Source organism: Clytia hemisphaerica, unplaced genomic scaffold, assembly GCF_902728285.1.
Source record: "Clytia hemisphaerica strain Z4C2 unplaced genomic scaffold, Clytia hemisphaerica genome assembly, whole genome shotgun sequence".
NCBI lineage: Eukaryota > Metazoa > Cnidaria > Hydrozoa > Leptothecata > Clytiidae > Clytia > Clytia hemisphaerica.
The window spans coordinates 164,048-220,813 of record NW_027103532.1 but is presented as its reverse complement, the minus strand read 5'-3'; the positions used below and the strand labels follow the sequence as shown (position 1 = coordinate 220,813).

The following is a 56,766-nucleotide window of genomic DNA, read 5'->3' as shown; positions in this document are numbered from 1 at the left end:
TATAGGAGCACGAATACCTAAAGTATTAAGTAAGCAGCCTTAGATAGACTTCAATGGTTGACTCGGTGTAATGATAATTTATCAAATTTTAAAAGCATTCTCCTTTATTCGCAAAGATACTTAATTACGACACTACACGCGTCAAAAAATTACCGTGAAAAGCACAGGCAAAAATCGAGATTCTATTCAGCGCGCAATCAATGAAGACATAAGTAACCATGACGACCATCCAAGATCTTGGATGAAGTTTAAAGTTGATATTTTTATTCCTGTCGTTGAAAACACAACTAAAAAATATCATCAGTGCTTTTTAAAAAGAGCCAGTGATAGAGAATCATAACATAAAGTCTGTCTATTATTTCGATTCAAAGTGACATTTCCATAATTAATAGTTTAGTAATTACTGTTATACATTTGGGGATCATGTAAACGATTTCTTTGGAAAGAAACTCACTTCAAACCCCTTCAAATACACTTGGAGGTTTCTGGCGGGGAATTCGTAAATACAGGATGTCCCTAATTAAAGTATCGAGTTTGAACATGCGATTGAGTAAAAAAGTTTGTGTGTGTTATCGCTAAAATATAAGAACGTTCTCCATCACACAGGCTTATTACGAAAGGTAGTTACAACGTATAAATTAATCGTAATGACAAAGAAAAAAGAGGGAGAGCTTAAAATACAATTTTGTGAACACGCACATAAAACTTTCTACTCATAGTTGTGTTTCGACTCGATACTTTAATTAGGGACACCCTGTAGTAAAATGCATACTGATACCATGGAGGTAATAAAAATATAGATGGAGATACCACTCCTACTATTCTATTGTATTGTATCGTTGATAGCAAACTGTTGCTTTGTTGCTTTGGAAAAAAGTCATTAATTTTGCTTTCGCTCACGGGAATACTTGAGTCGAAGAGAATTTGAATAAAATCACGCTATACATTTTTAATTTGTTCATTGTGTGATGACAGTTTTGTTTATAAAACATAAGAAACCTTGCAAGAATAAGCACAGAACATCGAATTTGAAATGTTCGCTGCTCAGGGAATCCTCGTCAAATTTAGTCAATTTTTACATATTTACTAATGCCAATCTTTCAACTATATTCTATCAAAATTTTGAGGTAGCTGCTATTTTAGATCTAAAGATATTTATAGAAAAGAACCATCGACAAACAACAAAAAATTCGCAAAATTTGAAGAAGTTTACCTCTCGAAAGTTTCCCGATAAAATAAAAACTTCTTTTAAAACTATAAAGAAATTATTACTCGAAAAAAATTTGCATTTTACCTAAAAATACGAGGTTTTCGTTGGACAGAATAACTTTACTTTAGTTCTTATAAGCTATATCTTGACTAACTTTTGCTATCAAGGATTGGTAATCAGGCTGATTAGAAAGAAATTTCTAAAGAGTTTTATGACTTCTCTGGCTATTACAGAAAGGTTGTTACTCCATCTAATTTTTATTACCTCTATGGATTGACACATGCGCGATAAAATTTCTATTATTGGTCTTCAGAGGTTAATATATTCTTTGAAAACTTAATCTCTGATACTCAGGGTAGTATGTTTCTTCTAGTGGCAGAAATTATGAAACTTAAAAACCTGAAATACTTCTTTATTGAAAAGAGAAGAATGTTTTCGAAAATTTGAGGGACGGTTTTCTTCCAGAAGCTCGCAACATTCAACTGGGAGGGGGGGGCATTAACATTAAATGCCTGGATTGTAGCTAAGCCTGAATAGAATTTCTCTCTTTTCTCCTAGGTGAAATCCGTCGTGTGTACAATCATGACAAGAAAGAACTTACGAATGTCATAATTTGGTTTTCCATAAACATACAGATTGGACGTAATGCAGCTGCAATCATCATTCTAGTTTTGGGACATATGTCCTTCAAAATTGGTTCTTGGAAAATTGATCATTTAGTTGCATGTAACGTTATTGTAACTATTTTAGCTGCTATTCTTATTGTTGTTTCCTACTTCAAACTGACCGATGTTTCTTTGGAATTGGATCAAATAAAACTGCATTGTAGCAAGAAATTCGATGGTCAGCAAAATGAGACAAAAGCAGCGTCCCCAAAAGTCCTTATGAAATGGACAGATCTTTTCAACAAAGATATCATTTCAATCATTCTATCTTTTAGTTTAATCAGATATACGACTTTGGTTTTGATTAGCAATGTATCCATTTTGGCAGCAAGTGCAGAATACGAGTGGAGCAGCAATAGCAGGTTTCTTGTTTTTCTTCTCCCGAATATATTGTTTCTTTTCATCATCCTAGCTATAAATTATTCAAGATTTCTTGCAGATCGAACCGTATCGTTTTTCATCTACGTAATTGCATTATGCTTGGCATGCATAGTTTTAACAGGATTTCTGCTAACCAAGACTGGTTTATTGGAGACATTCATGAAACAGATCATCTTTTTTATCGTGTTGAAAACGATCAAAAATTTTAGTATTTATTTTGGATTTGTGTGCTCCAATTTCTTACTCTTCATTTTGGTTAAGCCGGAAGATAGCAGTTTCATAGCTGGAGCTCGAACATATTTTTCTGTTCTATTGAAAGGGATAGCATGTTTTATATCCTACAAGTCTTCATTTTACCCAGAATATTTTTATCCACCAGCAATTATTGTGTTGTTGGTACTGGCACAATTTCTGCTTTACCGAAGACACTTGTATCTTCCAAAAAGGGTTTTGTAATGGTTTACATTACCGATAACTATTACACATAATAATTGGAATGGACGAATGGACTGCCAAGTGAACTTACTCTTAGATTCCAAATAAACGACCCCCCGTTTGGTAATTTTTCCTAAACCTCCCCGGACTTTATTAGCATCCCCGTTTATTAATTTTTAAGACTTTTTGCAGTTTTCAAAGAAAGGTCCCTTATTCTGCTCTAAAAAGCCTGATTTTAGCCTATATTTACCTTATTATTGGGTTTTCGCAATTACAATTTCCAACCTCCCCGGTAATTAGGCCCCCACCGTTTATTGAAATTTTTAAAATTTTCCAACCCCATCCCCCCGTTTATTCGAACCCCTCCGTTTATTTGGAACCTAAGATTAGAAAACTAAAATCTATCTTTTCTTTCAAGGCAAAAGCCACAAAACACTTATGATTAACATTTTTATTTTTCATTATAAGTTATTTCATTCATCTGTTAGTTTGTTAGATATTTATAATGCACGTTTTTATATAAGAACATCAAAACATTTCGAAGTCTTCCGTTGTTCTTAATTTTGTGAATTTTAAGCCTAAAAATGTTCTTTATTTCACTATTTTGTGAGTATTTTTGTGTATTTTCCTAAGAAATCGGGTGTTTTAGAGTCCACAAAGCCTTACAATATGTTTTAATCTTGTTCTTAATATTTTGGTCATTGAGGCCTCATGTTCTTATAAAATTGTTCTTTTAAAAGATAATCTTACCATTTTTCACTGTGGTATCAATGATAAACGTCTTAATAATGATAACTTGTCCTAAGTTTGTACCAAATTTCAGCATATTCATCATTCCAATTTATTTGTCAGTACATACCCCTTCGTACCAGATGTCACCTTATCGTTCCATCTTAATGAGACTTTCAGTGTCAGATTCAGATCGGAAACAACATAAACATACAACAGAAATACCCCTGTGTCACAGACCCGCTTGGACCCCAGATCTACTGAAAAATTTGGCTAGATTTCGACCCCGGTGGGAGAATACCCTGGAATTTCAGCTCTGGGAAATTGACTTTGATTTTGACTTCATTTTACGTTTAGATCGAAGAAGATTATTACTGACAAGATCGATTTCATTGGGTGCGCACTTAGTTTCAGATTCTGATAAAGGTTGAGTCAAAGTGTCCGTAATAAAAGGTACTAATCTGTGCAGGACGGCTACGCAGATTTTTTTCCTTCAGCGGATGCAGGCCTGAATTTAGCGGTCGTAGACCTGAATTAAAAACCGAACACTTGATGTAGCGGTCTAACCTTTTTTAACGGTCAAAGACCTGGGGAATAAATGAATTGTGAAAATCTTTTTTATAAATTCAATCAAGATTTTTATATGTTTTAATGGAAAATAGTATTGAAAACAAATTAAGTTAAAAGATTTTAAACTAAAAAGAATGAAAACTACCCATCTTTCGTCTTCGATACCACTGTATGCAATAATCACTGGACCATCGTAAATGATGCTTTGCCGAGTGGTTCAAGCTAGTTTAACTGACCCTAGCCCGGGATCCACTTAAAGCTTTTTGATAGACTGGATGGTGCGATTAAGTGGCCCGGTAGTGTATGGTAATATGCTTTTGCTTAGGCGGACTGTAAAACAGTCCGTCAGATTTCAGTTGTTTTTGGAAGGTAAAAACAGTATGAAGCAATGTTTTTATTTGAGAATAAGGGATTGTAAATCTGTTATTGATATTTGTTTCTCATTTTTGATTATATCTTTCAATTCCAAGTAGTTTTTTTGTTATTTGGATTTTAAACATTATTTTTCAAAATGGCGACCTCGCCAAACGCTCCTAGTCTACTTCACTGGACTCAGCGTCATAAAAAATTATCAATCAAAAAGCAAAGTTCAGCCAGAAGTAGACTCTAGTCTAAACTGATCCTAACTCATCTATTAGGTATTCGGCCGGTGATTTGCTAAATCAGGTCTTTGGCCGTTAAATTAGGTCTTCGGCCGTTGATTCAGGTCTTCGACCGTTGATTTAGGTCTTCGACCGTTAATTCAGGTCTTCGGCCGTTAATTCAGGTCTGCGTCCGTTGACTGAAAAAAAATTTGTGACGGCTTCACATTATTCTGCGTCCTTCTTTCGACGTGGACTGCTGGCTTTGTTCCTCTAATCAAATCCATCCCGTTCAACGACTACCTACCGTGAGTATCACAGCTCGAATAAATTCGATCTGCAGTGTTACGCTTCACCTTGTCTTAATTGCCCCGCAGGGGCTTTTGTTGCTTCACGTAGCGGACTTGCTCGCCAGAAAAATATTCATGTTGTTTCTTCAGATTTTTTTTCGTGATATTTTTTTAACTTTCGTGCATTTTACACAGAGCATTGTGAAAGCGAGAAATCGAAAGGGATGCTCTTATATCGGATGGCCAATAGTCACTTTCGTTTTTTAATTTTATTTTTTTATCCACGGATCGCTGATAGTCACTTTTCCGGGGGGTAGGTAGGGTCAGGGTTGCTAGTAACGGCTTGTCACTGTGCCGGGTGCATACTCGGCGCCTTGGGCCCCGCAGACTTTTGGCCATCCGATATAACATTTTCCAATCGAAAGTCCCGTTTGCACTGCCAGCCATATAGGTTTCACAAACAACAAACAGCACATAAGATTTTTGCTTGGTGGTTAATATCTTTTTAACGTAGTTGCTCAAGACTAGAACTGGATTTAGTTGAGGGACATTGTTTGCTACTGAATGAATAAATATCAAACTACTGATATTGGATCAAACCTTATACGATTGTCAGAATAATGGACAGATGGATGACATCTTCAATGTACAATGACAGTGTCACACAGTCTGACAAAACGATGGATTATGGAGTATTTGATGCTATTTTGTGAATAATTTTTTACGCCAATACGCAAGTACTCGAACAGTACTTCGATGTGTATGTACGCCAGAGATTTTCAGCCCTAGTTACCTGAATTCCAGACTGGGACAAAACATTTCAAGCTTCTAAGAAAAGCTTATTATTACACACGCTATTGGAGTAATTTCAATTTGAATTGTTTTGTCACATATTATGAACAGACTCGAACACTCTCTCTACTAATACCACTACTGCACACTGTACCGTGTTGATGTTAAACGAATAGAATACAAACACAATGTTGTACCCACCTGTGAAGTGAAAAGTTTTTAACCATGTTGACGGTGGTTACAACGGGACACAGTGTCTGAAATAACAGTCATTTCGTTGAAGAATCTCCGCTTTCTTAGTTGCCAGGGAAGTGGAAGTGGATTACAGCGATAGAAAAAAATTGTGTACAGTGGCGGATTAGATGATGTTTTAATATTTTTATGGTGACCAATTTTCGCTGAAGGACCCTTTTCAGATTTTCTTAGGATTTTATTTTATGGTCTTTTGTAAATAAGAACAGAGGCTGTGAAATCCGGCAAATTTAATCCCTGAAAATTAATACCTAACCTTTATTAAAATTATCTGATTCAACTGCCAATTTTGAGAGCAACTACCTTAAAGGAAGAAATTTTGGTGGAAAGAAAATTTGGCGGATTTGGCCAGAATCCACCAAATTAAGTTCCCGCCAAAATTTCTTTTTTCCGCCATCCGCCAAATTCAATTCCTGCCAAATTAAACTTTTTGAAAATATGATCTTTTTTAAGGTGTTTTTGCCTTTTTTTGCTGTTTCTACGCCATTTTAAGGATAAATTTTTCAGCAAACGCCAAATTAAATTCCCGCCAAATTTAGTTTTTTCGTCCATCCGCCAAATTAAATTCAATCTAAAAAACTTTTTCGGCCATCTGCCAAATTAAATTCCCGCCAAAATTTCTTCCTTTAAGGTATCAAATTTATATCTTTAGCTAGTAACCATGAAGAAATTTTATTCAAGCTAACTGAAAACTTTTTGCAGAAACACGTATAAACATTGTTAAAGTTGTCAGATAATTTTCAGTAACCTTTGATACAAATAAATTATATCTACAGTATGCCACCAGTCCAAAGTTACTTACTTTTTAAATGTCAAATCAAATGAATGAAATTGTATTCAATTTCATTTTGGAATTCACCTTTAATCTGCATTATGTATTCTTTATGGGAAGGGGGCACTTTCAGTTTCACAGTATACATTCTTATGTTTGGGTTTTCAAAAGATTTTTATCTGGTGATTGAAGAAAATCAACTTTGATATCATTCTAGTTCTTAAACATGTTGCAAAACTTGTACAGTAATGGTTTTAATTCAGGTCACTTTGCATCAGAAAGTGTAGATTTAACATGTTTTTTTTTGGATTAACACTTTCGTTATGTATGGATCTTATTGAGGAAATTTTAACCGCATAGGCTCGTGTTTCTTAACTTTAAACAGCTCTAGTAACATTGAGCACTTTTTTATGAAGACTCATTTCACCAATTTATAGTATGATTATGATTCCCTTGCTCTCTTCATGGCTAAGTTCCTCTGGGCTAATATCTGCTATCGGCGGGGCATTCATAGCGACAGCTAATTGCTAGTATAGATGAGTCGAAATTGAAACAACTATCGGAAAACAAACTCTCTTGGTAGTTTTTCTTAACTTCAGAAAAAGTAAATATTATGGCACACAAATTAATTGAGTGTTTTATTCCCTAGGTACCTGCCTAGGATACATGCCTTTTTCTTTATAAGCATTGCGCTTAAAAGCATAACTAGGCTCATATATGGCAAAAGTTTAAGCATATGCTAAACATTACCTTGAGCCTTCATGCTCAGATTTTTTTCTTTTTGACTGGAATTTTACGGATTTTCAAAACTTTTCTAAAATTTTAGACTTCATCGCTCCTGACAAATATTTTTTTGACAAATATTTTCTCTTTGAAAACTTGGCGTCTGATACTACCGTCGTTTTGTATAAGATTCCCATTTCTGCACGAGGCCCGGATAATCTTCGAGTTAGAAAACTTCGAGTTAGCGATTTTCGAGTTAGGAATTTTCGAGTTACTTAAATTATGACGTTATAAAAGTGCAAATACTGACGTCACTCGACTATAACTCGATTTTTTATTGTCAAAACATATTTTCGAGTTAGCTAACTCGAACTTCTTTTTCACAAAACCTTTTTTCGAGCTAGCTAACTCGGAATTTATTTTTCGTTCACAAGTTTTCGAGCCTCATTTCCGCACTAAAGATTCCATTGACACTTTACTTACCGGAAAAAACCAGGACTTTGGTAGGTTGCATGCATCCCGAAATTAGTTTTTTATATCAAAACTTATCAGAGGGGATGTGCGCAGCCTAAGACTTTGGGTAAAGAAAAAAATAAAGCTTCGGAAAGTCGGAAAGTTAATGCCGGTTATCCCAAGAAAAATAGCGGAAAGATTCCGGAGCTGATCAAAACGATTGTAATTCTTTCCGATTTTCCGAAACTGGTTCATTTTGTCATTTATTGCGTGAATCGGATTGCTTTTTTATTTTCTTCCGGTTTTCTACTTTCACTTTCAACTTTAACCACACAGGCAGGCACACAGCTGCTGATTTCACACCATCAAATTTATATATTTTTTCTTTATTTAGGATGTTAAATATCCTTGTATTTGTTTTAGGTAATAATTTTTAAGTTTATTTAGCTGAGAAGAGGGGACTGCAATAGTTTGCATCGCCGCCCTTTTTAATAGAGGGGATGCCAATTTTTTTGTGTTTTGTGTTTGTGTGTACTGTACACTGTAGACCTTTTTTCAAAGAGGACGCCCTGTTGAATAATTATGTAGTCCAGCCATAAAAACAATGATAGAGCCATGCATAATTACTATATCATGCATATTGTAATAATTATGCATGGTTTTATCATTGTTTTTCGTGGCTTGTGGGAGAATGCTGCACAGCCAGAGGGGTCTATTAAATTACAAATAACTCCACAGAAAATAAAACAGTCTGGGAAATCCTCTCAATTGCACGCTTATGTTCCGAGGGCGTAAGCACGCAATTGCATGGTTATAATTTACGCCCGCTCCCGCCCCGGTTGAAATTGCTTGTCAATCTTGCTTAACGCTTACCGCCCGTTTCAGAACAATTTCGATAAGCTTAAAAATTCTGCCATTTTGATGATAACCGTGCAAATTGCGCGCTTTCGGCCTCGGAACATAAGCGTGCAATTTAGAGGATTTCCCAGACTGTAAAACAGGATAAAATTATCATGTTCTGTGTCAGTCAGGAGTTTTTGTCTAATTAGGAAAGTTTCTACATGATGATACGAAAATAAAATTTCAAAATGTATATCCAGGGCTCTAAAACAGTTAGGAACATTTGGCGAGTTCCTGTACGCGGCCGTAATCAAAAAAATCATAACAACACTCATTAAAATGAGGCGTTCGTGTCTTTTCTCACTTTTTTTAGCCTAGACGATGTAGCAAACAAAGTAAGTATAAGCACACTGTGCTTTTAATTGGCTGAAATTTTTTTTCGCGTCGGAAAAACTTTTTCAAACTTTCAGCAATGATTGACCAAACTATTATAATGAAAATTATCCAGCGCATTTTTTATCTTCTTACCTTCTTCATCTTCATTGAAGCACTCGAGGTTTACTGAAGTTAAGCACATAAGATATTCTTATAATTATTGATATTTACTGAAACACCGTTCTTTGTGCGCTGAGGTGGAGTGCGTGACGTAACTCGCGCGGCAACTAACTCGCCTTCTGTTGGAAGATCATATTGGGCGTTTTGACGTTACCACCCATTGAAGCAGCGGGCGCCTCTGTCTTTCCGCAACTCTTTCCACCATTTTAGATGGTCTTAACAATAGATCCAAAAGGGCGCCATTTTCTTGGAAGATGATTTGTTTTGGTCTCCGGCTTTGGGAATAGCAATGTGTTTGGTTGTTTTCGATGGGAAATGGTAAGAAACTTAAGTTTACAAGTGTCATTTAGTTTTTGCTGGTTTATAGAATGGCAGGATCCTGGATGGTTTCCCTAACTGTAAAACGCTTTGAAATTTCCTAACTAGGAAAGTTATTCTTTAGGACGGTATATCTCAATGCTCCGCCCATCAGATTTCATATTTTTTTGCACATAGATTGTAGATCAATTTTGACTTACTAAAACTAATGGTCATGCTTAGTGCTTAGAACTTGCGATTTTAAAGTGACTAGGGAGCCATTCAAAAAGTACGTTCGTCACCGAGGGGGGGGAGGGGGTCAGCAAAAAAGCGAACGAAAACGAACGGGGGAGGGGGGTCAAGTCGATCTGTGTACGTTCGCTTTTGCGGGGGGGGGGAATGCTTGTCACAAGCGTGACTTTTAACTTAGTCTATGAAAAATCTTTTTCTATCTATCTCCTAATTACATTTTTTCTTGGAATCGATTACCGAAGATAATTGTTAATCCCCTAAACAATTGTGTATGTTATAATTGTTTAGCAATTATTAGATAATTAGAGAGCAAAAATCGGGGGGGGGGGGGTAAAATATTGAGATAAAAACGAACGTACAAAGGGGGGGGGGTACTTCAAAACGAACGCTGACGAACAAGGGGGGAGGGGGGTCTGAAAATAGGGAAATTTGGACGAATGTACTTTTTGAATGGCCCCTAGGAGAAAAGGTAACTTTTTTAAGCACTTTCCTAATTTCTTTCCTAATTAGAAAGTTGGGAAAATCATAAAAAAATTTCCTAATTAGGCAAAAACTCCTGACTGTGTGTCAATTTGTCTAATATTGACATCCATAATCTGATTCCGACACCCTTCTTTAGAGATAGGAATAAGGCCAGGCCCAATTGATAGTTTGGTTCGTGTCCTCCGACCGACTATAAATTTTTGAGAAAAAGTGTTTCACTTTGAGTTGGAAAAATTTAATATTTAGCACCTGCCGTCAACTGCTTCAACTTGGGACGAGTGTACGCAACTTGGGACTTGTTGATATCTGGCCAGTATTTTCACTTACTGTTTAAATCTCTTTGACAACAAATTTGTTTTGATAACTCCACCAAGTTTATCAATCATACTTTCTATCATAACATGTCACGATAACTTTCACTGATAGCGTGCCATTTTTAACTTTTGTTTTCATTTAAAATGACCGGACGCCAAATGGAGAATTAGAGAACGCCCGCCGCCTACCGCCCACCACCCGATGAGATTAACAAATAGCAAGTGTATCAAGCGCTCACATTTGCGCATGTTCCACTACAGATTTTTTTTTTCATATTTCGATTTAAAAGCCTACTCGGTGCAAAAGAGAAATCGTGTATTTTTTAATACGCGGTTCATTAAATTCAAATCAAATGACTTTGGAGGTTCGGTGAAATGGTGGTGGAATAGCAGTCCAAGTTGCGTAAGATAGTCTCAAGTTGGAGCAGTTGACGGTAAAAGCAGAGAGGCACAGCTGTATTCCTTTAACCCTATTCGTACTAGGGGGGGGCTCTTTCTGTTCGGAAGTCAAACTATTGGTAATAGCTCCTGAAATAATAGAGCTTTTGCCGTGAAATTTTCTGTAAATTCCTAACTTTTATTTTGCTTAAAAATAAAAAAAAATTTGACACCTAAATATTTTCACACCTTGAGCATGATGACATTTCTGACAGTAAGGTGTCACAAAAATTGACACTTTTCCAATACAAATTTATTTTTAATGTCAAATATATCGTTTAAACCGTAATTTATTGAATATTTAGGATAAAAGAAACATTTTAAACTCAGGCAACTTTTTTCTAAAGCCTTTGTTAGAATACAATAGCTATTTATAAGAACAATGGAAAAATTCGGTTTTTGCTCACTTTGGGCATGATGAGTGACGTCATCAAAAAAAAATTTTGTCAAAAGTTACCTTACGTGACAAGGATCTTGTGTGCCAAATTTCATCCAAAAAGACCCACTAGATCAAAAGTTAATGGGTGGTACAGGAAAAGCCCCCCCCCTAGTTCTGAACCGCCCCTAAAAGCCTAGTATGAATAGGGTTAAGCACAGTGGCGTCACTAGGGTGTCGCTCCTGAAGACTCAGCGACACCCTTTTTTGACAAACAAAAGTTTTTGAAAGACAAGAAATAAAAAGCGCTGGTAAGAGGACGACGCGCGGCGACTAGCGCTCGTACGGACACGCGCGGCGTGCGACTTTTTTAGAATATTACGTCGCCTTCAATGGGCGGTTTTCAATTGGCGGCGATGTTTTAAATTGGCGGGGATATTTAGATTTTAATAAATTTACGGCACCGAATCAAAATTCAGTATTGCGATTCCTTAGCTTAGTAGAGCTCGGTAGAAATGAAGACAGCTCCGGGACCGTAAAATAAGAAATTTTTCTTCACTTTGGCCTTCATCGTCTGCACAAAAACAATGACACGGCTACCGACTTTAATGTTTATTGTTATCCTCTTTGTTAAATTGATAGCAGAACAAAAAGAGGTCTCGTCGGTGACCGTAAATTATAATTATTGTATCAGAAAACGAGTAGAAGAGGAGGGGACCCATTGAATGCAAGATCTTTCTTCGATTATATTATGATGTGAGACTATTACCATGAGAGAGCCGAGAGATATATTTGGAATACTGTATCAGAAAAAGTTTTCAAGACCTGATCCCGACCTGATAGTGCTTCTCTTGTTTTTGGGAAGAATTGTACTGATGAAGAAAAAAGAATGCTATTCGTCGTAAAGACAGCAAAAGTTGCTTGTTTCCAGAATGGCAAATAATAAAGTAAAGATTTGTGATTGAACATTGACTATCGTATGTGGCAATATATAAGAGAGAGTACTTGTACAGATCCTATGCTGTAGTTTTCTGATTGGATTGCATGATATGATATTGTATTATACTGTAATGGATAGATGATAGACAGTTCTTGGTTTTTGACTGGTTGTGGTTTCTTGTTGTTTTATGAATTTGAGACTTTATGCTCGATTTTACAGACAATGACATCTTTCGTTTTCGAAGAACATAAAATTGTCGGTGCTTATTTTCAGTGACAGCTATACGAGATCAAGACTCAAGACTCAAGAAAATGTTTTTTTTTGGGGGGGGGTTGATTACATTGTTTTGTATACGGTATTTTAGCCTGCTAGTCTAAAGTAATTTTTATTTATTTTGTTGAAGGTTATTTTTATGATGAGCTTTGTAAAAATCATACAAAATACTTTTATGTCAAATCACAAAATTATCACTCAAGAAACGAATTTTTCTCTTGTTGACTGTTCTATATAACACGAACATAACTTTTTGAAAAAAATGAACAAATTTTTTCTTCACTCTCCATCGGCACACTTTACAATAGAATTTCATTTTATATTTTACAAAAGGAGCGCATAAACTGTAAGACGGAGAGTTTGTTTATCCGGGAATTTCCCTAGGACAAAAGGAATTTCCCAAAGGGCAATATCATTCTTTTAGAAACCACAAGCTATTATTACGAACGAGACACTCACTCTTTGAATATTTTCAATTCAAAACAAATGGTAAACTCGTTTAATGGTGAGTTGCCGGTTAACCACGTGCAACGTGGCCTGTGTTTGGGGTTCACAGGTATTGGGATCTGCAGCCCATAACGTCCCCCGGTTGTTTGGAAGTATTTGGGCGTTATATTTTATCACCGCCCTGATGAAATTAACAACCGCCCTCTAACCGCCCATTTGAAAATTGAAATTTGCGACACCCCTTGAAAATCCTGGCTACGCCACTGAAGCACACGCCGCGAATGAACGCCTTAATCTCCAACTAGAAGTTATCTTGCGATCGCGGTGCTGCCTTTGTGGATCCGGGCTTTAGGCTATTTCTTTACATTTTCAGTTGGATTCGAGGATTGCACGCTGATTGCTTGAGGAATTTCAAAAATTATTTTTGGTGGGAAAATGAAAAAAAGGTTCCAGTTTTAGCATCCGAACGACCGACCAACCCATTTACCAAAACTTCTAGGATACGAACCAAACAATCGATTGGGCCTGGCCTAATACAAAGGTTGGGATCACTTATAAGTAAAGAAAAATAGTTTCCATCAGCATTCCAACCTTTTTTAACATATAAAGGAGTTAGAAACACCAAGTCTGCATGATTCCATGGTGTAGCATGGTTAACGCAATGGGTTTCTTATCAATGTGACTTTGCTATAATGTGTGTTTGAATCCCACCAATGTTGTTAATATCAAAGTAAAACTACCGTCAACTGCTTTAACTTGGGACTATCTGACAAAACATGGGACGGCAATTCGGCCATCATTTCACCGAAGCTCCAAAGTCATTTGATTTGAGTTACTGAACTGCCTATTAAAAAATACACGATTTCTCTTTTGCACCAAGTAGGCTTTTAAATCGAAATACAAAAAAAATCTACAGTGGAACATACGCGAATGTCTAGAACAAAGAAGACCATAATTATGAGTGGCAAAACTATGGAACGTTTAACATCACTGGCACGGCAAGTTACACACTCATTATTTGTTAATCCCAGGCAATAGGCGGTTAGGCGACAGGCGTTCTCTAATTCTCCAATCGGCATCCGGTCATTTTGAATGAAAACAAAATAGTTAAAAAGGGCGTGCTATTAGTAAAAGTTATCGTGACATGTTATGATAGAAAGTATGATTGATAAACTTGGTGGAGTTATCAAAACAAATTTGTTGTCAAAGATTTAACAGTAAGTGAAAATACAGGCCAGATATCAACAGTCCTATGTTTTGACTAATCGTCCCAAGTTAGAGCAGTTGACGGTACCCAAAACAAACCATAACTCAGAAAATAGCTTCAAAATTCATAAAATAATTAAAAAATAATTTGCAAAGTCCAAAAGTCGTAAAAAGAAGACAGCAAGATGAAACAGGTTATGTCTCCCCTAACACAAATTCAAATTGCAATGGCAACGTTATTTCTTCTTTAAAATAATATATGAATGATATATATATAATATATGACCCATTGAAAAAAATCCACCTATCCAATTTTATTATTTAGCTTAATGCAATTACACAGGGTGTTAAAAGTAATTTTGAAGTTATTGCTTTTCAATTGAAAGTGGTAGTTTGAAATCAGCAAGCGGAGGCTCAAGTTATTATCCAAAGAATGTGTCTTAATCCTGAGAGAAAAACACAGTTTGACCACGCTTTATTTTCCCGATGAAGGCCTTTCTGGTTCATTCAGCCAGAAAATTTGATTTAAAAAGAATGTATTTCCCTGATTTTTCAATTTTTGGAAAAAAGTTTCCTCAATTCTCCCATTTTTTTTGCATTTTGGATTTTGAAAATCAATGAACAGGGATACGATTTTGGATCTGACTAATTTTTTTAATGAACTTTGCAAAGGAAAGTAAATTTCAATTGAGGGCAATTAGTTATTAGGGACTTTTCATATTGAGACAGGCTGGCTTACTCAGACCCGTTATCCTTACATTGCTTCTAAGCCTGTTGCGATGTAACATTTTCACTGAAGTTTTTAATCTGTGTGTGACGTTAAAAAAATATGCGATCCCATTCAGCCAGGCTGGCTCACCTCCCATATGAACATAAGCAAATTCCATTATGGCTTCCATAGGAGCCTGCCCCTTACTCTGCTTCAAAAGTTTGCTTGGGTAACTCGTTCAGGGCTTCATGACACATATCAGAGTAAACATGGCTTAGAAGCTTGCTATTATCAATTTACAATGTCTGTGATTCCTACCGTAAGTTGGTCTAATGTCGACATCCCTCTTCTAATTTCGACACCCTTCTTTAACTTTAGAGGTTTGAGTTCCAACATTTGAGGTAAGTTCAATTCTGACAGCTATCAGAAGTCTCACATTTCATCATATATCTATCCGTCTATCTGTCTAAACATCTATTTATTTAATGTCATGTCTAAAAAGACTTTATCATTTTCATTTATCAGATAAGTAAATAATAATGGAAGAGGTTTCAGATGGAGATCTTGAATTGGCAAAAATAAGATTCAAGAAACTTTTTCAAAAAGCAAAACAACTTGGGTTGTCAGACAAGGATATCAGGAAGCTTGATTTTGTTCAAAAATACCAACCAAAGAAATTCAACGTTTTGGCAATTCTAATGAAATGGGTGTTTTACCTCCTAATTGTTATTGCTTTAGTGGTTGTTGCTGTTTATGTTGGAATACAGAAAGGATTGGTCGAAGAAAAGCAGTTGGCTGAATTTTCAACTTTTTTCACTAACATTGATTTGCAGACTGACAATTGCGTTGTCCCACTAACTGATGCTGTCTTAGATTTCTTTAGACCACCTGTTGACTGCTCCTTCTGTGAAGGTATTAATAAGTTTGACCGTGTTGAGAAATTAAGCTCTGAAGTTTTCATGGAGAAATACGCTTATTCTGGTCGACCAGTCATTATAACAGATGTTATGACGAACTGGACAGCTCCGCAACATTTCAGCTTTGACTTCTTCAAGAAATTATATAAAAAGAATAGTCCAGTTTTGAATCCAGACGATCGAAAAGATTGTCAGTTTTTTCCATACAAAACCAGCTTTCAAGGGCTCATTGATGTTTTTAAAATGCCAAAGAAGATGGTGGAAATGAAAGGTGATCGTTGGTACATTGGCTGGTGAGTGAGTTTTATCCATAACATTATTTTTTCCTTGTTTATTTTCTATGTTGTTTTTAAGATTTTTAGTTAATAAGGATTTAATTATTGTGTTGATGGACGTAAATAAACTTGTTCTTTAAATTGTTAGTCACCCTTCGTTCGTTCGTTCGTTCGTTCGTTCGTTCGTTCGTTCGTTCGTTCGTTCGTTCGTTCGTTCGTTCGTTCGTTCGTTCGTTCGTTCGTTCGTTCGTTCGTTCGTTCGTTCGTTCGTTCGTTCGTTCGTTCGTTCGTTCGTTCGTTCGTTCGTTCGTTCGTTCGTTCGTTCGTTCGTTCGTTCGTTCGTTCGTTCGTTCGTTCGTTCGTTCGTTCGTTCGTTCGTTCGTTCGTTCGTTCGTTCGTTCGTTCGTTCGTTCGTTCGTTCGTTCGTTCGTTCGTTCGTTCGTTCGTTCGTTCGTTCGTTCGTTCGTTCGTTCGTTCGTTCGTTCGTTCGTTCGTTCGTTCGTTCGTTCGTTCGTTCGTTCGTTCGTTCGTTCGTTCGTTCGTTCGTTCGTTCGTTCGTTCGTTCGTTCGTTCGTTCGTTCGTTCGTTCGTTCGTTCGTTCGTTCGTTCGTTCGTTCGTTCGTTCGTTCGTTCGTTCGTTCGTTCGTTCGTTCGTTCGTTCGTTCGTTCGTTCGTTCGTTCGTTCGTTCGTTCGTTCGTTCGTTCGTTCGTTCGTTCGTTCGTTTCGTTCGTTCGTTCGTTCGTTCGTTCGTTCGTTCGTTCGTTCGTTCGTTCGTTCGTTCGTTCGTTCGTTCGTTCGTTCGTTCGTTCGTTCGTTCGTTCGTTCGTTCGTTCGTTCGTTCGTTCGTTCGTTCGTTCGTTCGTTCGTTCGTTCGTTCGTTCGTTCGTTCGTTCGTTCGTTCGTTCCTAACATGGGTTTTTTTTGGACTTACCATCTATACGCATATATGTATTTCCTCTGATTTCTTCTGATTTCCTGGTAATGTATTTAACAAGATTTCTATCAGGAATGAAGTAATATGGGAGTTGAAAGTTTTGTAATTTTTCCAACATAAATCCATAAAAATGCCTCCAAATTTATACAAAATCATTATCTGCTTGTATGTTCCACGTGGCCCCTTCAGAATTGTGTAGTTCACAAAAGCAAAAGAATGTATTTTTCATCAAGAAAGAGGATATAAGAGATCGGGATCAATCTGTTTTATCCAACCTTTCAATAATGCTTTCCATGGTCGTGGTAGTATTTTAGTTCAACTGCGAAATTTAATTCCGGTGAAAATTTATCCCCTGAAAGTAGTAAAGTATTTATTTATATTGCTTTTTTTCACAGGAGTAATTGTGACCCAGATGCAGCCAACAAATTAAGGAAATATTATCAAAGGCCTTACTTCTTATCAGGAGAAATGGAGTCGAGTCGAACAGATTGGATCTTCATGGGCACACCTGGGTACGGAGCTCACATACATGTACGTTATTTTTTGTTCAAAATGGAAATTTTTGTCTTTCTGTGTATTTTTATAAGCACGGATTTTGTTGAATTTGGTGAAAAAACGAACACACCATAACCATATAAGTGAGCTTTGATCATTGATCATTGATCATCATTGGTCATGGGTTGTGTAATTGGGAAGATTCATTTTTTTTCGGAAAAAATGAGCATATTACAAGCATAATTTGAGCTTTATACCAAAGCAAAACTGAGCCTGTTTTCCAAAAATGAATATGCTTATAGAAGACGCCTATCTCGTTGTGTTGAACATCCATGCGATGATTTTTTTTGGACCTACCCCGGTGGAGGTCCTATAAATTAACCGTTGTATTGTCGCGAACGCGATTTGAACATTTAAAGAACATTCTCGAAAAGAGAAGAAACGAAGAAACATTTCGAAATTTCTCGACACGTTGTTTATGACGTAAACTGAGCACGTTTGTACATTACATAAACTGAACTCAACAATTCTCATTGTACATAAACGAGTTTGGCAAGTTTAAAAGCGCTAACTCATCGGACTTGAACGTGACGTAGAACACGTACTAAATCTTCATTATATTTGAACAATAGGTCTTTTATTTTGCTTTGTTTAGGATTTTCATTATATCAGCAGTTTTTGAAGTAGTATATAAGTAGGGAATATTTCTAGGGTATTTTAGAGTTGAATTTTAGTGATAAAGAAGATATACGCTATTCAAGCAATAAGGAACTCTCAATCAATTTAGGTTCCTAAAACATCGAATCATAGCCGCATTAATTACATGGTAGCAGAGGGTGGTTCAATTCGTTGTTTTATGGATTCAAGAGGAAAATCGCTTCAACAAGCGCAGAGGAAAACAAAGCAAGGATAAATTTTGTTATCGTGAGAGAAATTTCGTTAACAAATAAAGAACCATATAATAAAGGAACAATTGGATTTATATAATTTATATAATTCAAGAAAGTTTGTCAAAAGGAGATATTAATTGGTACAGGAGAAACTTTCAAAAAAGAAACTTAAACAAGAGGAATATCTTTTATTGCAAAGGATTAACAGGAGTAAACGAGAGAAACAATTGAAACTATGGCGTCGAAGAGAATCGAGACATCAAAACAGAGATTATTTGAGAAAATCGAAGAGGGAAAGAAATACCTCAAAGAAAAAGAGAACATTTACGAAGTTAATGAGCTTACCAGACTTAGAAATGCCGTAGCCAAGAAAAACGCACAATTTGAAAAGGACATTCAAGAGTACGAGAAATCTGAAAATAAAGATGAAGAGAAAGTCACCAAATACCAAGACTTTCAAGTCGAAGCTGAGGACATCTTGGATGATTTGGAACATTACATCGAGACTACCAAGGAGAAATTTGAGAGGAGGAGGAACGAGAGAAGATTCGCCAACTAGAGGCTGAGGAGAAAAAATCGCCAACTCGAAGCTGAGGAGAGAAAAATCGCCAACTCGAAGCTGAGGAAAAGAGACGAGAACAAGAATTTCAACTGGAGAAACTTCGTATCGAGTCTGAAGTTCAGATGGAGAAGTGTAAAGCCGACACAGCCACTGCGACCGCAACTGCAGCTTTAGAGAAAAAGAACAATGTGAAACAACAAACTGTTCGACTACCAAAGTTAGAGCTTAAAAGATTTAATGGACAGATATTGAAATGGCAAGCCTTCTGGGACAGTTTTGAGGCAACAATTGATAAGAATGACTCACTTAGCAAGATAGATAAATTGAACTATCTTCGCTCCCAGCTAGAAGGTACAGCTCTGAAATCGATCAATGGACTAGAGCTGACACAGACAAACTATAACGTTGCTATCGAAATTTTGAAGGAGAGATATGGAAATACGCAACTGATCATAGATAACCATTATACAAAGCTATCGGACTTGGGTGTTGCAACTGATAGAACCTATTCATTGAGATCAACTTTCGACACAATCGAACAACACCTAAGATCATTGGAAGCCCTAGGAGAACACATTGATCAAAGACAGAATATTACTCTAATCCGAAGAAAATTTCCAGAATCCGTCATCAAGCAGATCGAAATGCAAAAACCACCAGAAGAACCTTGGACTGTCGAGAACTTGAGAAAAACCCTACAGAGATATATTGCAGCAAACGAACTTGCAGCCCAACACGAGCCTAAAACAAATCATCAAGGCAACCGTCGACCCGACTACAGAGATGGAACCATGTTCTCCAACACCAGACAACGCACCTTGAAATGCATATTTTGTGGAAAGGGACATTGGAACGATGAGTGCAAAACTGTTCCAACCGTCAAGGAAAGAAAAGAGAAGTTGAAGGGGAAGTGCTTCATATGCTTAAAAAGCCACCAAGGAAGATGTAGGAGACAAAAACCGTGTTACCATTGCAAGAAAACTGACCATCATCGAAGTCTTTGCCCTACTCACGCCAAAAGGGAAACAGACAATGGGATGATCGCTGATGACGTGGAGATTGACGAGGACACCTTAATCGAAGAAGAAGGACTCTTATCCGCTGGCGAGAATGTCATTATGCAAACCGCATTGATCGAAGCTATGGATAGAGAAGAATCGACATCAGAAACCACCAGAGTTTTAATGGACACCGGCAGTAGCCGCACTTACATAACCCAGGAACTTGTTGAGAAACTGAAACTAGAAATTGAAGATAAAAACCGATTGACTGTTTTTACCTTTGGCGGGAAAAAGCCAAAGGAAATGACTTCACCCGTTGTCACCATTGTGTTGAAGTCAAAGGATGGAAACATTCTCCAAGTAAAAGCAAACGTTGTGCCTAAGATTTGTGCACAGATCAATCGTCATCCCGTTCATCTTGAAGACAAAATGAAATTTCAAAGAACTTTCAGACTAGCAGACACCTTACCTACAAGCCGCGAAGCTTCAACCATCGGTATTTTGATTGGAAATGACTATTATAACGATGTCATGACAGGAGAAAGGAAACAAGTCCAGGAGGGATTATTCGTATTGAAATCAAAATTTGGATGGGTGATATCCGGACGCACCAAAAGTAAAGACAAGCATCACTCCGAGAGCACCTTGTTTGTGATGACCCATACATCAAGCAACATCCTATCGGAAATCCAACAAGCTACAATCACAGACAAATCACAACCGACACCTCCCAACCTTGAGGACTTTTGGAACCTGGAGACAATCGGAATCAAACCAGACGAACCAGACAACACAGACGAAATCGCCACAGAGATGTTCAACGATACAGTTACAAAGGAAGGTCAACGATACTTTGTCAGCTGGCCGTGGAGAGATGAGGATCACGATTTATTACCAGAGAATTATGAACTGTCCCTAGGCAGACTGAAATCCCTAACAAAACGTCTAGAAAAGGATCCAGACCTTCTCAGGCGATATGACGAAATTATTCAGACACAAGTTGAAAAGGGAATGGTCGAGAAAGTAGATGTTTCTGAAATGAACAATGCTAACAGGAAACATTACATTCCCCACCACGTCGTTGTCAAGCCAGACAGTACAACGACAAAGCTGAGAATCGTTTACGATGCATCTGCCAAAACACGAAAGGACAACAGGAGCTTGAATGAGTGTCTTTACAGAGGACCAGTCATCATGGAAGACTTGTGTGGACTGCTCATGAGATTCAGAACAAAGAAGATTGGAATTGTATCAGACATCGAAAAAGCATTCCTGCAGATCGGCATCCAAGAGGATCAACGAGATGTAACAAGATTTTTATGGCTGAAGGATGTCACCAAACCAGTCTCCAACGACAACTTGATGGTATACCGATTTGCAAGAGTACCATTTGGCATTATTTCAAGTCCATTTCTTCTTGGTGCCACGATCCAACATCACATCGAGAAGTCAAACACACCAATAGCACAGAAGATCAAGGACAACATCTACGTTGACAACATCATCACAGGGGCCAACAACACGGGCGAAGCCGTCGAATTGTACAAGAATGCAAAGGAATTATTCAAAGATGCTTCAATGAATTTACGAGAATGGTTGACAAGCTCAAAGGAGGTCAACAGCCTGATCAAACAGGAAGATCGCATTGAAACCACGACCGCTAAAGTGCTTGGACTCAACTGGAACACGGAAGATGACGAGCTATCAATCTCAACAAAGAAATGCTACTTAGCCGAACAAGCCACAACTAAACGAGAAGTCCTGGCAGCTATCGCATCAATATACGACCCCCTCGGAATGATGAGCCCAGCAATCATCAAGCTGAAGATTTTCCTACAATCACTTTGGAAGAAGGACATGGACTGGGATGACCCATTGACAAAAGAAGACAGAGAAACGTGGCTTGATCTGACCAAAGAATTGAATGGCCTGGCATCAATACAGTTTCCACGATTCATTGGAAATCAGAAGCAGCAATTACTTGGATTCTGCGATGCATCAAAGAAAGCATATGCTGCGGCAATCTACCTTCGAACAGAGATTGTTGGTACACCCAACGTCAACTTGGTTTTTGCCAAAACTAGAAACGCACCAAAGGAGAAGAATGTCAACCCAAATAAGACAAAGAAAGGCAAAACCAAAGCAAAGAAGACAAAGGATGAGATGACTATCCCAAGACTGGAACTAATGTCAGCTCTAATCGCCACAAGGGCACTACGTTTCATTGCGAAGGAACTTGGACTTGACAACAAACAGATGACACTATGGACTGATTCAAAATGTGTTCTTGATTGGTTGAAGCAGAAAGATAACAAAGATGTATTCGTAAGAAACAGAGTCAACGAAATCATCAAAGAGAATGACATCAGCTTCAGATACGTCAACACTAAACACAACCCAGCCGACATCCCAACCAAAGGAATGAGTACTGAAGAGCTGAAGAAAAGTAAATTGTGGTGGCATGGACCAGAATGGCTGAAGAAGGAACCCAATCAATGGCCAACCTGGGATGTGGATCAAATCAACAAAGAATCAATCAAACGGACACTGGAAACAAAAGACAAAGGATCTAACGTTATCTACGAGACATCCATTCCAGCCACTACAGCCAACGCAGAGCCAGAGGAAGATGTCATACAAGCACCATTCGGAATCAAAGTTGAGAATCATTCCTCATTCAACAAAGTTCTCCGCATCACAGCATACGCCAACCGTTTTCAACTCAAGATAAAAAGGATGGTTACCACAAAAGGAGATTTGACAGCAGAGGAGATCGCATCAGCAAAGCTGCAATGGATCAAATATCTACAGATTAAACACTACTTGACGACAACCAAAGGAAAAGTCACAATGAATAAGAAGACAGCAACCAACCCACTCAACCTACAACTGGACGCAAATGGTATCATCAGATGTCACAGTCGCCTATCAAACGCTGATTGGCCACTAGAGATGATCCATCCAATACTTCTACCAAGAGGAGAAAGATTTGTGTTCAATTGATGATAGAGGATACACACAAAAGACTGTTCCACTCCGGAGTCAACCACACACTTGCAGAGATGAGGAAACAATACTGGATCCCACAAGGACGAGCTGAAATTAAACACGTATTGAGGCGCTGCAAAATCTGCCGAAAACACCAAGGAGGACCATACAAGATGCCGGAGATGTCACCTTACCCAAGGAGCAAGCTGACAAGATCAACACCATTTAAAACCACTGGACTTGACTACTTCGGACCGTTAAAAGTAAAACAAGCAGACGGTTCAACACAGAAAGTCTGGGTGTGTCTCTTCACCTGCGTCGTGGTGAGGGCCAGTCACCTGGAAATTGTCAACGACATGACAGCCGAAGAATTCATCATGGCACTGCGTCGATTCATTGCAAGAAGAGGAAAGCCAAGCCATATAATTTCAGACAATGCAGCACAATTCAAATTAGCTAGTTCTACAATCGACTTGGCGTGGATCAAAGTCATCAACGATGAAGCAGTGACGTCATACTTAGCCAACGAGGGAATCAAATGGTCATTCATCATCGAACTATCACCATGGATGGGCGGATTTTACGAAAGAATGGTGGGAAGCAGCAAGATGGCACTGAAGAAGGCAATTGGGCAAAAACTTCTCACACCAACGCAACTACAGACTTATCTGACAGAAACAGAAGCTATATTGAACACACGACCATTGGTATACATTGGAGAAGATTTGAATGATGGAACTACAATCACCCCATCACACTTTCTGTCACCCAACACTAAGACAGGAACACCAACACTTGAGGACCAAGACGAAATCAATGATCCAACATACGTCGAGGGAAGAATGGAATCAAAGGAAATACTTCGGGACACATGGAAACGAGGACAACGGATGTTAGAAACATTCTGGAAGATTTGGAAGACGACGACTACCTTCTAAATCTCCGTGAACGAACAAAGTCTCGTCTATCATCACCACGAATTCAAGCACACGAGAAACCGAACGTTGGAGATATCGTCCAACTCAAAGATGACACACCAAGAGGATCTTGGAAACTTGGAAGAATCACTGGATTAATCACCAGCACAGACGGAAAGATCAGAGCAGCAAAGGTACTACTTGCGACAAAAAATACCGTCAACCGTTCGCTAAATCTACTTTACCCCTTGGAATGTGAGAATGATTTTAAAGTCGAGGACGATTTAACCACGGATGACATTGACGATAACCAAGATGTCAAACAAACAAACGAAAAGGAGATTCAACCTAAACGACGCTCAACCAGACGAGCAGCATTGGAAGCTCGTGATAGAATTTACGGACAAAATTTAACTGACGAATGAATCGTTATTATTTGCCGTCGGGAATGTCGCGAACGCGATTTGAACATTTAAAGAACATTCTCGAAAAGAGAAGAAACGAAGAAACATTTCGAAATTTCTCGACACGTTGTTTATGACGTAAACTGAGCACGTTTGTACATTACATAAACTGAACTCAACAATTCTCATTGTACATAAACGAGTTTGGCAAGTTTAAAAGCGCTAACTCATCGGACTTGAACGTGACGTAGAACACGTACTAAATCTTCATTATATTTGAACAATAGGTCTTTTATTTTGCTTTGTTTAGGATTTTCATTATATCAGCAGTTTTTGAAGTAGTATATAAGTAGGGAATATTTCTAGGGTATTTTAGAGTTGAATTTTAGTGATAAAGAAGATATACGCTATTCAAGCAATAAGGAACTCTCAATCAATTTAGGTTCCTAAAACATCGAATCATAGCCGCATTAATTACATGTATGTTCGTTCGTTAGTTACCAGCTTTTCTCGAGATTGGCTCATTAGTTTTTTCTGATTTTTTGCACAAAGATGAATAACTATAAACCCTCGAATGTGACGGAGCCCGATTTTCGAAAAAAAAAATTTACAGGCAAATTTGGGCCAAAAAACGGCTAAAAAACGGGTTTTTTGGACTTCGTGAAAAATTGGATCATAGATTTTTTCTGATTTTTTGTATAAAAGTAGGGTACCATCATTGGTAAAAGATGGCTCAAGCAGATTTTTGCAAAAAAAATTTTTTGGCTCAAAAAACGCATGTTTATCTATAAGAATCACTATTAATAAGCATACATCAATGTTTTTTTTGGTTTCTAAACAGTTTTTTATAAGAAACAAACGACTAATTTTAATAGATCGTCACTATTAGTGTTCTGAATGATTGTTTAATGGTCACGCTCACGTAGATATCAATTATATATGTGTTAAATGCATAACCAGGTAGGTCCATAAAAGCATCACTTGTTATTTGTAGCTTCGACAATAAATATTTTTGAAAAGCATAACGCTTTTAAATATGCTGACAAAGTCAGGTTCAGATTTACAGTAGCTATAACCCTGTCTAAAGTCTTTGACATTATATATAAGCATATAATTTGAGCCTTACTTGTAGTTTTGACATTTTTGATTATTACTAAACATAAGTCAGTAACAACAGGCTAAACATAGGACTCGTCCAATACCACTCGCCTGGGTAAGACGTTTTTTTATAAGCAAATTTTTGTGAATCTTATTAAGCTAAACAAAATGCATTTTTGAGCATCAAATATGCTTATGCTATATGCCTATGTGATAATTTATTTTGCATTTTATGCATAAATGCTCTCTTGTATAGTTTAGGAGATAACATGCTTTGAAATTTGGTAAATTGAGGGTCAGCATATGCTTAAAAGCAATGCTTAAGTTTTTCCAAGATTTGAGCCTGGTGGATATGTCTTAAATAAAAAAACTACTACTAACCCGATCACCATTCCTCACGAACATCTCCATTCCTCAATATTCCTCTTCTATTCCTCACCATTCCTCAGCGTTCCTTGAACGTTCCTCAGGAATGGATATTTCAAAACTTTGTTTTACCATTCCTTCCTCATGTATTCCTCGAACGTTCCTGAGGAATGGATATTTATGACGTTATTTTCAAGCGTTCCTCACTCGTTCCTCGAACGTTCCTCAGGAATTGACTTTTATGACGTTATTTTCAAGTGTTCCTCACTCGTTCCTTGAACGTTCCTCAGGAATGGACATTTCTGACGTTATTTTTAAACGTACCTCACTCGTTCCTCGAACGTTCCTGAGGATTGGAGATATTTCTTCTTCGCTTTATCGTTCTTCATCTATTCCTCACACGTTCCTGAAGAATGGGCTTTCATGACGTTATTTAAAAGCGTTCCTCGTTTGTTCCTCAGGAAAAGACATTTTCGAAGCTGTTTATAATACATTTTCATGGATAAGATATTCAATATCAAAAACTTTTATGTCGCATAAAATTTTAGGCTCTGTCTCCAGAGAAAGAGAGGGCTAGAGAAATACTTTTGTTCTTTAGAGCACATTAGTAACGGAAGCTCACAAACAACTAGGGTTTTTTACAACCTGTGCTTTAAATTCATTAGCAATGTATAACAGAATTGAAATTTTTTTTTGCGCGTAATACAATTCAAGGTAATTTTTCTATCCCGTGATGTTTTACTGATAGAAATATTGTGAAAGAGTGGATTCATACCAAACATCTATTTTCCGAGTAGGTAAAGTGATGAACACTTTACATGAATGTTCATTCCTAAGGAACGTTCGAGGAACGAGTGTGGAACAGGGGGGGGGGGGGGGGTCATGCAGTTATTATATAAACACTATGACAATTACTACCGTGGTGGTATATAAACCAAAAATTGGGAAAACAGTTACTCCACCAGTGGACTAACTGCAACATGGGTGGTGCCTAAGCCCAAAATTGTCGATTTTGGTAGGATATGGTGTACTAAGTGAGCACATTTTTCAATTTTTCACTTAAAATTTTAGGTTTTTAAAAATTCCGGAAGCAAAAAAATTCAAAACATTTTTTTGGTAGTCAAAAAAAAATCACAAATTTTTTTCTTCAATCAAGGCATGAAAGATATTTTAACAAACTTGGAAAATGACTGAGATATACAACTTTTGAACAGTCGTTAATAAGACATACCCAGTAAAATGGTATCAAAAATGAGGAATTCAGTGAAAAAATTGCCAAATTTGGCATTTTTGGGGGTGGTATACACCAATTTTGAGGGTAAAATCAGTTAGTACACTATGGAATAACTGCAAGGGTGGTGGTGTCTGTAGAAAATGTCCAAAATTGCAGTTACTCCACATAGTGTCAAGGAGTAACTGCAAGACCCCCCCCCCCTGTGTGGAACGCTTAAAAATAACGTCAGAAATGTCCATTCCTGAGGAACGTTCGAGGAACGAGTGAGGAACACATAAAAGTAACGTCATGAAACTCCATTCATAAGAAGCGTTCGAGGAACGAGCGAGGAACACCTAAAAATTACGTCAGAAATGTCCATTCCTGAGGAACGTTCGAGGAATAGATGAGGAATCAGGGGGGGGTCATGCAGTTATTATATAAACACTATGACAATTACTACCGTGGTGGTATATAAACCAAAATTTGGGAAAACAGTTACTCCACCAGTGGACTAACTGCAACATGGGTGGTGCCTAAGCCCAAAATTGTCGATTTTGGTAGGATATGGTGTACTAAGTGAGCACACTTTTCAACTTTTCACTTAAAATTTTAGGTTTTTAAAAATTCCGGAAGCAAAAAAATTCAAAACATTTTTTCAAAAGTCAAAAAAAAATCACAAAATATTTTCTTCAATCAAGGCATGAAAGATATTTTAGAAAACTTGGAAAATGATTGAGATATTTAACTCTTGAACGGTCATTAATAAGACGTACCCAGTAAAATGGTATCAAAAATGAGGAATTCAGTGAAAAAATTGCCAAATTTGGCACTTTTGGGGGTGGTATACACCAATTTTGAGGGTAAAATCAGTTAGTACACTATGGAATAACTGCAAGGGTGGTGGTGTCTGTAGAAAATGTCCAAAATTGCAGTTACTCCACATAGTGTCAAGGAGTAACTGCAAGACCCCCCCCTGGAGGAATGCTGAAATGAAGTTGAAATAACTCCATTCCTGAGGAACCTTCGAGGAACGAGTGAGGAACGCTTGAAAATAACGTCATAAATGTCCATTCCTCAGGAATGTTCGAGGAATACATGAGGAATGCTAAAACAAAGTTTTGAAATATCCATTCCTGAGGAACATTTGAGGAACGCTGAGGAATAGAGGAGTAATAGAAGAGGAATAGTGAGGAATAGAGATGTTCGTGAGGAATGGTGATCGGGTTAGTAGTGTATATAGCCCTTATTCTAACCCTTGAAGGTCATTTGATTGATATTATTGCATGTTTTGGAACCTCTTAATATTTAGATCGATTCGGTAGACCACTCATCATGGCAAGCTCAAGTTCACGGTAACAAGACATGGACTTTACAACCACCGCCTGAATGTTATTATAAATGTGGTGGAGGTTTCAAAGATACTGTACATGCTGGCGAAGTCAGTAAGTAATTTTTCTACCTATGATAATATTTTTCTAACACATACTCTAATCGGTAGTATCAAAGAAATATAAGAGTAGTAGAGTCTACTCTTATATTTCTTTGGTAGTATTAACCATCTTTTGAATTCGACTTTGAAAACTCGCCGAAATTTTTCATTCATTTTTGGGATGAGGAGTTTTGCCTGTAGCGTCAGTCATTTGGCTAAATTTGAGGCCCCCCTAAAGAAAAAATTTCAAAATCCTGTTTAGTTCGAATTACTGTAAAAATGTGTGGGTTGCGTCCCTTGAAAAATTCTACGAATACTAAGGGTTAGCCCACCTAGTATTAGTAAGCAATGATCACGTAAAACCCCTTACCTTGAAGCAATAATCAACGAAGGTATTTATCTCCCTCGAGACCTCAGACTGCTAATTATTTAATTAAAAGAATGCACGTCCAAGTATTAAGTTGGGAACACTGTCGGGCAATAAATTATCGAAAAATCGAATTATTGAAAACTGAGGCATGACGTGAGTGACCCATGATGTATTTCTCTACTTTATTTGAGCAAGAGATCAGGGGAGTATATGAGTTTCTGTCCCCTCAAAACTTTAGGAAGACCGGAAACATTGACTGAAGGTTTGTGCACCAAGGTTAAATCCATTGGGACAGGGGTGTTTTTTTGGTATTAGGTATTATTGCATTTAGGGTCTGGGACGAGTTTTGGGAAACCTTTCCTTACTTTCTTTCTGTACACCAGAAAAGACTTCTCATTTTTGATAAATCCTCTGATTTTTATATGTTTAAGATAACATTGCAGCGGTAATCATAAGAATCTTTCATTTTATTTTCAGTTGTTTTGGACACAAATAAATGGTTCCACGGTACACACGTCGTTGGTGACGAGCTCAGCATTGTCATCGGATCTGAATATGATTAAATGATTGAAAATAATATTCAAATTCCTAATTTCTTAGAATCTATTCTTATCTATAGTTTTTAATATGGTCAAAGTAAACACACAGACACATGATTACAAGGTCCATAAAAAAGGTTTCCAACTGTATATTCGAATTTCAACTATGTTCGTTTGACTAACATTGGAAGGTCCAATTTAACAGTTTGATTTACTTTGTAGCTCTGTGATGTAACTCTCTATCTACTTGGAGAGTTTTGAAAGTTTTTGGAAAACATGCAAAGGGACCTCAACGGGATAAGACCGTGTAACTAATAGTATTTTGTATTCATGTACATTTGTAGTTTTTCTTCAGAATCAAATTTATTTTTCTTTTCGCACCAAATTTATATAGAGCATACACTCAAATGTTTTTCAAGACAATTTTTACCCGATTTGATATTTTTTTTGAAATATTATTTTTTGATTACTTTTTCATTTCAAATTTTTATTTTTATAGTAATACATTACTTCTAATTCTTATTTTCGGTAGTATGAGATTTTGTCAAGTATTTTATATATTTTTATTTTTTTGGGGGGAACGCATACGAAGAGACTAGGGTTAGTTTCTTAACCAACATAAGGAAAAGGTTTCCACGTCCCAATATGATTAGTGTTATTTTACATTTTTGGTCTTTTTTGGGACCAACCTTTTTTACATTTGTCCATTTTTGTAGAATAAGTCCCATTTCGCGATACAATGGATCACCGAATTAATGAAAATCAAGAAAATTCAACAGTGTGCAAACAAACTGAAACAACTACAATTTTCTTCAAAAGAGAAAAGTTATAGAAATTGGGTTTAATTATAATAGGTGTTTAATATTCTTGGTTGTAATGTTGTGCTTGCAGACCTTTTTGCAATTCTTGTAAGAATTGTAATTATTTATGATAATTTGGGACTCTGATATTTCTAAATGCTGATGAAAATATATGTTAATTTTTAGGGAATTTTTTTTTTTTCACTTAAATTTTCCCGCGACTCGAGATTTTATATTTTGGATGTAAAAGGCAAAAATGAGCCCAGCTCTGATCCTTAGAGAGGCTGTTGCTGAAAATGTGATGTTTAGAAGATTGAACTGGCTTAAGTTTTTTCGAAACATTTCTCAAATTTTTGGAAATGGATTCCCACTTTGACTTGCTAATGTCGTAATGAGGGTAGCTATCTGTGAGGTTTTTTTTTTTGATATCCCAACAAAATGCTGACGTTATCGGACGCCCAAAATGTTTATTTTTCGCCTTAACAAGGACATTTCTTGGCACAAGGTGGTCGAAATTTTCCAAATAATCCCATTTTCTTTATCTGTTGGTGAGATATTTTTAAAAAGGGGAAGCTCCGGAAGATCCGGGAAGCAGATGTCAATTCTACAAGCATGAAAACAAAAATTTACCTTGATCCAAGGGGTGTTCCACAAAAACCTGCCTTAAGGCCTTTTCTGAATTTTTGGACGTTGGTCTAAAGAGACTTTAAAAAAATGCAATCCTCAAAAACAAAAGGAGCCACTAGATACAATCCGTCGTCATGATTGCAGCGTGTTCTGAATGAGGAATAGTTGGCTTCACTTTTTCTGGTAAAGGTTAACTACAGTAGCCCCTCGGGCTTTAAGTTAATTAAACTCAATGTTACTAGGTCGTGTGTAAACCTATTAATAAGCAATTCTCCCGGTGCGGGTTACTAGTGGCCGGCTATATCAGTGCATATATTATAGACCTAAAAGCCTGGAGCTGTCTATTGTGTTGACTAATCGTGAGCGAGCGTCTTCACATTTTGAAAACAAAATTAAAATTTTGACACTTTTGTTTTGTTTTCAAAAATAACCTTTTGTTTGATTCGATCGGGCGTCTTTTTTCGCGCGCGAAAATATAAAGAGATTTGCTGACCTCAGCAGATTTCTTCTGCGCACTGGAAAATGCGGGCCTAACTGTATCATATGATGTGCGAAATATATTACGTTCACATAATTGTATCCATCCAATTGCGATATGATTTTTCATATTATAGTATGTAATATCCTCTATTATATTTCAAAGCTTAGCCCGACTAGATGATCATAAATTCCAACTGTGCTTTGCTCTTGAAAAACAGTTCTTGAAAAGCCAGATCACAAACAAAGAAGTCATCATCCTCATTCAGTCATTCTTCTTTGGTGAGAAAAGAAACTCTTTATATCTCTAAATACTTACTCTGTTTTAGAAGACTGCGAAAAAGGTTATTTCATTTTCAGTTGATGGAAACTGATTTCCTCTTTATACTTTACCATGACGTGAAGTCGGGTAATAAACTTGCATCATCAATCAGTGGAGGCTAACAACATGCATAGCCAGTTTTCAGAGCATGTCATGGTTGCCCCCAAGGAAAATTTCCAACATAAAACTCTGCTCCTAAGATCCCTTTCCCACCACAATAATTTATGATAAAAGCCAGAAAAACAGGTAAATATAGCCATCAATTTTCAATGGATTTTGCCCCTGAACTGTAGTTGTAGATATTATCAAAATTTTGCCCCTGCCCTTGAAAAGTGAGCAATCTCTGCCCTTGAAATCTCAATGATTTCTGCCATACTCTGAAAACTGGATGCATAGGCCTCTAATGAATGACCTGTCTGGTCCTTAAAATACAAGGTTAAATCAAAACAAAAATAGTAGAGTAGAGCTGCGAGCGAAGCTGCGCAGTTCATTTGTTTTGAAATTTTGCTGCTTTGATTGGTCAGTCATTTGAGGCAGGCACAAGTGTTTCAACCCGTATTCCAACAAAGCCATATTTTGGTTTGTACAGAAATTTCGCCCGCTCAAATCTAAACAACAAAATGGTCGTCAATCTCACTAAAGCAAAACATTGCGGCCACGGCATTTCCCTGGATAAAAATTCTGGTCACGTGACCTGACCATCCGTGATTTTAGACCAATGAAAACGCTTCATTTCCCCGGATTAAAGTTGTGTCTACACTAACGCGCAAAAATTAGCTAGAAAAAGAGAGAAAAAACCGGGGGTCAAATTAAATGTTTCCCCCTTCTTGCGGCAAACATAAAAGACTTTAAGAGGCCATTTATTTAAGAAAAGGGTGTTATATCATAAATAAATTATGTAAGTAAGTGATATTTTAGTAAGAAGTTCATTAACAATGTTATTTTGAAGTTTGTTTCTAAAAACAAAACCCCCGTGCTATATGATAATCTCATTTTCTTAACTTATGGACCCATTTTGAAGTCTTTGCAATACAGATCATCTGGCAGTGTAGTTGCAGCCTATACAAGAATTGGAATCTAAAGTCTGAAGTAACTCCTTGCCAGTGACCCCGTAGAGAATTTTCAGTTGCTAGCCCGGGCCGTGTTCGAGCCACACGCGGGCCACACTCGGGCCAATTTTTGAAAACATGATTTAAACAGGCGTGTAATTTCAGGACTGAATTTTTTAACATTTTCTTTGAGAAAATTACCGTAAGTTGGTCTAATCTCGACATACGTCTTCCAATCTCGACACCGGATCTGTAGAATAATCAAAACAAACCTTGAATGAAATTCTTGGTATCATTCTTATCGAACAAGTTCATCCATCAAACTAGAAGTTCAGTAAACGTTGCAATCCTTTCAATTAAAAAAACAGCCAAATTATAAGCAGTTTTACACGCATGCAAACTTCCTCGTAACTTTCTCGTGTCCATCATTAAAATTTTACAACTTTATTACGCTTCAAGTCACGTGATAAAAATAATTTGCGCGCTTAGTCGACCTGTTTTCCATTTCCTTATTATTTATTGCAAGCAAAGGCTCTAGGCGCTATGAGGCCGCGTTAAACTTCTAGACGCCGCACCTAGCACACCCGGTCCCTTTTCAAATTCATAAGGAAACCGGGTTCTTTTAATTATGTTCGGTTCAAGGTAAAAAGGTCTACTAAAAAATTCCTCGTGTGCAAAACGTTGTTGTGATTTGGGCATCTTCTTTGAAAGCATGCGAATTAGTTTTTCAGTGATTACTACATCGTTGAAGTGTTCTTTTCAAATATAAGTAATAACAGTTCACATTTCTCATATTATATTAACAATATGTGACGTGATAGAGAGAGAGTACAATTTAGTGATTGATTGATAACTTTGGTATGTATTTGTTTATGTTTGATTTTTTATTTCGAAGACCAGCCTACAGCTATGTCGAGATTAGAAGACGTATGTTGATATTAGACGATCCTACGGTATATTAAATATATGAATGTTGTAAACTCATATAAATATTAAATGTCTTATTTGGTATGAAAACATAGTTATAAATATACTTAGGGTGGAAATATTTGCTAGTAAACTGGTCCTGGTTTTAAACTGAAGCGTGTCCACGGGAAGCTGTAAAGTTTTTTTGAGCGATATAAACAAAACAGACAAATCTTATTTTGTACTATTTTGTTTGACTGGACGTGCTGAATCAATTTAACATTTAACATGGCCCGAACATGCAATTGATAGGGTCTCTCGGCCCTAACATGGCCCAAAGAGGCCCGAGAATTCTCAGGCCATGTCGAGGGTTGTGGTTGGTTTGGAAATCGTTTTATTTTGAAATGTAATCTTCACTTTAGATGAATACCTTTATTCATTTGGATTCATGAAAGGTTCAAGGTTTGTTTACTTTTTATTTCAAATTATTTCATCGATTTATTGAGCTGCAATAGCTGATTGAAAAACGAAGATTTTTGATAATTATCAGCGTGGGCTTGGCCACCATTTTGAATTTCGTTTTTTTTTTCTCGCTTGTACTCGACAATTTAGAGGTTGTTTGTAATACGCGATTTGGCTTAAACGCGTAACAACTGTGCAGGGCTTTGCATGTTAATAGCCTCCACTGATGATGCAAGTTACCTGACTTCACGGTAGTTAATATTATTATTGTGGTGTGGGTTAAAAATGAATAGGTGTCAGTGCAGTTGGCAGGTGTGTTCACATCAACAACAGAAGCAAGAAGAAGGTTTTTCTAAACTTTACCTCGTCTAATTCCAACACCCTTCTTCAGAGACAGGAATAATATCAAAGCTTGAATCACTGATCGAAAAAGGATTATTCCTCTGTGACCACTAAGCCAAGAAAAAAAGTTTCAACTTTTCTAACAATTTCAGCTGATAAAAAGGGTGTCGAAATTAGAGGAGGGATGTTGACATTAGACCAAGTTATGGTACATCGCTTGACGTTATCTGTGGGGGGTGGGGTGTTCAGAGGATAACGTCAATTTGAGGTTATGCGTTGTCAAATGAATATGGACGGGTCCCCTTAGTCAGTCAGTCACAATTAGGCCAGGCCCAATTGATAGTTTGGTTCGTGTTGTCCTCTGACCAACTCTAAATATTTGAAAAAAATGTTTCACTTTTGTATACTGCAATTGCAATAGTTTTCATTCCTGATACCCTACAAAGGACCCATTTTTCAAATCTTTTCTTCTAGGACACAAACCAAACAATCAATTGGGCCTGGCCTTACGTTGATGATATTAAAAAATAAGCGTGCACACTCATTATCATTTTTGGCTCGGAACAAGGAATAATTCACTGAAATGAGCTACAATGCATTAGTAATTACTGGCTATTTGTTCCTCATTGTATTAAGAATATTTTAAGCTTCTGGTCCACCTGTATTTCTCACCTGGGTATCCATAATGGCGGATTTTTAGTCCTTGGGCCCCTGTAGGCAAAACTGAAAATTCTTTCAACCTAAATATTGGCTTAAAAATTTGATACTAATTGATTTTGAAATACAAAGTTGGGTCTGAAAACTTTCCTTTCTCGGGATATAAGTCACTTTCATTTTATCAGGTTTGGCTCTGCAGTTGTAGGCGGGTTTTCATGGAGTAAAGGCTCTCAAGAAATATGCATTTATATCAAAACTTTATGTGCTCCTAAGGCATTGCTCAAATTTTCAAAAGGTTTGTAGTAAAATTGTGTATTTTACAGACCATTTTGTTCCTTACTAACAAAAAAAGATCTTTTTCTCTCAAAATTGACCTTTTTCTCTGAATGAGTAAAATGATTCTTAATAAGGTTTAGAGCCACTCAATTCTTTGTATTATACTCAGAGGAGTACTTGGGGAAGATATAATAAGGGACAAAGATAGAAAATCAGGATTGCTTTTGAATTTTTGGGTCTTTAACCAAAAATTAGACCCATTTATGAGGCCTTTAATGGATTTGTCAAGATTTTTCTAATTTTAGTCGCAAAACTTTATTTGGGTGAAAGGTAATAATTAACGTATACCCGTAACGTAGGTAACATATTTCTGGCACACCCGACCGATAGATCAATTGGTTGGGTCTAATATAAAAAGTATAGAGGAATAGGGATTACTGTAACAAAGCTAAATATTCATTTTGTTATGACAAAAAATGTTTTAAGGGGAATCTGCTTCAGACATCATGAATGTTTATAATGATACCGTTTTCTGGCCGAAATTTGTTTATCAAATATTTGACTCAATCATAATCAATGGTTTATTATGGTTACACATCTTTATGTTTAAGTTCATAAAAATTTAATGAGCCAATCAAAAGTAAAGCTGATAACTAAATTTGCATTGCGCTTATAGTTAAAGAACTAAATTTTGTTCATTGTCAAGTAAAATTCATGTCTGGCTATCGAAATTTCATTTTCAAAGTAGTAGAAGGCCATTCTTTAGGTCAGCGTCAAAGAGACGTTTTCTCAATGTTTGGCGTTCATCTCGAATACGTTGCGAAATATCCGTTTTAAAATAATCATTTTTTAAGAGCTTTCCAGGGGGGTCAGTATACAAAAAAGTGGCTTGTATCCTTGGGTGGGTGGGTGTTTTGAAAAAAAATTTTCTGCTTAAGTATCTGTGATTTAGGGTCACATTTCGAATTGTTTGTTTACTATTTGTGTACTATTCTGCAGCTCATAATTTCAGTTCAGATTAGCTAGTTATTAGTTTTCTTTTTTCTGCAATAAAAGTACAATGTTATTAGTGATTTTATAAGTAATAGATGAAAATGGTTTTTAGAATATTGATGTTGAACAGAACGCTTGAACAGAAATCTTGATGGAAGATATTGAAATCATTGAATTATCTTTTAAAACAAGTGCTTACGCAATGCTTTGAATTTTTTTGATATCTGTACCAGCCGTGAAGTAGTAGTAGTATTTCTGTACCTATCTCTTTTGGCATCAAAAAACAAAAAATAATCTATCTGATTGACATTAATCAAAACAGATCAAAACATAGTAAAACATATAAAAAGAAAACACAAGTTTGTAAATGATCGAATGTATGATGTTGGATATGTTGGATCTATATTTGGAAATTTTCTGGATAGTACTTTTTACTATAAAGGGGGTGATGGGGTATATTTAGGAGTTTTCTGTATAGTACTTTTTACAATACAGGGGGGTCGGTGTTGGGTATATTTGGGAGTTTTCTGGGTAGTACTTTGTACTATACTGGAGTTGTTGGGGTTTATTGTGTAGTTTTCTGGATAGTATTTTTTAGTGTAGGGGTGGGTGGGTATCTAAAATTGAAATTTGCTGCAAATAGCACATATAAACATAGAAATACTTCAGATGGTGATAAAAGCAGGAAATTCGGCACAGATGATCCTTAGAGGGTCTAAAACTTACTTTCTAACAGTAACACTAAATTTTGCCTCCTGGCCACCTGCCAGATGATGTCATCAGGTGGCTGGGCAAAAATTTATTTTTTTGAAAATATTCAAAATCTGATGGTGCCAGCGGAAGAGCATGAAATATTGATGAAAATCGAGATTAAAACATGCCTTGAAAATCTTCCTATCAAAAGTTATGGAGTTTGAAATTTTTGTCATGACGTCATCACAAGCCTTCGCAGGCAAAACTAAAAAACTCGTAATTTTGGAACAAATTGACCAAATTTGATATTTTATACACAAATTCAAATTTTGAGGTCTCATTTGATTCTTTCAGACCCAAAAATTCATCCCCCTGCAGAGTTTGGAGGGTGCACACTAAAATTTTATGTTATTATAAGAAATGGAAAAGAATCTTCTCGAAGAGGGAAGGGATTTTTGGATTAAAAACCAAGTAATTAGCAGCTACATAGTTAAGTGATCACAAAGTAAATTTTTGTGGTTGTTAGCTATGTGTCATTGATGTCATTTACAAAAAAGACAAAAAGAGAAATGACAATATAAAAGGATAAAGAGAAAATGATTTAAGAGAAACTCATTATTCAATTAAAATGGATATCTGAATCATATAGTTTTTCAAATATCTAAAATAGAGAATGGCAGACTCAGTGAAAACGGAATTTGAGACCAGTTCACTGAGCTAGATTTGTTATTTTGTTACTTGTAACTGTTTTGGACGTAAAGGCACCACAGGCCTGAGGGCTTAGACGGTTTGTCTGATTATTTTTAACAGGGATATTTAAGAAATGAGTTTTTTTTTTCCATCGTCACTCTGAAAACCTTGCATCATCAAACATTTTTATCTCTTTGTTTCTTATCTTTGTTGAGTAGTTGATTGATTAGCAGTAGACAAAATTTGATGATTTTGTGTAATTCGAATTCTAAATCATCACAAGAGATAAAATTACAAACACTCTTGTTATTGCAAGTAACACCGTGGTGGAGATTTCATTTTAATGATAGTTGAATGCTCTCCATTGTAGGTCATACTGATTTTGTGATGATGGAAAAAAATCTCTAAGATGACAAGAATGACAGCTTTCTGTAGAGACGAAAATGCCCCTCTTATATTTTTATACTGTCGTCATTTTTTTCTCCTTTCAAATACTTGTTGGGTTGGATTTGTGTAACTATGTGTTATGATAACAGTATCGTTCTTTACAGTAATACGATATTTTTAGTTTTCTTCTTAGTTGAGTTTGATGTTATATAGTGTAATTGTCAGGAGTTTGTTGTTATGGTCGAAAGTATAATTTTGTTTTAAGCATAATTTTAGTTTTTCTGGTTACTAAAATCTATTAACTATGTGCTTTTGGAGTAGTATGCTGTTTTGAAAACCCTTTTGATGTTTTTGGGCACAAGTCTCTTTTACTCTTATCGCAGTTTTCACAGAGAAATATATATGTGGTTATGAGATTTTTCCTGAGACTAGCAAAATATTATATTATGCCTACAAAATCAAAATCGTGTGTTATAATTTTGTATTTTTGAAAACAACATTAATTAACTTCTTATCTAGACAGATATGTTTATAGTGGCTGTAATGTTTTGAATTCACACAAATTGTGTTGTTTTGATTTGATCTCAGTGGAAAGAATTACTTGGTTCCATTTCTTTTACAAAACTGATGCATTCATAACAAAAGGAACGTCAAATTTGGTGATGCTGGTTACCTCTCATGGCAACAGTTCAAATTCTTAATTCCTTGACCATAACTTTCGAATCTAAAATCTTGATTATGTTTAAGACTTTCTAATCAAAGTAAACGATAAAGGGATGTCATGGCAATCACATGTAGATGAAAACCTATACGTCGCCAATTTTCTTTCCTGGTTCATGACAATGTGTTTTTCTCTCTAGAATGAGGCTAGTTGTTTCTTTTGATTATTTAAGCGAAAATACATCTTAAATCGAGCTACCCAAAACCTTTCTTTGTTATGCCTATGTATGAGTTTTATTTGTGCTACAAATTTATTTGTTGTAAAGAGTTGTTCTATTTTACTACTGTAATAAAATGTGACAAAAATTAGAGAGAAATAATTAACACAAATTTCCTATATTTTTCTCATTATGGTGTTTGTCGTCAATATTGAAATGATTTTTGAAATCAGGAAAAACACGAAAGAAAGAACTAATCACTTCATCCTTCTTTAGCATTGAGTTTCAGTAAGTTTTATTCATTTAACATTTGAGTGAGAATTTTCGAAGTATATGCTAATACAGTTACTAAGTAAGCTTTAATTCAGGAAATCTAGCTATGTAGCAAAGATAAAGAAGTCTAACTTTTTCTATATTGATACACCACAATTTTTCTTTCTCCACTTTTGTAATTAAAATTTGGTTTACTTCAGGCTGTTCCCTTTCTTTTGTTTTATTTAGTAGCGTTTAGTCCTGTGGGTTATAGTGAAAAAAACTTTCTGATTTCGTCGTTTTTACTACATATCAAAATAAAAAAGCTCTAGGTCCATTTTTTTTGTTTTGAGAAAATCGACTTTAAGTTATTTTTCCTTAAATGTCTTGAATCCTGAAAACCATTAACATTGGAATATTTGTTTTAAAAGCCAAAATTGTTGTTTCCACTCTGGACTTGCCCTAAACTGATGTCACTTAAAGGCTTTTAAAAAATTACCCTGAAGATAAAGTGAAAGGTAAAATTCTTTTTTTCTAAAAGCTTTAATTCAGGCCATAGATTTAAGCCAAAAAAATCGATAAAGAATGGGGTGTGAAGCATCGGTATGGTCATATCACAATTTTCCAAAAAATGAACTTAAAGCTTTTTTTATTTTGATGCGACGATGTATTTTTTGTCCTTTCTGGAACTTGAAATGAACCAACCAAATTTCCAACCAAAAACGAAAAGAATTTTATAACTAAAGCATTTAATATTGTAATTTTGTCATAAATCTTTATCAAGGCAGTTTTGAGTGATTTTGGATTGTTCATCATTTACTTGTGGTTTACTGATTGTTTACCGAATCATATCAAATATGATAAAGATATTCTATGTATTTACTCAATCAAAACCGGAATTTTTCAAAATTTATTCGCATTCTTAGAAAATCAAACAAAGAATGAAACTTATTGATTGACATTGATTTTTTACAAGAAATATTTCAATTTCGACTCAAATTTTATCTCATTCTTAAATTTCTTGTTTTCAAAGATTCTGCCCACAATACTAATGTGTTTCTGTTTTTGTTACAATAATACCTTATTTTTCACAAAGATTCTTTCTAAAATGTGATTAATGATTAAAGGTTTGGTGGTTTTTCTATCGTTCTATTGTAAAAAAAGTAATTACTCTTAGACTGCCAGTTGAAAGCTTTTCAATCATTGTCTAACCTAATTGGATTTTGAAATTGTCAGCTTAATTGAGATGTTGGGCTTTTTCCATTGTTTGTATTTTAATACTCTTTCCCTCATTTTTACTTCGTTTTGATTACTTGCATCTATCAGAATCATATAGTATATAGTAGACAGTGTTTTTGTTGTATTTTTCAACGTGTCGGTGAATCTATAAGAGGCTACGTGAGAGATTTACAGAACGCGTTCTTTTCAACTCAAACAAAGGGTGCGTGGGAAACCTGTTAAATTAATTCCAAAATCTTCATTCTTCATTTTAGTAAAATTGAAAAAGAATTAGAAGAAAAAAGAAAATCATATATCATCATAATAATAAAGAAAATATCAGCAGAATATGTTGGAATAAATAAATAACACTTTAACAACAACAAGGATAGAACAGGAAGGATCGTTTTAACACAATTTTAAATGTAAGTACTGCCCTTATTTTGCGTGTGATTTTATATGAACTCACTCTATCCATTCGTAGATTTGCGGTGATTCTTTTGATTTGTACAACATTGGCAATTTACTGTTTTGATGGATTTTCTTCCTTAATCATCAACATTATTTAGCTGATATTGGTTTATAGTCTGATAGGTTTAAATTGCTGCGATGTTAGACTTATTATTGCCTAACAACAGTACTTTTAAGAAAATTAGTATCAAAGGGGTTTCTTATATATTATAAAAGCATTCTTTTTCATTGAACGGTTTCTCTACTGCTTTTATGGTCTCAACATTTAATCTCAAACTTCCGAAAAGCGTCTTAACTTAACTTAAGCAATGGATTTGATATAGCTGGATAAAGGTCTTTACCTTTCTTTAGAGGTTCTGGCCCTCTCTTTTGATTTTCTCACGATATTCACATCTCTTTATTTTTATTCCTTGTCTCGATCAATATATGGTGCTACGATCTCTTTGTATATATAATCTAAGTTTATTTTTATGGTGTTTGATATGTTTCTGCTTTGATAAGAAAGCAATCTAAATTGTCTGAATGTGACCGAAACAATATTTTTTTTAACTTTTCAGATGCATCATTTTATCGCCACCATAACTCTTGCACTCGTCTTTTTCTTCTCTGGTTGCTATGGTGACAAAATCAAGCCACAAGACCCTGGTAAGCGAACAAAGATGGTTTGAAAAGTTATTTGTTTACCTCTGCCCGGTGAAAATGTTTTGGTAAAGATCTTATCACTCAACCAGTTTACACATCGATTTTTTCTCGTACTGAAATTGGGAGTGATTGTTAAGGTTTTTAAGGTTTTTATCTTCAACAAAAATTTTTCATTGAGTATTGTTGGTATTTTCCGGCGTACGCCAAAATTAGCATATTAACAAAATGTCTTTTATTTTGGGCGACGAAAAATTATCGCAACGTCAAGCAAACGCGTGAAGTTTTTTTTTCAAAACTGCAGGTCGTCCTCCCTCGTTAAAAGTGAAAGTACATAAACCCGTTTTTTTGTGAGGTGCTTAACATAAATCACTCCTTTAGAAATATTTTCATCATTTTGTTTATATTTTATCCATGCAGTGTGCAATCAACCATTGGGGCTTGAAGATGGTAGTATAAAGAATTCACAGTTGACTACCCCATCTGGTGGTACTACTGGTGGTAAAGAAGGCTTCTATGCGCGCCTCAACAATGATGAAGCATGGTGTATACCTCAGTTGAAATCTTCGGAAGATGTTTTCCGTGACAAGGTCTATCTAGAGATTGATTTAGGGCAAGAAAAATCAATCAGAGCTCTTGCATTGCAAGGTACTTTTGTGTTTTTATTTTCTCTCAAATTTATTAATATTAGATTACACATGTATGATTTGTTGTAAACTTAATTCCAAAGTGTATTTTAACAACTTTCTGAAGATAAATGTTTCTTTCTTTTTTGATAGGTTACAAACAATATGGATACGGAGACAAGATTCGATTTTATTATGACATGGGTGGAGTCTTCGGTATACACTCTGAGGTAAGCAACCTGTTTATAGCTTTTAGTTTGTCATATTGCAAGTTCTCCAAAATTGCATTCAATTCAATATCAAGCTTTCGTCGCCCCTTTCTTTGTCAAAGAATACATTAGCCTGCGAAATAGAACTATCGTTCTATAAATTAAGCAAATATTTTACCGATGATTTTCCATGAAAAAGTTTGTGGGAAAGTACTTTCGTGTGTATGTTTTTGGGATGAGGTAACGTCGTTTGCACACTTTGTTAGAACGATATCTCAAACCGAGGTTGAAGTCCATCTATAGAAATGATGTTGTTAAGACACTATGTGATTAATTTTTGCGAGATCCAAATATTTACCTTTATTCGCGAAAGTAAAACTCACAAAATTGAGTGAGATTTCTGACTCACGAAATTGAATCCACACAATTTTCAAGATCAAAATTTCAAAACGCTGATTCAGCGAAAATAAATCAAGAAAATTTCGAGATTTTAAAATTAAACCCCATTAAAGTACTCGCCTTAGGTCACCAAAATGACTTTCATTCTCTTTTTCTTTAAAACAGATCGATGTCGGTAATAAAAAATATTCTGAGATGGAATACGTTGTGCTAGATCAGCCGATCACAGCACGAACTATACGCATCATGCTCCAATCAGGTTCAAATGTGAAATGTTTGAGAGCGGAATTGTATGGTTGTGGAAGTTACAGAAGAAATATTGAATATTACCGTGAGTATTTTTTGTGAATTGTATAACCGACTTTCATCTGACTAGGCAGCGCTGCACCCTAGAGAGTTTAGTTTAATTGCATAGGTTTACTTTATAGTTGCTATAATTTGACGTTTAGATGCAAGATTTCATTTTAAAGAATCGAGACATGCTAAAAAAAACAGTGGTTGTAAAATGACTGCTATGCTCTTTGGTAAATTAAACTCTGAAGTCATTGTAATAGATATTTCAAATTTTTCAAAAGGTGCCGCCTTCCAAGTAGTGCTGGTAAAATAAAATTGATAATCTTCTTCACTTTTTCAGAATGCCCAAATACAAACGAAGAGTTGATGACTAGTGCTCTCAAGACGCAAGGTAACACCAAATATATCACGGAAACCAGTTTCCTATCCTCCACAGGGACATTTACCGGCGAACATCTCCTCTTTAGCGAAGCATACGCCTGGTGTGTACAAAAAGATCAGCAACCATTGCAGATGTACTCAGAATACGCCGAAGTCAATTTGAAGGAGGATTATTTGATTTACGGGGTCAAAGTGGATGGCTTCCGTAGCACAATAGGACAGCCTAGTGACAATAATTTGGCAAAAAACTTCAAGATAGAATACGGTGTTTTGTTCGATAATAAAATTAAATGGGTGTCGTACAGAGCAAACACAGTAAGATTTCCTTGTTGGTAATTTCACCTTAGCTTTCAAGAATTGATATATTAGACCAGCGGCCGAGATAGTGTATTGAGTCACTTCGTAGGGCACCCCTTAGACCAGGGCAATTTTTTGATATTATGCTCCTAATAGGGTGTAGAATCGACAAAAAAAATTACCCTTCGAATCTCTTGCAGTTTTCGAGTGAATCGATTTTTAGTTAATCGATTGATAACAAGGGTCCTTTACTAACGGTTTTTTCGAAGTCTGAAAATCAAATATCTAAGGCTACCAACGGATTCAGCGTGAAAAGTAGATAAAGAAAATGGGCTTATTTGTTAAATTTCGACCACCTGGTGCCGAGAAATGGCATTTTAGGGCGAAAAATCGACGTTTTAGGCGTTTTCCGATAACGTCAGCATTTTCCTAGGGACATTTTTAGAAAAAATCATTCTCACAGCTGGATAGCCCTGAATTATTAGTATCCAAAAATGTTATGGTTTGTTAACATTCGATGTCTAGATCTCGAGATAATTCATTTTTAAGGTGGTAAATATGCTGAAAATCTGCTGACTCAGAAAAAAACATCGATAATTTTCAATATTTTAACCAAAATATCTCAAGATCTAGACATCGAAAGTTAACAAACCATACCATTTTTTTGCACCCTTGATATGTTCAATCGATTAACTAAAAATCGATTCACTCGAAAACTGCAGGAGATTCGAAGGGCAAATTTTTTTATTTATTGTACACCCTATAGGAGCATAATATCCAAATTTTGCCCTGATCTAAGGGGTGCCCTACGAAAACCATTTTTAAGGCCTTTTTTGAATCTCGGACGCTGGTCTATATCAAAACCCGTCGCGAGGGAATAATTTTTGAAAAATACGAGTTCAACCATCCGTAATTAGATGTCTTTCCGCCGGATTTCTAGCTTACATAGTGTGCAGAGGGGTCCAGCCCCCACCATTTTTAAGGAGGGGGCTTAGGAAAATAGCCCCGGCTAAATTCTAGAAACATAGCCCCCACCTTCACAAAGCAAAATATCGAAGAAAATCTTTTTCAAGAAGGATAAAACCTTCCCCAGAGCATAGATTTTTAACACAATTTAAAATATCTGCAACCTATCAGCTCTGCTCCAGCTCTATTACACAACACTCAGCCCCCCCCTAGCCCTCAGTATTTATTGAAAAGTACAGCCCCCAATAAATTCGAATCTCCTAATTCTTCCTATGTTTTCCAGTAGAGAATGTACTAAAATATAATTTTTCCCTGTTGTCTTCATTTTAGATTTTAGATTCTAGTTCATACCGTACAGACGCGCTATCTACTTCGCCGCCCTTGGTGGCACAATACGTTCGAATCTATATGAAAGTCAACGATACAAAAATCAACTGTATTAAATTACAATTGTATGGTTGCAAAGCCTCGTTGACGCCCTGTAAGTGACGCCCCTAAGTTGTTTTTCTTTATCTCTACATTTAACTATTGCACGTTTTTTGCACGTTTTGCTAACGCACCCTTGCACCAATTTAATTCTTAATCGAAGCATGAAATGTAATTTCTCTTTTGTACTGTTGTTTGTGTTTTCTCCTCTAATTCAATCTAATTTTAATGAATAATTGTTTAATGGAATGTAATCAACTTCAAGGGTAATTTGGACAATTTTTGTCCGAGTCTGAAATGATATTCACGGTTGGGTCTCTTTCTTCGCGGAATTTCAAATTCTTAGGCGCAGACTTAATAGTTAATTAATTAACTGAGCTATTAAATGCCGTCACTCGGCAAGTTCCAATTTCCAAATATATTTTGATTTCAAATGCACGTGCACGCCCCAGCTAAGAAAAAATGCCAATCTCGACAGATAAAATACTGAGCTGCATTGGTCGCGGCGCTCTGAGGTCCACACCTACCGGTTCAGGACGGAAAAAATCGGCTGATCTCATGTGATGCCAGTGGCGCTTAATGGGTTAAGCAAATAGGAATCTAATCGAAACTCGATGATTGTTGAGTTGATTGTCTCGATAGATGGACGCAACTGGCTTTGGAGGGAAATTGAACAAGATCGAACACTCCGATCGAATATTTCCTTGAATTTCAACACCCGATTGAGTTTTGAAGTCCAGATGTTCGATTCCCTTCGTCTTGCCTCTAACAAAACACTTCGTTCATCAAAAGCATATAATAAGCCTTCATTTTAAAAATATAAAAACGGCACCTTGAATACTGAAATCTAACCCAAAAGACCATAGCATTTAATTCGAAAGTTTTAAGCTTCTAAATCATCCCAGTGTGGCTATTTGAAGATCTTACCATGAATATCATAACAGCCCTTTTCACATAATAATGAACATGAATGAATATGCAACTTAATTCTTTCACTATCTCGTAGTAATTCCACCAACGACTGCTATAACAACTAACCTAACTAATACAACCACTACAACCACACACAGAACCACTACTCAACCACCTAAAGGTACAGTATTAACTTATACATCTACTAAAATCACTTACAACCCCTTTACTTCAATACCCAAAACTAATTACCCCCGTGAGTCCATTCATACAACCCTTATTATGGTATACCTGGAAGCCTGTCCACTTTAATTCAAATTCCTAAACTGTAAGGTTATCCCGGTAGAGTGGGTATTTCGGCAAAAATAGATGCTATTTAGAAATGCTGTGAATTCGCGGATTAGATTGTTTTCACCTTCCGTAGTTTGTCTAATGGTTACATAAATAACACAAAGCCCAAAAGGTTCTCTAAGTGGTAGGGTTCGGAAGGTCACATTTATTTATTTATTCATAGAATTATATTTCACAGGTCTATCGACCTCTACGAAATAATTTAGATTTATAAATATTGTCTACTTCTTCATCTGTCGTCCAGTCGTCAGAAGATATGGGCAGAGAAGACGTTGTTTTGGTCTTTGTCCTAGGTTTTCGAACTAGGCGAAGGTTTGTTCTAGGGCTTCCTCTTACATGCCAAACGAAATCATCATTTTTTAAATTCATCTTATTCGCCTTTTGGCACATATCTTTAATAATTTTTCTTTCGTTGATGGTGAAGTCGTCTGTAATGCTAAAGCCACCAATTTCATTGAATCGTTTCAGCTTATGCAGATTTTGCATTATCCGTTCTTTTTCCTCTATACTTTTTAAGATCAACTTGATTGGACGCCAATTTAGCCCTTTTCTGTTTTGTCCAATGCGATGATGGTGGGACGGTTTGATATCTTGAACGCCAATGTTACCTAGTATACCTTCAATATCTATTCTGTCTTGTTCCTGTTGTTCCTCTTTGTTATCTACCTCTAATTCCATCATTCCATGTATAATGATATTTCGTTTTCTTGATTCGATGTCTCTGTCTTCATTCTTGTTTTCTTGTTGGTGTTCTCTCACTGCTGATTTGATATTATCCTTGTGTTTCTTAGTTATTTCAGCGTATGTTTTTTCTGATGATCTTTCTATATAATTCGTCGCTAGTTTTATTTCTTCTTTTATAATCTGCTTGGTTTTTATTTCAAAGTCAGACATCTTATTGGTTAAGATGTTTTCGATATCGTTCTTAAGGCTGCGGTTCTTGGTTAGCTGGTTGTTGAGCTTTTTAATGACGTCGTCCTTCTTCTCAATCTCCCTCTGCATCATATGATACGAGTTCTCACCTATTTTACTCATTAGAGATCGTGCTATCCGCACGCAATTCTGACATAGATATTGTTCGTTATAAGTGTTGGCAAAAATTTGCAGCTGATAAAGCGGTAATTGTGTGCACTCGTAGTGTACCATGCGGTGGCATTTTCGGCATTTTAGACGGTTTTGGTCATCGTCATCTGAGCAGGAGGTGAGAGTGCATGTTTGGTTTTGTTTAGCTTCTTCAAATGGTTGTTTTTCTTGCTTTTTGTCGGTTTTTTCGTTCATGTTTTTGATTTTGCTAAATTTCAACCATTTTTGAAGAACTGCACAAAATGCGTGTTGACTATGCATACTCATCATTTGTTAACCCTACCTAGTATCGCCCAGGGTGCACATATTATTTGTGTCAATTGTAATGCATGCTTGTTAATATATTTTAAATAACCATTAATGCATACAGTTATTAGATTTACCTAAAAAATTGCCAATAAGTTATGGTACTGATTGTAGATTAAAACTTACTTTCCTTTTATAGAGTTCAGTTAGAATAGGTAATTATGTACAGTGCAAAAGAAGCTAGAAAACTATCTATTCCAAAACTATTGTGTTGAATTGCTCTTTATGTTTTTAAAAGACCAACTTTGAATTATCTTTTCAACGAAATTTGACATTCCCACATACCATGAGCTAGTACTTTGCAGAAATTGTTAAAAAAGGAAAGTGAATATTTATGTGAAAGATTTTATTTTCACATTATATTAGTTTTGTTCGTCGTAGAGAGAGTTGTTTTCAAGTGCAAATCTAGTATCAATTTCTTGATCAATTCGTTGAATCTTTTATCTTAACTTTCTTCAAAACTTTGCAGCGCGTATCGTGTTATATCAAATACCAAAAGGCCAAGAGCCATGGACAGATGTAAAATACAGTGGTAAAATCAACTCGGATGGAGTTCGAAACGGTGGTCTTGGTTGCCTTGTGGACGGTAAAGCTGTGTCCGGTATAAACCCGGTCAAATCACCATACTGTTGGATCGGGTGGAATAAAGCGAATACCTCAAAACCGTTCATCAAATTAGAATTAACTCGTAAAACAACCATCACTGGAGTTCAATTACGCGTCTATGTAGATAAAGCTATCAAGGCGTCAACTGCAATGAAATTCACCGTACGAACCACACCACATTTCGGTGTCTTACCGGACTACACCGGATATGTATGTGCTCCGGACAGTTACTATCAGCTTTCCGAAGAATTCTTCATTGATTTGGACCTTGGTAGTGTGCAAGCTCAGTTCATTGATATCTTTTTGGAATATTCTGAAGAGTTGATTCTACTTCGACAAGTTACACTCAAACAAGGTAAAAATATTTTCTCTCTCTATTTTTCTTTCTCTTCTATGTTCTCTTGCGCGTTTTTTACTTTCCATGGAAATGGTAAAGGGATGTAGGTCTTTCAAGGTCTCAGAAAAATGTCAGCTAAAGCCAAGGCCATCTATTTAAAAAAAAAAGACAAAACAGCAGAGTTTACTGGCCTGCAATTTGTATTTAGTAAAACATTATATTTTCTGAACTTTAATTTATGTAAAAAGTTAAATCGCGCTCTAGCATCCTTTATAAAGCATAATAACATATTTGTTTGTTTGTCTTCTATAGGACAATTATCAGGAAGTGCACTGAAGCTTTCGCAAACTCCAGAAAAATGCATTGTTCCCATTTTTGAAGAAAGTAAGTCTTTTTTTATAGACCTGTTTCTCACACACTCTGCGATGTCAATCCTAGGGTTGTTTCAATTTGAAGCTCGAGTTTAATTGGCTTTGCTAACAAGAGTTTTCTAATCAGTTTCTTTTCGAACCTTTAAATAGTTACTGAAAAAGTACAAAAGGAATTCTTCCCTTCAGAAACGAAGAAACAGGGGAAATTTGCTCTTCTAGCAAAAATTTGAATATGGGGGAGGGGTTAGGATATAACATTTTTTGGAAATTTGCCCCTGGACATTGTGAATTTTGACCCCCGGACATTGTGAATTTTGACCCCCCGGACAACAAACCTCACCCCCTCCCCTGGACAAGCATCAGTTGACCCTCGGACATTCAAAATCACCCCTAATCAGAGCAAGTTTGCCCCTAAAACAAGACAAATTTTGTAGATTTTTCACTACTCCCGGACAAAATATCCAATATATCCTCCACCCCCATGTACGAAAATTTTCTGGAAGAGCCCATTTCTTTTTCTAACTTTTATCGGTGATGTAACAATATGTAACTACTATTCCTGTACTTTGATCTCAGGAACCGGTGGTGGTGCGGACGATTCTTCAAAAATCATCATCATTGTTTGCATAGTGCTCGGTCTTCTCTTGCTTGCCGTCGTCGGTTTCGTCATTTATCATTATCGTACGTCGCTTCATAAGAAATTTAAATCACACGCACGTCACGATCAACTACTCGTAGAACGTAAGACGCAAAACGGGAACGGTAAACGTTACGTGCAAGGGAATGGTTACGGACAATTGGGAAGACATTCGCCGCAAGTTTCATACAAAGGAGGCCACCATGGTGAGGATTATTGATTATTCGTATTCGTATACCTAAGTGTCTCCTTAAAATATGTTTTCACGGTTCTGATAGTGCTTGCTCCGCCAGTTGTAACACGGCTATCAGAACAATATAAAATATTGGACACTTTCTGGAGTCGGAGATTGATCATACAATGTATATAATGATATATTTATGGTGCAATGTTAAAAACACCGAAGTTTGCTATTAGATTTATTGTTTGAAAAAGTGGTCTTTTACCATTTTGATCAGTGCCTAATGTACTCACTCTTCACTAAATTTCTTTTCGACTCATTTTCCCGTGCATTCTATTCTCATAGATCATGACATGGAACAAGTTTACGCCGCCCCCGAAGTAGCAGTCTCCGTCAGCGAGTCATCTCTTGACGGGAACGCCTCACAATACGCCCAATATAATACGATCAATGATCACGCAGACAGCAATCCATCTCTTTATGCTGCGCCAAACACGAAACAATACGCCGAACCTGATCAAAAGCCAGAGATTTACCAATCAAGCGCCATTTACGCAACTACTTATAAGAACCCTTACCAATCAGTCGCTCCGTCGACTCTTGTTTACGCTGACCCCGCTAAGGTTGTTTCATCAAAATTACCACCCTCACTGAGAAGCTTCCCAAGAGAACAATTAGCATTCCGTGAGAAAATCGGTGTCGGTCAATTCGGTGAAGTTCATATTGCAGAAGCGACTGGTTTAGATGACATTTACGGTACTATTGGACATTATAACTCATGGGGATTACCGGACACTGCTAATGTAGCGGTGAAAGTTTTAAAATCGGACGATGCGATGATTGAGGAGGAGTTTTTAAAAGAGGTGACTGTAATGGCCGAACTGAAACACGAAAACGTGGTACGTTTGTTGGGCGTGTGTGAAGATAAACCAATGATCATGGTCTGTGAGTACATGGAAAATGGAGATTTGAATCAATATTTACGTCAAAAGCGACCGATCGATGAGCATAATATACGGGCTAGTATGTTGCCGGATGATGCTCTATCTGTAGATACTTTAATACACATGGCACAACAGATTGCAGCTGGTATGAAATATCTACACGCTGAAGGATTTATTCATCGTGATTTGGCAACTAGGAATTGTTTAGTGGGTGCCGCCTTCCAAGTGAAGATTGCCGATTTCGGTTTAAGTCGAAGTTTGTATGAGAAACAGTATTACCGGGTTGAAGGGAAAGCGGTTCTCCCCATTCGATGGATGGCTCCGGAGTGTCTCTATTATGGTAAGTTATAAATTTTATTTTTTTGTTATGTGCAAGTCAAAATTAGACATAATAATCTTTCGGGCATTTTTCCAATTGAGAACTCAGAAAATCCTAAAAAAGTTTTGGGTGCTTCCGCTGCTAATCTCTATGTCATCTTAACTAACACTTTTTAATGCATTGGGTTGTTCCATATAATATCAATACAGGAACCATATTTTCAAGCTAAAAGCATTCTTGAAATGTGAGGATACCCCCCCCCCTTGGAAAATGGCAAAATTTGTAATAAATAACTCTTGGAAATATTTTTCTTACTAGTAATACCTTAAAGTATAGGTGGGCGAACTGAAATCAGTCTTTTTCCCCTGCTAGTTTTGGAATGATTTTTCAACCCTTTAAAAAAAAAGACAAGAAAAACTTCCCTTTACTTCCTAACAATGCCCGTCCGATCAGCTTATAGATATATAAAATGGAAAGGCTTATTTATATATGGCTTGGAGTAGAACGCATTGAGACTCCTGGATGGGAAATGAAACAACTTATTTCCCATCCAGAACGCCCGCGCGTAGTTTTTACTCAAACGCCGGATTGAAACTAAATTCTATCGCTAGATTTCAAAAAATGTAGTCCTCCAAAACAAAGGAACCGCTAGATACAATCCGTCGTCATGATTACGGCGCGTTCTATACGCGTTTTGGATGGGAATTAAGTGGCTTCAATTTCTCTTGCTATAGAAGGGTTAAAGTTTTGTCTCTAGCCCTTCGGGGCTTGAAACTCATGGTAGGACGTGCTTCTTCATTATTGGATGAACAACATCCAATAAAAGTTTCGCTATATTTAATAGAGGCGTGTTTAGTTAATTCTGTTAAATTTATTCCGATAAATTTTCGGGACGAGATGGAGTTTTTACAAGCTCTTATTTGATTTGGTTGGTCGTTTACCAGTAATAAAACAATTTTTGGACCTACCCCGGTGGAGGTCCTATAAATTAACCTTTGTCCGTCTGTCCGTCCGTTAGTTACCAGCTTTTCTCGAGATTGGCTCATTAGTTTTTTCTAATTTTTTGCACAATGATGCAAAATGGAAATGCCCAAAATGTGACGGAGCCCGATTTTCGAAAAAAAAATTTTTGGGGCAAATTTGGGCCAAAAAGCGGCTAAAAAACGGGTTTTTTGGACTTTGTGAAAAATTGGATCATTAATTTTATCTGATTTTTTGCACGAAAGTAGGGTACCATCATAGGTATAAGATGGCTCAAGCAGATTTTTGCAAAAAAATTTTGTTGGCTCAAAAAACGCATGTTTATCTATAAGAATCACTATTAATAAGCATACATCGATGTTCTTAGTCAAATTACTCAATTTTTTTATGAGATAGATGTTTTTTCTGCTCAAGAGGGCTTACTTTTGAGGAATATGTGTGTTTAGACAGGAAATTTGGGTTGCTTGGCGTGTTTTTATAGAAAAACTGGCCAAATTCGATATTTTTTTATAAGCACATTATCAATTACTTAGGTATTGGCTTTTCTCGAGATTGGCTCTTTCATTCTTTATGATTTTTTACACAAAGATGCATAACTATAAACCCTTGAATGTGACAGAACCCGATTTTGAGGAAAAATGTTTTTGGGCCAAAAAACGGTTAAAAAACAGGTTTTTTGGACTTTGTGAAAAATTGGATCATTAATTTTTTCTGATTTTTTGCACGAAAGTAGGGTACCATCATAGGTATAAGATGGTTCAAGCAGATTTTTGCAAAAAAAATTTGTTGGCTCAAAAAACGCATATTTATCTATAAGAATCACTATTAATAAGCATACATCAATGTTCTTAGTCAAATTACTCAATTTTTTTATATGATGGATGTTTTTTCTGCTCAAGAGGGCTTACTTTTGAAGAATATGTGTGTTTAAGACAGGAAATTTGGGTTGCTTGGCGTGTTTTTATAGAAAAACTGGCCAAATTCGATATTTTTTTATAAGCACATTATCAATTACTTAGGTATTGGCTTTTCTCGAGATTGGCTCTTTCATTCTTTATGATTTTTTACACAAAGATGCATAACTATAAACCCTTGAATGTGACAGAACCCGATTTTCGAAAAAAAATGTTTTTGGGCAAATTTGGGCCAAAAAACGGTTAAAAAACAGGTTTTTTGGACTTTGTGAAAAATTGGATCATTAATTTTTTCTAATTTTTTGCATGAAAGTAGGGTACCATCATAGGTAAAAGATGGCTTAAGCAGATTTTTGCAAAAAAAATTTGTTGGCTCAAAAAACGCATGTTTATCTATAAGAATCACTATTAAATAAGCATACATCAATGTTCTTAGTCAAATTACTCAATTTTTTTATGAGATAGATGTTTTTCTTTTCTTGCGAGTATTTAGACAGGAAATTTTGGTTGTTTGGCATGTTTTTATAGAAAAACTGGCCAAATTCGATATTTTTTTATAAGCACATTATCAATTACTTAGGTATTAGATTAATTGGCTCTTTCATTTTCTACGATTTTTTTGCATAAAGATGCATAATTATAAACCCTCAAATGTGACAGAGCCCGATTTTTGGAGAAAAAAATTTTGGGGTATATTTCAGCTGAAAAAACGGCCATAAAAGGGTTTTTTGGACTTAGTGAAATATTGGACCATTGTTTTTTTCTGATTTTTTGTATGAAAGTAGATAAAAGATGGCTCGCTTGAGACTTTTGTAAAAAATGAATTTTTCAGCTCAAAAAAAGCATCTTTATCAATAAGAATCACTACTAATAAACATACATCAATGTTCTTAGCCAAATTACTCAATTTTTTGGAGATGTTTTTTTGCTCACGAAGTCTTGAATATGAAAGAACATTTCAAGAGCATGAAATTTTGGTTTCTAAACGTTTTTTTATAAGAAAAAAACGACTGATTTTAATAGATCGTCACTATTTGTGTTCTGAATGATTGTTTAATGGTCACGTCACGTAGATATCAATTATAAACGTGTTAAATGCATAATCCAGGTAGGTCCATCAAAGTATCACTTGTGTTACTTTTTCTAAAGAACGCGTCGTTTTTATTACATCAAATGACCAATTATCAAAGTATCTTATAAAAACTCCATCTCATCTGAAATTTTCTTGGACATTTGTTGTTAAAATCGCATTATGTCGAACTAACACGATTTCAAGATTAGTACTTTATTTAATTTTCGTTGTAATCTCAACTTGTCTATTTCAAAAAGTGAAATGGATTTTTGGAGATTCATGCTTTACTATCCCTGAACATATGAAATCTTTATCGACAAACCCAATTTCTCTTCTCACTTTAGTGATGAATATACAAAAAAAACACAGAATGATTTATTTGTACGCCTGATGATTGCCGTATAAATGCATGAACTTGAACTAATATACTTTTTTAAACTAAATTCGAAATAAATTTACCTTATTACCCGAATATAAGTATGGAAGTATTCAACGGCCTTCAAATTAACACGCAGAAAATTAACACGAATTTTATTTGCTTTTTCAAGGACACCACGGCTGGTTTTAATTAAGGGGGTTTTTATTAACATGAAATTTTTCAATTCGTGCTAATAAGTAAGATGACTAGTAATATTCGTGTAATAAGGTATACAAAAGATAAGTTTCGCTACCATCATTTGCAACGGACAAATTTTTCTCCACCCAGTGGACTAGACTATCGGAAAGTAAATTAGTACATTTCTTTCTTCCTTTTATTTCACAGGTACATTCAAGAACCCTACAGATATTTGGAGTTTTGGTGTCACTTTATGGGAAATATTTAGTTTTGCACGTGAATCACCTTACTCCGAACTTACCGATTTACAAATTATCGAGGCTGCTTGCGAATCCGTTCAACATCCCGATCGGGAATTTGTATTCCGATTAGAACAACCGGCAACTTGCCCGGATGAAGTTTATAGATTAATGTTGAAGTGTTGGAATAAGAATCCAGACAATCGACCACCTTTTGCATTTTTGAATCGGCAATTTATGCAATTGAATACGAGTTCTGAAGGTGATATTTAAATGGTTCTTGGTGTATATTTATCGTCGCTTTTTGATATTTCGGAGAATTTATTTTTATATTTTTTGCATTCTACCGGTCGAGACATTTTGCAATTTTGCAATTTACAAATTGCAGTTCTGTTTGAAAGTGATGGATTGGCTAAGATAGTGTCGTGCAGAGGTTAAACTGCACGCATCAGCTTTAGGAAGTCAATAATTGTACCAATCTCTAGCCATTCAAATTTTTAATTCAAATTGAATGAAATTTAAAGATTTCTCATATAAAACTTCTAATTATTTCTCTAAAACTCAAAAACACAAAGATAGGGGTAACTCTGGGACGGGAATTTGATACACGTTACGCATCCCACGTCAGAGGGGTTACATATGCAGAGGTACTCATCTACTTAGAAGTTAAAGTTGTAATGCTAGACCCAATCTTTGGATGTGAATTCGAAATTTGATTTTCTCTACCACTTCTTCGATTTATAAACCTCGTCAGTTCAGTTGACGAGTTAATCTCAAAAATAACATCCATTTAAGCTACATAAGTTAATAATTCTTAAGTTCTCTAGCATCAAGTCTTTTTCTAAAGCTCTCTTGAACACTGTCAACCATACTAAAGATTGATATCTTAGACATTTTCTGATATGTTTTATTTAACGCTGAACAATTTCATAAAAGTGTATTTTCAGGAACCATAGAACATATTTGATCCAAAATTGTTGTAAATTTTTAGTAGTAAAAGCAGGGATTGTTTTTTTTTTTTTTTTACAAGAATACTGGTTATCCGATTTTTAGCCGGTTGAATAGTTCTTTTAACTAGCCTCACGAGGCTATTGCCTACGTTGTAAAAGGTAAATTTAATGCTGTTTCACCCTACGCTTTTTGCTGAGGTGAAAATTTATTGTATCTGTCATAAATAAAAGTTTGCGTGTTTTTTTCTCATGGATTTAAAAAGACGCAAATTTCAACACAGGTTTCCCTCAAGGTTTTTTTTATATCTCTGTCAAACCGTGCTGTCGTTTTGTATAAGATTCCCATTTCCGCACTAAGATTCTTGTCACTTTTCCGGAATCTTTCCGCACTTTTTCCTGGGAAAACCGGTATGAGATTTGAAAAGGTTCGTTTCTAAAGGTCCGGAAAATCTTGTGTTTACTCATGAAGCTTATTTTTCAACTACCCGAAGTCCTGGTCTTTTCCCGCTAGAAAAGTGGCAAAGGAATCCTAGTGCGGAAATTGGAATCTTATACAAAACAACGGTTTTATCGAATCGAATGGAGTTCATGTTTTTTTGTCATTTTTCATTATTGTCATTTTCGTAATTTTCGTAATATCATTCACATCTGTACATAGTATTTAACGCGTATTGTTTTCTCTGTTTGTTGATTATGTTTGAGAAAAAGTTTTTTTTGAAAAAGATATCAAGTCAGCATTATTACATCTGAATTCAACCAGAGGAATGTAAATAGATGGAAAGACAGCTTCTTGAAAACAATGGAAAAACGGCTGGTCATATACCAGTTGTGACAAATTTCTTTTGTTTCAAGCCTGATTTTGCGCAAACTTTTAGGGCTTATATT

General features: G+C 36.0%; 3 protein-coding genes across 4 annotated transcripts in view; all 3 read left to right on the top strand.

Moving 5' to 3' along the window:
• The window catches only part of LOC136799688 (uncharacterized), a 5,553-nt gene extending 2,732 nt beyond the window's left edge, over window positions 1–2,821 (top strand). The window contains exon 2 of the mRNA XM_067056402.1: window positions 1,769–2,821. Within this exon, the coding sequence (XP_066912503.1) occupies window positions 1,769–2,712 (944 nt within the window). The 3' untranslated portion in view covers window positions 2,713–2,821. The remainder of the gene's footprint in view (window positions 1–1,768) is intronic.
• A 12,687-nt stretch (window positions 2,822–15,508) lies between these two features.
• On the top strand, window positions 15,509–29,599 carry LOC136799696 (uncharacterized). The gene is made up of 4 exons (XM_067056411.1): window positions 15,509–16,193; window positions 17,506–17,641; window positions 28,357–28,489; window positions 29,324–29,599. Exons 1-4 carry the CDS (start codon window positions 15,523–15,525, stop codon window positions 29,407–29,409), a joined length of 1,026 nt encoding a protein of 341 aa, XP_066912512.1. The 5' UTR covers window positions 15,509–15,522; the 3' UTR covers window positions 29,410–29,599.
• Window positions 29,600–40,667: 11,068 nt separating this feature from the next.
• On the top strand, window positions 40,668–55,283 carry LOC136799695 (discoidin domain-containing receptor 2-like). 2 transcript variants are annotated; one of them, XM_067056407.1, is made up of 13 exons: window positions 40,668–40,839; window positions 41,443–41,530; window positions 41,945–42,172; window positions 42,304–42,380; window positions 42,924–43,089; window positions 43,393–43,748; window positions 45,027–45,177; window positions 46,129–46,215; window positions 48,244–48,735; window positions 49,030–49,101; window positions 49,665–49,931; window positions 50,252–51,190; window positions 54,900–55,283. In XM_067056407.1, the coding sequence occupies exons 2-13, from the start codon at window positions 41,443–41,445 to the stop codon at window positions 55,202–55,204; spliced, it is 3,228 nt and encodes a 1,075-aa protein (XP_066912508.1). In that variant the 5' UTR covers window positions 40,668–40,839; the 3' UTR covers window positions 55,205–55,283. The 2 variants fall into 2 exon arrangements, with proteins under 2 accessions (XP_066912508.1, XP_066912509.1); XM_067056408.1 differs by lacking the exon at window positions 46,129–46,215.
• The last annotated feature ends 1,483 nt before the right edge of the window (window positions 55,284–56,766 follow it).

Coding starts and splice junctions, on each gene's coding strand:
- LOC136799695 (XM_067056407.1), top strand. CDS start 41,443: ATGCATCATTTTATCGCCACCATAACTCTTGCACTCGTCTTTTTCTTC. Junction 42,381..42,923: donor TCTTCGGTATACACTCTGAG/GTAAGCAACCTG, acceptor TCTTTAAAACAG/ATCGATGTCGGTAATAAAAA. Junction 49,932..50,251: donor ATACAAAGGAGGCCACCATG/GTGAGGATTATT, acceptor CTATTCTCATAG/ATCATGACATGGAACAAGTT.
- LOC136799696 (XM_067056411.1), top strand. CDS start 15,523: ATGGAAGAGGTTTCAGATGGAGATCTTGAATTGGCAAAAATAAGATTC. Junction 16,194..17,505: donor GATCGTTGGTACATTGGCTG/GTGAGTGAGTTT, acceptor TTTTTTTCACAG/GAGTAATTGTGACCCAGATG. Junction 28,490..29,323: donor TGTACATGCTGGCGAAGTCA/GTAAGTAATTTT, acceptor TTTTATTTTCAG/TTGTTTTGGACACAAATAAA.